We start from the raw sequence: 54,175 nt of genomic DNA, 5'->3' as shown, positions 1-54,175 counted from the left end.
GTATTTTTCATAAATGTTTTATGATGAGTATTTAGGTATTTCACGTTGCTCTCTGTAATTATTCTAGCTGCTTTGGTGATATTTTTGATTGTAGCTGCAATGTAAAACTATGATTTATACCTCAAATATGCACATTTTTCAAACAAAACATAAATGTATTGTGTAACATGTTATAAGACTGTCATCTGATGAAGTTGTTTCTTGGTTAGTGACTAATTATATCTCTATTTGGTCGGTTTTGTGATAGCTACCTATGCGTTAAAAAAATTGTGAAAATATGCGGTTGAGTCTTTTGCTATTGTGGTTAGCTAATAGAAATACATATTGTGCTTTCGCTGTAAAACATTTTCAAAATCGGAAATGAGGGCTGGATTCACAAGATGTGTATCTTTCATTTAGTGTCTTGGACTTGTGATTTCATGATATTTATATGCTAGTATTTACTTGTGGCGCTATGCTAGGCTATGCTAGTGAGCTTTTTTACTGATGAGGATGCTCCCGGATCCGGGATGATGACCAAGTAGAAGTTGTTTTAATGAAGCCACTGTTTTTTTGTCTTTTCCCCTTCTAGATTCTCTTGCTCTCTCTGCTGGCCATGGCATATGCACTTATCTGCAGTGGACAGCACTGTCCACTCTGTCCGCTAGGTACATTCAATGTAACTTTTCATAGTAAAACAAATTGGATGGGGGGGTTGAGATATATCGCTGCTAAGCTTTATTGGCCTACTAATGATGGTTTTATGTTTCAATCATCAGCTAACTATGTTCTTCACAGTCCTTCTCAGTGTTTATGGTTACTGATGATATCGAATGTCCTCTCATTTAGGGTGATTTGCCATCAGAAACTGCAGCCAGCTGGATGTGGGGTGGACAGGACGTACCTGTATTCTATGCAGTGACTGTTCAGGTAAAACACACACAAAAAAATGTATTACATATTGTAATAAGATTATTATTTCGCTCATGTTTAACTTGATGGAGAAAATTCACTGGTATTCTGACTGGCATGCCCAGCAGATGTGACTTGAAGAAAATCTAAAATGGATATATCCGACATAGTAATGAAGAGTTGGATAATGCACATTAGTTGACATTTCATTAGTCCATTCATTCTTTGGTTTTTTTGTTTGTTTTTTTACCTTTATTTAACTAGGCAAGTCAGTTAAGAACAAATTCTTATTTTCAATGACGGCCTAGGAACAGTGGGTTCACTGCCTGTTCAGGGGCAGAACGACAGATTTGTACCTTGTCAGCTCGGGGATTAGAACTTGCAACCTTTCGGTTACTAGTCCAACGCTCTAACCACTAGGCTACCCTGCCTACCCTTGCTACAACTCAGGAGCTGATTCATACTAGTATGTCACTTTCTTATGTGCTTGCAGTCTGGTCAATCTGTTGTTGAGTGTTTCTATATGTCTGCTTGACCCATGGCAGGTGATGGCAAGATGACTGTTATTTCCTGCTCAACCTTCTCAGACACAGTGTGTGGCTGCAGGGATGGCTACAACATTTCCTCAATGGGTGATTGCCAGAAAAAAGTGCCTACAGTTGATTCAGTCAATATCGCATTGGGTAATTATGCAATTGTATTTGGAAATAATATATTTTGAAATGTCTTTCCTGTCTAAAGCCACGAAGACATGGAAATGTAATCTACAGTTTAATATTGTACAAGACTTTACAGTTCTATTTTTGTTTTCAGTTGTCTGAAATTGCCATGGTTACTGAGTAAACGAAACCAGGTGTCAACGTCTGTAATCTGAGATTGTAAATGCTATGACTAGAAAACAGCATGTAAAGTACACATTCCATTCTTGTCTCGACTCGTTCTGTATTTTGCAGAATGTTGGTTGGGTGCCCACGAATTGCATTCATTGCCCACATGTACAACTGAGAGACTTCAAGCGATGTCTGAAATCTGACCCATTATAGTGTTGATCAAAACATGACCAATATACGTCTTTTTTCTTCTCAGATTCAACTCATACTTCAGTGGAGTCTGTGGAGTACATGATATTAATAGCAATGTAAGACTGCATGCCTCTTATCAAGTTTAGTTGCTAAAAATTGTTCATGTTAAATTGTGACTTGAAATTTGGCTGTATGGCGTATTTGTGGGTAAGTGTGCCCCTTTTTGCCCAATGAGCTCATTTCTGGGATACAGGGAACACATTAGAAAAATAAACACATTGTAAGGTACTATGCCCTTATTGAGACAGCTTACTAAGAGTCTGTTTCTTATGCATCTTGCTCTTTATTAACTATTAATACATAATTATTATGGTTAACAATGAGGTTATTAAAGATTGTCCAGTAATGCACACTTTCAACACCTTGTAGAGTCCATGCCATGACGGATTGAGCCTGTTCTGAGGGCGAAAGTGGGGGGTGTAAATCAATATTAGGAAGGTGTCCTTAATGTTTTGTATACTCAGTGTATACAATAACGTTTTTCCAAAAATGTTTAGCTAACTCGCTATCTTTCTGTCTGCATGTCTTTCTGTAGTGTCATTGTGCCACTTTAGGTCCTTGTTTTCATTATCTCCATCTTGTCCATGGCCTTGATTTGCTTGCGCCAAAAGATTTACAAAAAGGTAAAGAGCTCGGTCAACCAGATTGAAAGTATACTTTATGTAGTGGGACTATTTTATCTTATCAGACAAGTAGTGCAGCACTTATAGGTGCTCAGGTGAGGCACCCCCAGTCCGGACCTCAACAGGCAACAATCTTTAAATTGAAGTTGAATCAGTGCACGAAATACCACAAATATGTTGTTTTATTTGGCACATCTCACTCCAAATAAATGAATTAAAAGCAATACTGCATGTTTCCTCTCTCAGGAGTACACCAAAAGCTGCCACAGAGTGTGTGATGTCACATGAATGAGGCTGGAAGTTGGAGCCAGGATTCCGAGCAGCTTTGGAAAAAAACAGAGGGAATGGTGCCCTCATAGGGAAATTAGTGTTGAGCGAGCAGGCTCTCTGAGGATCTGTAACCCAACATTACAGTAGTGAGCTGAAGCTGTCAGAAATGTGAATTAAGTTTTAAGTATTAGAATGTAAATACTTAGATTCAACAGTATTGATGGTTTTAAATTAAAACTAGGTAGGTGAGTGGTAGGTTACATAATTTTTTGAAAAAATATATTGTATACTTGTATGACAATAGCTTAAGCATCAGATTTTTTTCACTGATTTTAGGTATTTGTCTATAACATTTTGTATTGCAACTGTTATATTGTTCAAATTATAGGCCTATTTGAAAAATAGTCTTTGTTATACTATATTGGCCTAATAGGGATAGCCTTCTCAGACAGAAGCTTAAGCATCAATTTTTACTGAAACCATGTATTTGTCTATATGACACTTTGTATGGCAAGAGTTCAAATGATAAACCTATAGAAATTGTAGTCATTGTTTTACTATAGCCTACTGCATCATCAAACATGGTAGACACATTTTTTTTTAACTTAAGTTATTATTTATAATCATTTAATATACTATTCATTTGTCTCTTTGGAAGCCTGTTTGTTTATCTGTTTGTATGAAAACTGTGCAAATAAATAACTTAACTGCCAAGTGTTTTTGTTTTTATTATGTTCTTACCACTAGGTGGTGGTAAGAACCTTGACATGATTCCTTTTTACATAATAAATCAAATCGTATTTGTGACATGCGCCCAATATAACAGGTGTAGTAGACATTACAGTGAAATGCTTACAAGCCCTTAACCAACAATGCAGTTTTAAGAAAAATAAGTGTTAAATATAAAATCAAAGTAACAAATAAATAAAGAGCAGCAGTAAAATAACAATAGCGAGGCTATATACAGGGGGTACTGGTACAGAGTCCATGTGCGGGGGGCACCGGTTAGTCGAGGTAATTGAGGTAATATGTACATGTAGGAAGAGTTAAAGTGACTATGCATAGATAATAAATAGAGTAGCAGCAGCGTAAAAGGGGGGGGGGGGGGGGGGGGCAACGCAAATAGTCTGGGTAGCCATTTGATTAGCTGTTCAGGAGTCTTATGGCTTGGGGGTAGAAGCTGTTAAGAAGCCTTTTGGACCTAGACTTGGAGATAAAAAATAACTCTTGAGTTGGGGGACAGATTTTGTCGAGCCCCGTGAGATGCACATACAGTTGTGGTGATATTACTTGCGACCGTGGATAAAGACTTTATGGAAGGGTTCATCAACGATGGGATAACGTTATGCGTTCTATGGAAAATAATGAACGACGTGGAAGGTGTGTTTCACGACGCACTAGCAGAGTGGAACTAACCTTCCACGGAGTTGCATTATTTTCAAGAGGACGCATAGAGCCCCGAGTTGATTATCCCTTTTATACCATGGCTATAATTTAACTCATTTTCTGCTAGAAATGTGTTCAACAGCTACTGAAGTAGCTAGCAAGTTTAATAGATAGCTACAGTAGTTGCCTTGGTAACCAAACAAACAGATTTGCAGATTTACTCGTTTAGATAACCCAACCCATCAGCTAGCTTGCTATTGTTGAATTCGATTTTCATAATGCCAATAATGTTTTCAATTCGACTTTTGCTTTCAAAAGCATCTCAATAGCACATGTAATAATCAACTATAGACATTGAATTCTACCTTGCTGATATACCGTACGTTATTTAAGCAATAAGGCACGAGGGGATGTGGTATATGGTCAATATACCACGGGCTAAGAGCTGTTCTTATGCAACGCCAAATACAAAAGTAACTGCAGAAGCCTACACTTGTCTCAAATACTACCATAAATACACAGAACCACCGCAGACCCATTGTAAATGAGAGGCCTATCTCTGTATAAAAAATAAAATGTGTCCCAGTGCATGAGCAACATTCATAGCTCCGCCCACTAGGGCGTGGCTTACGAAGCCCACTACGTTATATTAAAGCAATAAGGCCAGAGGAGATGTGGTATATGGCCAATATACCACGGCTAAGGGCTGTTATTATGCACGACACAATGAGGAGTGCCTGGACACAGCCCTTAGCCGTGGTATATTGACCATATATCACAAACCCCTGAGGAGCCTTATTGCTATTATAAACTGGTTACCAGCGTAATTTATAATAGCAATAAGGCATCTCGGGGTTTGTTGTATATGGCCAATATACCACAATTAAGGGCTGTATCCATCTCTGTGTTGCGTTGTGCGAAAGAACAGCTCTTAGCTGTGGAATATTGGCCATATATCACGCCCCCTCGTGCCTTATTGCTTAAATAACGCACGGTATATCAGCAAGGTAGACAGCATTCCACAGTTGTGTCAAGTTGTCTGGATGTCCTTTGGGTCGTGGACCATTCTTGATACACACGGGAAACTGTTGAGTGTGAAAAACCGAACAACGTTGCAGTTCTTGACACACTCAAACCAGTGCGCCTGGCACCTACTCGAAATGGTCGGTGATCTGTTTGTTAACTTGGCTTACGAAGACCTTAGAAAGGCAGGGTAGGATAGATATAGGTCTGTAGCAGTTTGGGTCTAGAGTGTCTCCCCCTTTGAAGAGGGGAATGACCGTGGCAGCTTTCCAATCTTTGGGGATCTCAGACTATACGAAAGAGAGGTTGGCTAGTAAAAGGGGTTGAAAAAATGTTGGTGGATAATTTTAGGAAGAAAGGTTCCAGATTGTCTATCCAGGCTGATTTGTAGGGGTCCAGATTTTGCAGGTCTTTCAGAACATCGGCTATCTGGATATGGGTGAAGGAGAAATGGGGGAGGCTTGGGCAAGTTGCTGTGGGGGATGCAGAGCTGTTAACCAGGGTAGGGGTAGCCATGTGGAAAGCTTGGCCAGCCGTAGAAAAATGCTTATTGAAATTCTCAATTATCGCGGATTTATCGGTGGTGACAGTGTTTCCTAGCCTCAGTGCAGTGGGCAGCTGGGAGGAGGTGCTCTTATTCTCCATGGACTTGACAGTGTCCCAGAACTTTTTGGAGTTTGTGCTACTGAGTAAATGGTCTGAATACCTAAGTAAATGTTATATTTCAGTTTTTTTTATATACATTTGCAAAAATGTCTAAAAATCTGTTTTTGCTTTGTCATTATGGGGTATTGTTTGTAGATTGATGAGGGGAAAAAAACGATTTAATCCTTTTTAGAATAAAGATGTAACGTAACAAAATGTGGAAAAAGTCAAGGGTGCACTGTATGTGGTGAATGTGACAGTGTGTGTGTGTGTAACGGATGTGAAATGGCTAGCTAGTTAGCGGGTACGCGCTAGTAGCATTTCAATCAGTTACGTCACTTGCTCTGAGACATTAAGTAGGGTTGCCCCTTGCTCTGCACGGGCCGCGGCCTTTGTGGAGCGATGGGTAACGATGCTTCGTGGGCGACCGTTGTTGATGTGTGCAGAGGGTCCCTGGTTCGCGCCCGTGTCGGGGCGAGGGGACGACGTAAAGTTATACTGTTACATTGATGCTGTTGACCCGGATCACTGGTTGCTGCGGAAAAGGAGGAGGTTGAAAGGGGGGTGAGTGTAACGGATGTGAAATGGCTAGCTAGTTAGCGGGTACGCGCTAGTAGCTTTTCAATCAGTTACGTCACTTGCTCTGAGACTTAAGTAGTGTTGCCCCTTGCTCTGCAAGGGCCGCGGCCTTTGTGGAGCGATGGGTAACGATGCTTCGTGGGCAACCGTTGTTGATGTGTGCAGAGGTTCCCTGGTTCGCGCCCGTGTCGGGGCGAGGGGACGACGTAAAGTTATACTGTTACATTGATGCTGTTGACCTGGATCACTGGTTGCTGCGGAAAAGGAGGAGGTTGAAAGGGGGGTGAGTGTAACGGATGTGAAATGGCTAGCTAGTTAGCGGGTACGCGCTAGTAGCATTTCAATCAGTTATGTCACTTGCTCTGAGACATTAAGTAGGGTTGCCCCTTGCTCTGCAAGGGCCGCGGCCTTTGTGGAGCGATGGGTAACGATGCTTCTTGGGCGACCGTTGCTGATGTGTGCAGAGGGTCCCTGGTTCGCACCCGTGTCGGGGCGAGGGGACGGTTTAAAGTTATATCTGTGACATGTGGCATCAGTATGTGAGTGTGTGGGTAGAGTCCAGTGTGTGTGCATAGTTGGTGTAACAATGGGCCAATGCAGGTTGTCCTGGTAGCCGTTTGATTAGCTATTTTGCAGTATTGTTTAGAAGTCTTATGATTTGGGGGTAGAAGCTGTTCAGGATCCTGTTGGTTCCAGACTTGGTGCATTACTACCGCTTGCCATGCGATAGCAGAAAGAACAGTCTGTGTCTTGGGTAGCTGGAGTTTTTGACAATTTTTTAGGCCTTCCTCTGACATTGTCTGGTATTGAGGATCTGAGGGACTATGCCAAATATTTTCAGCCTCCTGAGGGGGATGAGGCTTGTGTTTATATATTGCATAAATTAAGCCCAGTGGATCTTTATATTATGCCGAATCTGAACAATCATGTAACAATTGCATTGCAGTTGCATTTGGCTTTGTTGCCATTTAGGCCTAGTACTTAGCCTCTTTTGGTGTTAACCAAATGGACTTTAATTCCTTAGGTGCTGGTTACTAAAGATGTGTTAGCTCACAGGTGATGATAACCTTGTGGTGAACACAACTTGGTTAAATAGAACATGTCAATAAAATAAATGCTTATCAAGTGTCTAGCCCAGTCACATCTAAGCTTTGCTCTGTACCGTGTTGACATCCATCATCATTAAAGTATTACAAGTCAACTGTGATTCCACTGCCTATCATCTGTGCAAACCAGCACCCCAGAGTGAACCAGCACCTAATAAATGAGTCCCATTAGCTCTCCCCAACAGACTGGGTAGGGCATAGGCCTATCTTTGATGTCAAGATATATCAACCTTTAGTAAACTATCAGTCACACTTCACAATTTCAGTTTGCATATTTACATTGGCTGTCTTTAGTGTAATTTACATTGCATACAAATTACATGTTAAAGGCCTACAAACTCTGTCTCAAATTGTGTCTCCACACACATTGAACAAGGGTTAATAACAATAATGTGAATTTAATGTCAAACCAGGTAGCTAGTATACAACGCCCCCCTCAGGCAGAACATTTTATATTGTGAACTGTCTGGGACTCGTTTGCCTTCTTGCTACTCAAATATATTTTTATTATTAAGTCAAATTCAAAATTAACTGCAATAGTCTACGCATGTCTCAAACACATTAGCATTGTAAAATGCAGTGGTGGAAATAGTACCCAATTGTCATACTTGAGTAAAAGTAATATAAAATTACTCAAGTAAAAGTCACCCAGTAAAATACTACTTGACTAAAAGTCTAAAAGTATTTGGTTTTAAATATTCTTAAGTATCCAAAGTAAATGTAATTGCTAAAATATACTTAACTATCAAAAGTAAAAGTATGAATAATTTCAAATTCCATATATTAAGCAAACCAGATGGCAGATTATTTTGTATTTAAGGATAGCCAGGGGGCATACTCCAACACTCAGTCATAATTGACAAAATAAGCATGTGTTTTTAGTGAGTGGGGGATGACCAGGGATGTTCTCTTGATAAGTGCATAAATTGAACCAAATTCCTGTCCTAAGCATTCAAAATGTAAGGAGTACTTTTGGGTGTCATGGAAAATATATCGAGTAAAAAGTACATAGTTTTTAGGAATGTAGTGAAGTAAAAGTAAAGTTGTCAAAAATATAAATAGTAAAGTACAGACACCCCCCCCCCCCATTTTTTTTTTGTACTGTAGTATTTTTCACCACTGTTAAAATGTGAGGCCTATCTCCATATTAAAAATAAAATGTGTCCCAATGTATGAACAACATGCCTGGGGCGTGGTTTACAGAGCGCACTTTGCAATATGCGCTCGTGAGGTCGCCGTGACAGTACATTACATACTTTGAGGAGCGCACGAGAACAAAAGACTAATCATTGTGAGTGTAATTAGCCAAAGCCACTTACACTGGCTATATGAAACGTATTGGTTTAGCAGCAAGACATTTAAACAAATCATGTTAATTATGTTCGCTTAAAAATGTAGTTAAAATCTCAGACACTAACGTTAGCAGACGACAACCAACGCCTCTCTTTCTACAGTGCACCCGTGGGACTTTCGGAGGAGCTGTCCTAGGCAACAGCAGAAACGTAAGGCCGAAGAAAAGTTTCTAGAGGTTTGTTATGAGCTTGTGTTGATATATCCAGTTATTATAATGAAATGTGCATTTTACTTTTTAATAAAAGTAGTCTAAATGTGTGTTAAGCTATGCTAGTTTAGGCAGTGGTGTGCACATGGTGAATTTGCTGTAGCCAATGGTAAAATGCCTGCCAATTTCACAGGTGTTGCCAATTTTGCACCATTATTACTGTGGAGGTTGCAGGGAGGTGAAGGGAGTTGGCCAACCAATTTGAGGGTATTCCCTATGTGGAGGACTGGAGACAATGCATTATAGTTGGATACAGTAAGCTTATGGCTACTTGATTATTTTGGTAATAATGCATATTGGACCACTCCTTCCTGCTAATGCCACTTTTGCAAGTACATGACCAGATGTTTTAATAGGCTATACTCTATTGAGTCTATACAAAAGTTTAAGTGTTTTCAAAACTCAAAGGGGTGCAGTGTCAAAATGAGTCCCACTACCCACACGCCATCTGTTGTGTAGATCCAGCTATATTCCTCAAACCCAAATGAAGGGGAAAGATAGACACCATCTAATGGAATTATTGTAGATGGTGCCTGGGGGGGTTGAGGAATATAGTTAGATCTGTACAGCAGATGGCATGCAAGACATGGACTCATCTAGACCACTTAAGTTTTCAAAACATTTAAAAAAACAGATTTTGGAGTGAACTATTAGTTTAATATTCAGCACAGCCATTTTGTTGACTTGGGCTTCTCAGAGTAGGTTACCTGTTGGCCTGACAGCCAGGCTATATTCTATTCAAACCCCTGCTGAGTATTACAAGCTGAGTATTCATTGGCTGTCCCTGGAGAATTGAAGAGTCTACTTTGGTATTCACCTCAGTGCCAGCAGTCAGCCAGCACACAATGCCAACTGTCCATCTTTGTACCTTGATCGCACCATGTGGCCATTTGAATGCATCTCTATGCTCATTTAATGGCACTATTTATACAGTTCTCTCTGTCTTCTTGGAAGTGGTACAGCTGAGTCTTAGAAAACGCTGCCAGACCATGTCGCCTTTCATCCTTCTCTCTCTGCAAATAGACAGGGTAGACCACAGAGGAGGCAGCCAGGTGGTAATGTCCCAGTGACGATGACTCAGTGGAATGCATTGATGATGTTAACCATCATTTCGGCTCATTTGTTTCATGTGATCCCATTTCTCATTGTTGACAGATCAACATTGACAAACTAGGGGAGTTTCCTGTATAAATTGAAGACAAATTAGGCTACACACAGATCTCACTGGTTCAGGGGCTGGGCAGAATTTTATTTAGTTATATATATATTTTTTTTTTTATGTCCTCAACTCTGACATGCTCGTGAAGTCTGTTTATTAATAGAGACACAGAAATTTACATTATGATTCTGTTGTCCATTTCTGACTCACAAATGTATAGTGTAGTTATAGCTTTACAGTGTAGCCTTTGGTTTTGCATTTAGTATTATAGTGTATGTTGTATATTATTCATGTAAAATCATTGTTTATACATTCTGTATATTCTATGTAACGTCTGTTTGTATATTATGATTATTGTGGCAGATCCATTTTACCAGGTCAAATTCCTGTTAAATTCAAATCTACTTGGTGAATTAAGGTTATTCTGAATATACATTGCTACAATAAGTCATAGAGAAACTGATCAGTGAAATGTTTGTGTATTGTTTTTACTTTTTTGACATTTACATTAAAAAAAATACTTTTCAGACAAAGCGTGTGCACACCTCCAGGTGTGAGGCAATGGTCGGTAGTGGTTAGAATGTGTGGAGTGTATTGAGAGCCAGGGATTTCTCTCCCTGCTACAGCACCACGAAGGCCCCTGGGGATGTCTCGGTGTCTCCAGGTCCCCTTTCAAACAACGTAGAGAAACCTGAGCTTCTGGTTCTGTTCGTTTCTCCTCCTTTCTCTTCAACTCTCTCCTCCAGCTTTCCTTCTGTCCTTTGTTGTAACTACCACCTCCCCTTCTTTACTACCCTCATGAAGGGGGATCAAGTTATGACATAGAATCATACAATTTAGATCAGTTTTGAGTTTTTCACCAGGATGTTATAATGCTTTTAACTGTAGAGCAGGGAGTTGTATAGGCTATTTCCTAGAAAATCTGCTGAAGACACACAGACAATGTACCTGGCAGGAGAAATGCAATTCAAGGTCATTGGTGCAGGGAATCACATGACCTGCTTCCTCCGCTCTCATGATACTTTTCTCCGCACTCCGCCCCTTAAACTCTTACACATTAGAGACATTGCACACACAGTGTCAGGTATCGCAAGGTTTCACCAGTGGAGTATGACACATCTGAAGTTCTGAAATTACATGCTGAACCGAAACTGAAGTGCTTTGAAATAATAGATGAGACAATTTTACATCGAAGATACCAGAAAATCTAGACTCTATTAAAAAAGGTGAGTTTCATGTCTGCAGGTGTGTCACAGTTAATTTCTCCCCAAAACGTTTGAGTTAAGTTACCACTCCCTTTGTGCCATTGTTTGTAACTGTGTGTGTGTCTGTTTTTATATCGATCGCATATCTCAAATAATAATTCTCTGTTCTCACATACTATTGACCGTAACTCCCACTGTTAGTGTAGTAAGGCTAGTCCAACAGTATCCATGTCATGGATGTGAATTCTTTTCTACCGTAGGTAGGCTATTGTCTAAACATACAGGGTTAAAACAAGGTTGGTGGCTTTGTGACACCTGATCAGTACCTTAAGCTGAGAGGTGCCAAGTCAGCCATGAAGGAGAGACCTGTGTTTCAGAGTCCAGGTATTTTTCTGCCATTGAAATCCTTTTTTTGGGGTAGCCTAAGTCTAATCTCTCACTCTCACATACACAGTGCCTTCGGAAAGTATTCAGACCCCTTGACTTTTTCCACATTTTGTTACGTTACAGCCTTATTCTAAAATAGATTTTTTTTAAACACCCAATACCCATTATTGACTAAGTGAAAATGGGATGTTAGAAATGTTTGCAAATGTGTTATGTAAATAAGGTATTTGTTTTTTATTTAAGTATTCAGACATTAAGTTGAGCTCATTCTAAAAAACTGTTTTTGCCTTGTCATTATGGGGTATTGTGTGTTTGGCTGGGTGGCCAGCTCTATGAAGAGTCTTGGTGGTTCCAAACTTCTTCCATTTAAGAATGATGGATGCCACTGTGTTCTTGGGGACCTTCAATGCTGAGGACATTGTTTTTGGTACCCTTCCCCAGATCTGTGCCTCGACACAATCCTGTCTCGGACCTCTTATTGACAGTTCCGGCGACCTCATGGCTTGGTTTTTGCTCTGACATGCACTGTCAACTGTAGAACCTTGATATAGACAGTTGTGTGCCTTTCCAAATCATATCCAATTGATTGAATTTAGCACAGATGGAATCAAATCAAGTTGTAGAAACATCTCAAGGATGATCAATGGAAACAGGATGCACCTGAGCTCAATTTCGAGTCTCATAGCAAAGGGTCTGAATACTTACATAAATAAGCTATTTCAGTTTTATTTTTAAGACATTTGCAAACTTTGTCATCATGGGGTATTGTGTGTGTGTATATTGAGAAACATTTATTTAATCCATTTTAGAATAAAGCTGTAAGGTAACAAAATATGGAAAAAGTCAAGGGGTCTGAATATTTTCCGAATGTACTGTATGTAGAAAAAATAATAGACCTATATATTTTAACAAACAATCACCTAAATAAAAGCTAGACAGTAGGAGAATAAAACATTCCAAAACAATGCATTCAGCAGTATTGGTTTTGGTACTAAACTCAGAAAATACAGAAACGTCCTCTCACTGTCAAATACGTTTATTTTCAGCAAACTTAATGTGTAAATATTTGTATGAACGTAAGATTCAACAACTGAGACAAACTGAACAAGTTCCACAGACATGTGACTAACAGAAATGGAATAATGTGTCTCTGAACAAAGGGGGGGGGGGTCAAAATCAAAAGTCAGTATCTGGTGTGGCCACCAGCTGCATTAAGTTACTGCAGTGCATCTCCTCCTCATGGACTGCACCACATTTGCCAGTTCTTGCTGTGAGATGTTACCCCACTCTTCCACCCATGCACCTGCAAGTTCCCGGACAATTCTGGGGGGAATGGCCCTAGCATGGCCCTAGCCCTCAACCTCCGATCCAACAGGTCCCAGACGTGCTCAATGGGATTGAGATCCGGGCTCTTCGTTGGCTATGCAGACACTGACATTCCTGTCTTGCAGGAAATCATGCACAGAACGAGCCGTATGGCTGGTGGCATTGTCATGCTGGAGGGTCATGTGAGGATGAGCCTCCAGGAAGGGTACCACATGAGGGAGGAGGATGTCTTCCCTGTAAGGCACAGCGTTGATTGCCTGCAATGACAACGAGCTCAGTCCGATGATGCTGTGATACACCGCCCCAGACCATGACGGAGCATCCACCTCCAAAATCGATCCCGCTCCAGAGTACAGGCCTCGGTGTAACGCTCATTCCTTCGACGATAAACGCGAATCCGGCCATCACCCCTGGTGAGACAAAAGCGCGACTCGTCAGTGAAGAGCACTTTTCGCCAGTCCTGTCTGGTCCAGCGACGGTGGGTTTGTGCCCATAGGCGACGTTGTTGCCGGTGATGTCTGGTGAGGACCAGCCTTACAACAGGCCTACAAGCCTTCAGTCCAGCTTCTCTCAGCCTATTGCGGACAGTCTGAGCACTGATGGAGGGATTGTGCGTTCCTGGTGTAACTCAGGCAGTTGTTGTTGCCATCCTGTACCTGTCCCGCAGGTGTGATGTTCGGATGTACTGATCCTGTGCAGGTGTTGTTACACGTGGTCTGCCACTGCGAGGACGATCAGCTGTCCGTCCTGTCTCCCTGTAGCGCTGTCTTAGGCGTCTCACAGTATGGACATTGCAATTTATTGCCCTGGCCACATCTGCAGTCCTCATGCCTCCTTGCAGCATGCCTAAGGCACGTTCACGCAGATGAGCAGGGACCCTGGGCATCTTTCTTTTGGTGTTTTTCAGAGTCAGTAGAACGGCCTCTTTAGTGTCCTAAGTTTTCATAACTGTGACCTTAATTGCCTACCGTCTGTAAGCTGTTAGTGTCTTAACGACCATTCCACAGGTGCATGTTCATTAATTGTTTATGGTTCATTGGACAAGCATGGGAAAGTGTTTACGAATTATGTTTATTAATTATATTTGAAAGACAGGGTCCTGAAAAAGGGACGTTTCTTTTTTTTGTTGAGTTTATATTTGAGCAAAAGAAAATGCATAGAATTGCAGGAAATGTTCTTTAAAACTGCAACATTTACTCTCGACTCCTTGTTCCGGCCAAGCGCCACGCCACGCCCATGGGCATTAGTTTTTTCTCTAAAATGAGTCTGGACCTGAGTAGCCAGAACACACGTGGTTAAAGCGGAGGTTTGAAAATTTGTCATGGCTTTGATACTCTGATCCAATCGCGTACGACTTTGTACAACGGCCCTTGTAACGACAAACGACTTCAATGATGTCAGTCTGACTAAAGTATAAAGGGAATGACAGAGTAGCGGAAGAATTTAGTGTGAATTCCTTTGAAACTGCTACATTTTTCTCTCAGCTGCATGGCAAAATATGTAGAATGCTGAAAATTGGGTTTAAAACGTCAAGTTCATCTCTCATTCTGCCACACCCACCACCTAAGCCCCTTTTTGATCCAGGAAAAAACCCTGGTCTCTGACTCACCTGCTAGTTTATCTACAATGATTTTGTGTTTAATGATTCTTTGTTCAGTTTGTTTTGGAGCCAGACTTTAACTAGTTTTTACACCTCATGGTACTTTGTTTAATTACATACAGTGACATTATCTGAAAATCATTTTGCATAGAGTAACAGACTAGTTTGTCTCAGGTGTTACCTGTCTAGTATGGTTGGTATGACATAAAAGAACACTTTAAACTAGGCTATATCCTCTGCCCTAGATCTGCCAGTTGGTGCAGTCAATGTTATCCTGACATTGTGTTATTTTAACATGGCTGTTATTATTGTCCCTGGAATTTACTTAGCTGCAAAGTAAAAAAAAAAAAAAAAAAAAAGAGAAAAAAAAAAGTTTTAAATGTAAAGTTTTTTCAATCTTCATGTTTTTTAATTTTTTTTTTTTTTACATATTCCCTATATGTATTCAGGGAAGGTGGGGCATAGCAACTTATAAACCACTGTCTCTGCCTGTACTCTGGAGCGAGCTGTTCAGGACTGATTGTACCTTTATGTCACTCAAGGCGCTGATGATGAAATGGCTATATTGCGCAATAGACTGATCCTGTGTTGTTCCATATCTGGGTTTGTTGTGGATACAGCGTTTTCTAGGGAAAACGCGATGCAATGAGATGAAAGTGACGGTTCAAAGGCCTATGTGCTTTGAACTCACATTTACATTTTAGTAATTTAGCAGACGCTCTTATCCAGAGCGACTTACATGAATTAGTGCATTCGTCTTATGATAGCTCGGTGAGACAACATATTACAATTGTAGCAAGTACATTTTCCCTCAACAAAGGAGTTAACAGCAAGATCAGTGCTAGTTGGAAAGTGCATATTTGTATTTTTTGGGTTGTGGGGTACAGAAGCTTGACATAGAGGCCTTGTTGACTGAAATACGATAATAATTGCTCAGGAAAAGGCGCATCCACAGGATCTGTCAATGTCACTTAAGGGTTCAAAAAGTTATTTCGGACATCCTGTCCCCAGTTTACAGTCAAAATCAACTATGGTGAAGTAAAGTGTAGCCTATAGATTTAATTTTACTACCAGATATCGATAGACTAGCTCACCATGCATGCAGATACATTGTTCAGATATGGTGAGAGGGTAGATCTGGTGTTGTAGGGACAGATTGACTAAACTGCTGTCGCAGCTTGTTGAAAGAACACAAATGCCATGTGAGAAGGAAGCCTTATCTCTGTTAGGATACCTGTTCCTCTATGTATCACAATCACCAGCTACACTAGCTACACTGTCACTGCTTCTGTTAGCTTACACGAAGATGACTACTTTGTTGTCCAATGTAGCCTAGATGAATGTCCAATGGCAATTTGTCTTCTGCTTTATCCCAACCCCTCAGCCCAAACCAGCGCATATTGTATGTCCTGAGGGCAGCAACAGTGCAGTGCTCCTGGAGCAGTTATAGGGGGGTTAAGCGACTTGCTCAAGGTCACAACGGCAGGAGATGGCTTAGCTTGCACATATAATTGATATAAGTACAATGGAAATTTAATAGAAAAGCATCCCCCTAAAGGCTTCAGTGATGAAACGCATAATAAATGTTTTATTTTCAACTTCCATTCTCCTCCAAGAGTGGCTGAATATTTCCTGCTACTCTAGTTCTTCAAGCCTTGCATCTTGGTTTCTACTGTGAGTTAGTTTTTTACTCCGCTTAGCTTGGAGGCAGCTTGGAGGAAAGGCTGAGGACGTTTTCGGAGGAATTCCATTGGAATGTCCCCTGCCTGTCTGGCTTCCTGAGCTGTCCTGATGCACATGAATATGTTGCGTTGCCTCTGAGACACACAGCACTAGTCCTTTTCCCACTGTACATGTACAGTACCTCAAGTTTTCACAGGGCTTCAACCAATATCCACTTAAGCTAAGGTTTAAGTGTTCGCGTTTTCTCATGAAATATGACAGAGATGCAAGGCCAAGTTTAAAACTATCCCTGTGGCCATGTTAAATACTGTCTTTATGAGAAGTTAATGTGATGTCTCTCTCTTTGAACTTGGCTGCCATCTCAGTGGCTTAGATGATTCCTTTCCTGGATCCCATAGTTTGTGGACAGGAAGTGTTGGAGATTCTTTTGGATTTGGTCATTCGTCATGGTCACTGTCTAGTAGTGCTGGTTGTTTGCATGTGTATGTTTATGCGTGTGCTGTGTCAATACAAAGACAGCTGCTCTGGTAACGTTCAGTTCAAAGTCCTCTGTGTCTTAGTCGGGTAACAATAACGTAATACCTGCAAAGCACACCTTAATGAAAGGGGCAGATGAAAGGGCATTGTCCATACACTCTTATGGCTGCATTAGAGTTAGCCTATTGACATTTAATTTATCTACAAACAACTGTACAAATACACATCATGCAGTGTACCAAAGGTGGTTCCATTTATAACGTGTGTCACGTGCTTTTGGCGTTTCTACCTTCCAGACAAATTATTATTTTACTCGCTTACCAGCTGCGTTATCAGACTGCTTTTTAATGTGTACGTGTCTGTCGGGAGCACAGCAACTATAGTAACTAACTATTGCCTGTGTGTGTATGTCCTATATGTTATACTCTGGCCTTCTATAATTGTTGCTTATAAAGATCAGGCAGAGATAAGTGGCAGTCGGCGTGCTGATTTATCTCCTCAGAACCTCCTGTCTGTCTCAGCCAGATGATGATATGCTCTGATTCACACAATGACAGCATCGTTGCTGATGTCTATTGTGTACCAGTCCCGCAGTCAAGTAGCGCATGCAGTGTCTGAACTTGCTCGCTTGATCATGATGGCAGAGTTAGTTTCTTCTTGCTCCTGTAATCATGCAACAATACTGTGTTTTTTTTTTCTGGATCAAAAAGGGGCTTAGGCGCAGTAGAAGGTGTGGCAAGGGGTGCGATTGGCATGGCTGAATTTTAGAGGCCCCCGCCATGGCGGTGTAGAGCAATTTTTGCATTTCTAAGACAATTTCCTGCAATTCTAGCCTACTACATATAAATTGCATGAAAAACTTGGGGCCCAAGTTATAGGCTACCTGGTATGGTCATGTCCTCAGGAAAAACTCCTGGCCCTATACATGACACCCAACACAAAAATACAGAACTTTATGCAAGTTTGTTAACCATACACAAGTTGATATGAATGTTCTTAACATAAGTTTTTCCAATACCCTTCAATGAAAGTGTCTGCCTGTATTGTCTATGTGAATTAATAAGCAGTGATGTAATGGTGCACACCATGGACGAACGGCTGGGTGATGTCACAATAAAATGTTTGCTCACCGCAGAATGGTGTCATCCAACAGCATCAGTGTGGGTTGTTGAACCCAGGCTCTCCTGGCTGTCTTTATGATACTACACTGTATTAGTGAATTCCTATAAGATGGGTATTAGAGTATTGTTTTTATATATATATATATATATATATATATATATATTTATTTCTTACATATATTAAATGTAAATCTGAAATTGTATAAATTTTTATTCTATCATTAACTACTAGTGTGTGTTACAGCCATTGGCCCTGAGAGTGCTGCGAAGAGGCAGAGATGGAAGGTGGAAGTTCGTTCAGCCGAAGGTCGTGGGCGTCGCAGTCTTTACGCGTCACTGCCAGGGAGCTCTCATTGGTCAGCACGCGAGGCAAGACCAACGCCATCGCAGAGCGTTTCTCCAAGTGAGTGACACAACTCTCTACTAAAGACATTTCTGTCTGAATGAACAGTAGAAACTTATCTTGCAAATGCATTTTACCAAACTCACATCTATCTGTAGAGATTCCGTAATCCCTAATCTCAAATTAAATGTTATTTGTCACATGCGGCAAATACAACAGGTGTAGCCCTTACAGTGAAATGCTTACTTACAAGCCCTTAACCAACAATGCAGTTTTAAGAAAAATACCCCCCAAATAAATGTTTAAAGTCCCCAACTGTGAAATAACACATGGAATCATGTACTAACCAAAAAAGTGTTAAACAAATCAAAATATATTTTATATTTTTGATTCTTCAAAGTAGCCACAGCTTTGATGACAGCTTTGCACACTCTTGGCATTCTCTCAACCAGTTTCATGAGGTAGTCACCTGGAATGCTTTTCCAACAGTCTTGAAGGAGTTCCCACATATGCTGAGCTTTTCCTTCACTCTGCGGTCCAATTCACCCCAAACAATTTCAATTGGGTTGAGGTTGGGTGATTGTGGAGGCCAGGTCATCTGATGCAGCACTCCATCACTCTCCTTCTTGGTCAAATGGCCCTTACACAGCCTGGAGGTGTGTTTTGGGTCATTGTCCTGTTGAAAAACAAATTATAGTCCCACTAAAGCAAACCATATAGGATGGTGTATCACTGCTGAATGCTGTGGTAGTCATGCTGGTTAAGTGTGCCTTGAATTCTAAATAAATCACAGACAGTATTACCAGCAAAGCACCATCACACCTCCTCCTCCATGCTTCACAGTGGGAACCACACATGCAGAGATCATCCGTTCACCTACTCTGCGTCTCACAAAGACACGGCGGTTGGAACCAAAAATGTCAAATTTGGATTAATCAGACCAAAGGACAGATTTCTACTTCCACCGGTCTAATGTCCATTGCTCGTGTTTCTTGGCCCAAGCAAGTCTCTTCTTATTGGTGTCCTTTTAGTAGTGGTTTCTTTGCAGCAATTCGATCATGAAGGCCTGATTTACAGTCTCCCCAGAACAGTTGATGTTGAGATGTATCTGTTACTTCAACTCTGAAGCATTTATTTGTGCTGCAATCTGAGGCTGGTAACTCTACTGAACTTATCCTTTGCTGCAGAGGTTACTCTGGTTCTTCCTGACCTGTGGTGGTCCTCATGAGAGCCAGTTTCATCATAGCGCTTGATGGTTTTTGCGACTGCACTTGAAGAAACTTTTCAGATTGACTGACCTTCATGTCTTAAAGTACTGATGGATTGTCATTTCTCTTTGCTTATTTGAGCTGTTCTTGCCATAATATTGACTTGAGCTGTATTCGAATACCAATACTAACATACTGTATACTACATATTTAATGAGTATATACTATTAGTTTATTTTAGTATACTGTAAATGAATGGGATCCTTTCAGTTGAGCGTACTAGCTCTTCGCCTGTCTACCTGAAGTTGTTGATGTGCAACCTATTGCTAGCTAGTTAGCATAACAAATTACTAGTTAGACATTTTACAACTTTGGGTGTGTTCTTAAATTCAATCTGGAGTGCCAGAGTGCACTCATAAATTCAGAGCGTTGTCAGATTGTCCATTTTGTAAATTCAGAGCGTTTCGCTATCGGTGCTGGATGCGCAGGCCGAGGAGTAGGGTTGATTTGAGCATTCTGACCTTACAACAGCAGTCAAGGACCCACGCTAACGTTGGCTAGCTTGCTAGCTACTTCCAGACACAAATGAGACTACTCTGATCATTTACTCGCCCTAGCAGAGCTGGTTAGGCAGTTTTCATGTTATCCAGAGCATTGGTGACAAACTGTGCTGCTGGCAACAATTTAGTTACGCTTTTTTACTGACACCGGCCATATTCAACGGGTGTGGAGCGCTTGTAATTTAATTATTCTGCGCTCTGGTACACTCAGACCAGGGTGCTCTGAAATCGGAGTAGATAGCCAGAGCGAATTTAAGAAAGCACCTGAATGAGAACACACAACGATTATACCATTTAGCTAAGATTGATGGGAATAATCAAGTCAATAAACGTTGGGTAGTTAGCCTATAGTTAATATACTGGCAAGTCTGACATAGCTCCCTAACTTTAGTTGGCTACTTAACACCTGTACATACTGCTGTAATGATATGCTATGTGGTTTGTAAGGACAGCGTAGCTAACAAATTGTCAGCCAACATAGCGTGTAAGGTAAGTTATTTGAAAAGTAATTTCTTTATTACATTGATCAACATTTTCTTAACATTTGTCATAATTAGTTAAAACAATGAATTTGTATCCGCTCTCATTGTACTTCGGGCTGCATATTTTCTTCAAATCTGAAAACATTGTGAAGCCACACCCATTTCCTAAAGAATTGTATTATGGGCCCTAAAGTATGGAAAGTGTCCTGTGTGTATACTTCATATTTTGCCGAATTTAGTACGACATCTGGGAAATTTTTGCATACGAACTATATCCATACTATGACCAATAAGCATACTATATACTCAATTAACATCACAAATAGTAGAGTTAGTGCGGTTAGCATGAGTATTCGAACACAGCTTTGCTTTTTTACCAAATAGGGCTATCTTCTGCATACCAACCCTACCTTGTCACAAGAAAACTGATTGGCTCAAACGCATTAGAAGGAACGAAATTCCACCAATGAACTTTTAACAAGGCACACCTGTTAATTGAAATCAAATCAAAGTTTATTTGTCACGTGCGCTGAATACAACAGGTGTAGACCTTACAGTGAAATGCTTACTTACAGGCTCTAACCAATAGTGCAAAAAAAGGTATTAGGTAAAGAAATAAAACAACAGTAAAAAGACAGGCTATATTCAGTAGCGAGGCTACATACAGACACCGGTTCGTCAGGCTGATTTGAGGTAGTATGTATATGTAGATATGGTTAAAGTGACTATGAATATATGATGAACAGAGAGTAGCAGTAGCGTAAAAGAGGGGTTGGTGGGTGGGACACAATGCAGATAGCCCGGTTAGCCAATGTGCGGGAGCACTGGTTGGTCGGTCCAATTGAGGTAGTATGTACATGAATGTATAGTTAAAGTGATTATGCATGTATGATAAACAGAGTAGCAGCAGCATTCCAGGTGAAGCTGGTTGAGAGAATGCCAAGAGTACAAAGCTGTCATCAAGGCAAAGGGTGGCTACTTTGAAGAATCTTTTTTGGTTTCTACATGATTCCATATGTGTTATTTCATAGTTTTGATGTCTTTACTATTCTTCTACAATGTAGAAAACAGTACAAATAAAGAAAAACCCAATAATGAGTTGGTGTGTCCAAACTTTGGACTGGTACTGTATATCTGGGGAAGGGTGTAAAACAATTTCTGGAGTGTTGAAAGTTTCCAAGAGCACAGTGGTCTCCATCATTTTGAAATGGAAGAAATGTGGAACTACCCAGACTCTGTCTAGAGCTGGCCGTCCGACCAAACTGAACAACTGCAAGAAGGACCTTGGTCAGGGAGATGACCAAGAACCCAATGACCACTCTGACAGAACTAAACAACTTCTCTGCTCGCTTTGAGGACAATACAGTGCCACTGACACGGCCCTCTACCAAAACCTGCGGGCTCTCCTTCACTGCAGCCGACATGAGCAAAACATTTAAACGTGTCAACCCTCGCAAGGCTGCAGGCCCAGACGGCATCCCCAGCTGCATGCGCAGACCGGCTGGCGGGTGTGTTTACGGACATATTCAATCAATCCTTAGCCCAGTCTGCTGTTCCCACATGCTTCAAGAGGGCCACCATTGTTCCTGTTCCCAAGAAAGCAAAGGTAACTTAGCTAAATGACTACCGCCCCGTAGCACTCACTAACGTCATCATGAAGTGCTTTGAGAGACTAGTCAAGGACCATCTCCAATTTGCTTACCGCCCCAATAGGTCCACAGACGACGCAATCGCCATCACACTGCACACTGCCCTAACCCATCTGGACAAGAGGAATACCTATGTGAGAATGCTGTTCATTGACTACAGCTCAGCATTTAACACCATAGTACCCTCCAAACTCGTCATCAAGCTCAAGACCCTGGGTCTCGACCCCGCCCTGTGCAACTGGGTCCTGGACTTCCTGACGGTCTGCCCCCAGGTGGTTAGGGTAGGTAACATCTCCACCCCGCTGATCCTCAATACTGGGGCCCTACAAGGGTTAGTGCTCATCCCTCTCCTGTACTCCCTGTTCACCCACGACTGCGTGGCCATGCACGCCTCCAACTCAATCATCAAGTTTGCAGACGACGCTACTACTCCCTCGGAGTGTGGTGTCAGGAAAATCACCTCACACTCAACGTCAACAAAACAAATGAGATGATCGTAGACTTCAGGTAACAGCAGAGGGAGCACCCCCTATTCACATCGACGGGACAGTGGTGGAGAGTTTTTTTTAAAAGTTCCTCGGCGTACACATCACGGACAAACTGAAACGGTCCAACCACACAGACAGCGTGGTGAAGAATGCGCAGCAGCGCCTCTTCAACCTCAGGAGGCTGAAGAAATTCGGCTTGTCACCAAAAACACTCACAAACTTTTACAGATGCACAATCGAGAGCATCCTGTCGGGCTGTATCACCGCCTGGTACGGCAACTGCTCCGCACATAACCGTAAGGCTCTCCAGAGGGTAGTGAAGTCTGCACAACGCATCACCGGGGGCAAACTACCTGCCCTCCAGGACACCTACAGCACCTGATGTTACAGGAAGGCCAAAAAGATCATCAAGGACAACAACCACCCGAGCCACTGCCTGTTCACCCCGCTATCATCCAGAAAGCGAGGTCAGTACAGGTGCATCAAAGCAAGGACCGAGAGACTGAAAAACAGCTTCTATCTTAAGGCCATCCGACTGTTAAACAGCCATCACTAACATTGAGTTGCTGCTGCCAACATACTGACTTAACTCCAGCCACTTTAATATTGGAAAAATTGACGTACTAAATGTATCACTAGCCACTTTAAACAATTCCACTTGTATATGTTTACATAACCTACATTACTCATCTCATATGTATATACTGTACTCTATACCATCTACTGTATCTTGCCTATGCCGTTCTATACCATCACTCATTCATATATTTTGTATGTACATATTCTTATTCATTCCTTTACACTTGTGTGTGTATAAGATAATTGTTAGGTTAGATTACTCGTTGGATATTACTGCATTGTCGGAACTAGAAGTACAAGCATTTCGCTACACTCGCATTAACATCTGCTGACCATGTGTATGTGACAAATTAAAATTAGATTTGAGAGAACCTGCCAGAATGACGACAATCTCTGTAGCAATTGCAAAAATCGCTGAAGTTGGAGACTTATTTCCCTCACCAACTTTAAACATCAGCTATCTGAGCAGCTAACCGATCGCTGCAGCTGTACATAGTCCATTTGTAAATAGCCCACCCAATCTACCTACCTCATCCCCATATTGTTTTTATTTACTTTTCTGCTTTTTTGCACACCAGTATCTCTACTTGCACATCATCATCTGCTCATTAACACTGGAGTGACAAATCTGCTAAATTGTAATTATTCGCTCCTATGGCCTATTTATTGCCTACTTCTTCATGCCTTTTGCACACACTGTATATAGACTTTCTTTTTTTTCTACTGTGTCATTGACTTGTGTTTTTGTCTTGTTTATTCCATGTGTAACTCTGTTGTCTGTGTCGCACTGCTTTGCTTTATCTTGGCCAGGTCGCAGTTGTAAATGAGAACTTGTTCTCAACTAGCCTACCTGGTTAAATAAAGGTTAAAATAAAAGCACTTCACCAATCTTGGCTTTATGGGAGAGTGGCCAGACGAAACCGTTCCTCAGAAAAAGGCACACGACAGTACGCCTGGAGTTTGCAAAAAGGCACGCGAAAGACAGAGCATAAGTCAAAATATATTTTTATTTTACCTTTTGTTTAACCAGGTAGGCCAGTTGAGAACAAGTTCTCCTTTACAACTGCGACTTGGCCAAGATAAAGCAAAGCAGTGCAACACAAACAACAATACAGAGTTACACATGGAATAAACAAACGTACAGTCAATAACACAATAAAAAAATCTATATACAGAGTGTGCAAATGAGGTAAGATTAGGGAGGTAAGGCAATAAAGAGGCCGTAGTGGCGAAGTAATTACAATGTAGCAATTAAACACAGGAGTGATGAATGTACAAGTAGAGATACTGGGGTGCAAAGGAACAAAAATATAACAATATGGGGATGAGGTTCTGTGGTCTGATGAGACAAACATTTTACTATTTGGCCTGAAAACAAAGCGCTATGTCTGGAGAAACCAGGCACAGCTCATCACCCATCTCACACCATCCCTGAAAAGCATCCCCAATAGCATGATGCTGCCACCACCATGCTATGAGGGATGCTTTTCAGAGCCAGGTACTGGGAGACTGGTAAGTCTAGAGGAAACAATGAATGGAGTCAAATACAGGCAAATCCTCAATGAGAACCTGCTTCAGAGTGCAAATTAGACTGGGATGAAGATTTACGTTCCAACAGGACATTGACCCCAAGCATACAGCTAAAGCAACGCTGGAATGGCTTCAGAACAAGAATGTGAAAGTCCTTGAGTGGCCCAGCCAAAGATTGAGAAAATCTGCAAGGAAGTTGGGAGAAAATCCAGACGAGCAAAGCTGATACAGATATATCCAAGACAACTCAAAGCTATAATTGTCGCCAAAGGTGCTTCTCCAAAGTATTGACTCAGGGGTGTGAATACTTATGTAAATACAATTTCTGTATTTAGATTTCAATAAATTGACAAAGCTGTCTAAAAACATGTTTCACTTTGTCAATATGGGGTATTGTGTGTAGATGGGTGAGAATCTATTTGAATCCTTTTTGAATTTGGGCTGTAACAACAAGTTGTGGAATAAGTCAAGGGGTATGAATACTTTCTGAAGGCGCTGTATATAAGGGACATAGGTCAATTACAATTGGCCCAGAACAGAGCAGCACGTCTGGCCCTTAAATGTACACAGGGGGCTAATATCAACAACATGCATATCAATCTCTCCTGGCTCAAAGTAGAGGAGTGATTGACTGCATCACTACTGGTCTTTGTGAGAGGTGTTGATGTGTTAACCAATTGAACAGACAGTTCTGTACTTTTAACACACCACTCATACATACCCCTCAAGACTTTCCACAAGTCCAGAACAGAGGCTAGGAAATGCATACTGTACTAAATAGAGCCATGACTACATGGAACTCTTCCACTTCAGGTAACTCAAGTTAGTAGTAAAATCCGATATAAAAAAAAAAAATATATATATATATACAGTATATATATATACAGTATATAACAAGTGAGTACACCCCTCACATTTTTGTAAATATTTGAGTATATCTTTTCATGTGACAACACTGAAGAAATTACACTTTGCTACAATGTAACGTAGTGAGTGTACAGCTTGTATAACAGCGTAAATTTGCTGTCCCCTCAAAATAACTCAACACACAGCCAGTAATGTCTAAACCGCTGGCAACAAAATTGAGTACACCCCTAAGTGAAAATGTCCAAATTGGTCCCAAAGTGTCTATTTTGTGTGGCCACCATTTTCCAACACTGCCTTAACCCTCTTGGGCATGGAGTTCACCAGAGCTTCACAGGTTGCCACTGGAGTCCTCTTCCACTCCTCCATGACGACATCACAGAGCTGGTGGATGTTAGACCTTGCACTCCTCCACCTTCTGTTTGAGGATGCCCCACAGATGCTCAATAGGGTTTAGGTCTGGAGACATGCTTGGCCAGTCCATCACCTTTACCCTCAGCTTCTTTAGCAAGGCAGTGGTTGTCTTGGAGGTGTGTTTGGGGTCGTTATCATGTTGGAATACTGCCCTGCGGCCCAGTCTCCGAAGGGAGGGGATCATGCTCTGCTTCTGTATGTCACAGTACATGTTGGCATTCATGGTTCCCTCAATGAGCGGTAGCGCCCCAGTGCCGGCAGCACTCATGCAGCCCCAGACCATGACACTCCCACCGCCATGCTTGACTGTAGGCAAGACACACTTTTCTTTGTACTCCTCACCTGTTTGCCGCCACACACGCTTGACACCATCTGAACCAATAAGTTTATCTTGGTCTCATCAGACCACAGGACATGGTTCCAGTAATCCATGTCCTTAGTCTGCAGCAAACTGTTTGCGGGCTTTCTTGTGCATCATCTTTAGAAGAGGCTTCCTTCTGGGACGACAGCCATGCAGACCAATTTGATGCAGTGTACGGCGTATGGTCTGAGCACTGACAGGCTGACCCAACACCCCTTCAACCTCTGCAGCAATGCTGGCAGCACTCATACGTCTATTTCCCAAAGACAACCTCTGGATTTGACGCTGAGCACGTGCACTCAACTTCTTTGGTCGACCATGGCGAGGCCTGTTCTGAGTGGAACCTGTCCAGTTAAACCGCTGTATGTTCTTGGCCACCGTGCTGCAGCTCAGTTTCAGGGTCTTGGCAATCTTCTTATAGCCCAGGCCATCTTTATGTAGAGCAACAATTCTTTTTTTCAGATCCTCAGAGAGTTCTTTGCCATGAGGTGCCATGTTGAACTTCCAGTGACCAGTCAGTATGAGGGAGTGTGAGAGCGATGACACCAAATTTAACACACCTGCTCCCCATTCACACCTGAGACCTTGTAACACTAACGAGTCACATGACACCGGGGAGAGAAAATGGCTAATTGGGCCCAATTTGGACATTTTCACTTAGGGGGGTACTCACTTTTGTTGCCAGCGGTTTAGACATTAATGGCTGTGTATTGAGTTATTTTGAGGGGACAGCAAATTTACACTGTTATACAAGCTCACTATTTTACATTGTAGCAAAGTGTCATTTCTTCAGTGTTGTCACATGAAAAGATATACTCAAATATTTACAAAAATGTGAGGTGTACTCACTTTTGTGATATACTGTATATATAAAAAAGATTAAACAACACCTCACGGTACAATGTGGACTGTGAAAAGAGACACACACATTGTTTGTAATGTAAATTTGTATAACGCATAATGTTTAGAGTAGCTGATTCCTTGGCAACAGCTAATGGGGATGCTAATACAATATTTACATGTCCTTTTCTTCTGTTGCTATGCAAAGTAGATGTTACCTCACCACAATCTTGATATTCCAGTTCGTCGCCATTCATCATATTGGCAACAGACTGAAAGTACAATTGTAGGAGTTAAGAAAAGGAGAAACTTAACCCTTCATTATGTCATTGGGATGTGAATATAGATCAGTCTAGACACAGCCACTAGACCGTTAGCCCCTAACCCTTCAGTGTGCAGATCCAGAGAAAAATGGATTGGTGTCAGAAAAATGTTAGAAGCCTCACTAAAACCTTTTATATTTCTTGCTCACCTACCTTGTCTCTTCAGACCTGCAAAACCTCTGAGGATATTATTGATTCAACACCAATGCAAACTTCCATTCCCAGTATAATGCCAATGTTGGAAATGCTTTGCTCCACTTTGTGTACCTCTTCTCTTGATCAGCAGAGGTCAATGTTGCTTCTCTCTCCCACAGGTACCAGAGAGCTGCTGAGGGGTCTAATGCAGAGAAGAAGAAAGCAGTGAGTATCTCCATTCAGATCCCCAACAGGAGGCCCACTCATGGAATTACAGAATGTGATGTCATTACAGCAGACACACAGTCACCAGTTCAGTGAATCACTTGTGGAGCTGTCCTCTTGGTCAAGACCCTGTCTCTTTTACTCTGTCACCAGTGAACTATATGCTCAAGTGTTTATGCCAGAGTGGTTTTGTGCTCTCTTCTACTTATGCTTGACAGTGGGTAAAAAGGATAAAGCACTTTATTATTCACATTGTAAAATGTCTGCCTCCCTTTTAGTGGGCCTTTTCAAAAACTACCTCCCACACACACATTATTATCCTCATCCTGGCTGAGGAACACACACACTGAGTCTAAGCCTAGCTCTGCCTGGTCACTTATTGTGATGGGCTGGCAGTCATGACCCTAATCCTGACTCAGTTGACTAATCCCAAAATAATTCCCTCCTGGGATAGTTGTCTTTATCTGTTGGGCAGTGCTGGAGAAGTGGACAAGGGAACAGGGAATAAGTGATCAGCCGATGTCATGCGGAAGAGCAAGGTAACTACCATTTCCAATGGCTGATAGATGGGGAATATATTCTGATCATTGGTTATCTAGATGCCAGTGAATCTGGACCTAGATTGTAACACTGGAGTTGCCCTGCGTGACACAACATTGTGGAGAGGCTCAAATAGTTGTAGACAAACATTGTTTACACACAAGGTCCTTTCTTAGTCATTCAGAGCCACACACACACACACTGCTCTTACTGTGTGGTGCATGCTGTTCCTTCATGCCTGTGCTGAGTTAAACAGGTCCAGTCAGCATAATTGTTTGTGTGTGTGCGCGCTGAGAGGGAGGCAGGCAACACTGGTGTCGGGTGGGCTGTAAATTTTCCATGGAAGGAGGAAGAGAGGTCTCTGCTTTCTGAGATACCTGAAAGGCAGTCCTCTGTGTTGCGGTATGGAGCATAGGGGTCAGGAGTTGTAACTTTTCAGACATTGTTCGGTTGCGTTTTTCCAGATAAAACAGCAATGAAGTCATAATGAATGATTACCTGTACATTTGGAACTGACAGATTACATGGGACTAAAACAATTTAACATGAGACTATGAGATGGCATGGTGGTCCACAAATAAACTGTAAGGAGCCTCCTGTAGTCTTCCTAATATTATGTTGATTATGTGGAATCTCAACCCCCCCCCCCCCCCCCCCCCCCCCCATTCAACTGTGACCATTATCAGTAATTGTTCTGTATGTAATTGCAGGTATTATTATTTCTTCTTAATGACACCTATTATGTTTTTTAACCGCAAAAGACACGCAGAAGTTAATGATCGTTTTATAGGGGAATGAATGTTCCACTCCCTAAGAGCTATCATGGTGGCTTACTGTACTCTCAATATGTGGTCCTCCCTTCTGCTGTGGTCCTCCCTGCTGCTGAGTCAGTCAGATTGAGTCACAGTTTGGGTTCTGACCTGGAAGTAAGTGTGTGTGTGTGTGTGTTCAGTAGCGGAAATTAGCCGCTTATAGCAGGAACCTGACTGTCACTGACCGAGATGGCTCCATAGGTTAAACAGAACAACATCATGTGTTGTAGTTTACACTGTCTTCTTGAGGACAAAGATGAAGAGTTTGGTTTTGTACAACAACACCGTCAGGAATTTGAACGTCATGATATGATTTGGCATCACAGATCTCAACACTGCCAGCATGAGGTTCTGCAATAGGACATCAGTGCATGGGTATGGCTCTGACATCACCCAATGTGGTATAGATCTGCAATTTTTTTTATACTTTAGAACCGGAACCAGCAAGCTAGCTACTAGCTAGTAGTCAGTTAGCTACTGCTAGCGGTCATCACCGTTAACTCGGACATCTGCCAGCCTCAGCCCGGTCAATTCTTGCCAGTCTGCACAGCGCGATATCAACCCAGAGCATATCGGACTGCTTTTCTCTACCACATCTCCGGATTCCTACCGCAAGCTCTGAACCTTTACTCTGGATCATCGCAGCTAGCTAGCTGCTATCCGAGTGGCTACTCCTGGCTAACGTCTCTGTCCCGATGCAAGCACCAGTTAGCCTGGAGCTAGCCTCGAGCTAGGCCCATCTCCCGGCTATCCGAAGAGATCCATCAGACAATTCCTGGGCTTCAATTACCTCTTGCCAATTGGCCTGGACCCTTTGCTGCCGACACGGAGCCCCGCCGATCCATCACGACTGGTCTGCCGACCTAACCCTCCGAGGGGGTTTCAACAGGCTCTCCCTTTGCGACGTCCCCCTAAGGCCCATCTGCTAGCCTGCTAGCCCCGGCCTGCTAGCTGTCTGAATAGCTGTGCCACCAGCTTGCCTAGCTACTCACAGGACCCTATGATCACTCGGCTACACATGCCTCTCTGCCTCTCCCTAATGTCAATATGCCTTGTCTATTGCTGTTTTGGTCAGTGATTTTTGTCTTATTTCACTGTAGAACCTCCAGCCCTGCTCAATATGCCTTAGCTAGCCCTTTTGTTCCACCCCCCACACATGCGGTGACCACACCTGGCTTAAATGGTGCCTCCAGAGACAAAACCTCTCCCATTGTCACTCAATGCCTAGGCTTACCTCCACTGTACTCACATCCTACCATACCCTTGCCTGTACATTATGCCTTGAATCTATTGTTCCGCCCCCAGAAACCTGCTCCTTTTACTCTGTTCCGAACGCACTAGACAACTAGTTCTTTTAGCCTTTAGTCGTACTCTTATCCTATTCATCCTCTGTTCCTCTGGTGATGTAGAGGTTAACCCAGGCCCTGCAGCCCCCAGCATCACTCCCATTCCCCAGGCACTCTCATCTGTTGACTTCTGTAACCGTAAAAGCATTGGTTTCATGCATGTTAACAGAAGCCTTCTCCCTAAATTTGTTTTATTCTCTGCTTTAGCACACACTTCCAACCCGGATGTCGTAGCCGTGTCTGAATCCTGGCTTAGGAAGGCCACGAAAAATCCAGATATTTCCATCCCTAACTAACATTTCCCGACAAGATAGAACTGCCAAAGGCGGCGGAGTTGCAATATACTGCAGAGAGAGCCTGCAGACTTCTGTCATACTATCCAGGTCTGTGCCCAAACAATTCGAGCTTCTAATTTTAAAAATCCACCTTTCCAGAAACAAGTCTCTCACCGTTGCAGCTTGTTATAGACCCCCTTCAGCCCCCAGCTGTGCCCTGGACGCCATATGTGTATTGATTCCCCCCCCCATCTATCTTCAGAGTTCGTACTGTTAGGTGACCTAAACTGGGACATGCTTAACACCCCGGCCATCCTACAATCTACGCTAGATGCCCTCAATCTCACACAAATTATCATTGAACCTACCATGTACTAAATTTGTAACCATGGGCACCCTCTTAGATATCATCCTGACCAATTTGCCCTCTAAATAAACCTCTGCTGTCTTCAACCAGGATCTCAGTGATCACTGCCTCTTTGCCTGCGTGCGTAATGGGTCCACGGTCAAACGACCACTCCTCATCACTGTCAAATGCTCCCTAAAACACTTCAGCGAGCAGGCCTTTCTAATCGACCAGGCCCTGGTATCTTGGAAGGATATTGACCTCATCCCGTCAGTAGAGGATGCCTGGTTGCTCTTTAAAAGTGCTTTCCTCTCCATCTTAAATAAGCATGCCCTGTTCAAAAAATGTAGAACTAAGAACAGATATAGCCCTTGGTTCCCCCCAGACTTGACTGCCCTTGACCAGCACAAAAACATCCTGTGGCGTTCTGCATTGGCATCGAATAGCCCACGTGATATGCAACTTTTCAGGGAAGTCAGGAACGGAACCAATATACTCAGTCAGTTAGGAAAGCTAAGGTTTTTTCAAACAGAAATTCGCTTCCTGTAGCACTAATTCCAAAAAGTTTTGGGACACTAAAGTCCATGGAGAATAAGAGCACCTCCTCCCAGCTGCCCACTTCACTGAGGCTAGGAAACACTGTTACCACTGATAAATCTACGATAATTGAGAATTTCAATAAGTATTTTTCCATGGCTGGCCATGTTGGCCGGGAGTAGCCAGGTGGAAAGCATCTCAGCACACCCTGCAGCAACCCCCCCCCCCCCCCCCCCCACCCCCACTTCTCCTTCACCCAAATCCAAATAGCTGATGTTCTGAAAGAGCTGCAAAATCTGGACCCCTACAAATCAGCTGGGCTAGACAATCTGGACCCTCGCTTTCTAAAATGATCTGCAAAAATTGTTGCAACCCCTATTACAAGCCTATTAAACCTCTTTTGTATCGTCTGAGATCCCCAAAGATTGGAAAGCTGCCGCGGTCATCCCCCTCTTCAAAGGGGAGACAGTCTAGACCCAAACTGTTATAGACCTATCTTGCCCTGCCTTTCTAAAATCTTCGAAAGCCAAGTAAATAAACAGATCACCGACCAACTTCGAATCCCACCGTACCTTCTCCACTATGCAATCTGGTTTCTGAACTAGTCATGGGTGCACCTCAGCCACGCTCAAGGTCCTAAACGATATCATAACCGCCATCGATAAGAAACAGTACTGTGCAGCCATCTTCATCGACCTGTCCAAGGCCTTAAACTCTGTCAATCACTGCATTCTTATCGGCAGACTCAATATCCTTGGCTTCTCAAATGACTGCCTCGCCTGGTTCACCAACTACTTCTCTGATAGAGTTCAGTGTGTCAAATCGGAGGGCCTGTTGTCCGGACCTCTGGCAGTCTATGGGGGTGCCACTGGGTTCAATTCTCGGGCCGACTCTTTTCTCTATATATATCAATGAATTCGCTCTTGCTACTGGTGATTCTCTGATCAACCTCTACGCAGACGACACCATTCTGTATACAGTCGTAGACAAAGTTTTTGTGAATAACACAAATATTAATTTTCACAGTCTGCAGCCTCAGTATGTATGGTGGTAATTTGCATATACTCCAGAATGTTATGAAGAGTGATCAGATGAATTGCAATTAATTGCAAAGTCGCTCTTTGCCATGCAAATTAACTGAATCGCCCAAAAACATTTCCACTGCATTTCAGCCCTGCCACTAAAGGACCAGCTGACATTATGTCAGTAATTCTCTCGTTAACACAGGTGTGAGTGTTGACAAGGACAAGGCTGGAGATCACTCTGTCATGCTGATTGAGTTCGAATAACAGACTGGAAGCTTCAAAACGAGGGTGGTGCTTGAATCATTGTTCTTCCTCTGTCAAACATGGTTACCTGCAAGGAAACACGTGCCGTCATCATTGCTTTGCACAAAAAGGGCCTCACAGGCAAGGATATTGCTGCCAGTAAGATTGCACCTAAAGCAACCATTTATCGGATCATCAAGAACTTCAAGGAGAGCGTTGTGAAGAAGGCTTCAGGGCGCCCAAGAATGTCCAGCAAGTGCCAGGACCGACTCCTAAAGTTGATTCAGCTGCGGGATCGGGGTACCACCAGTACAGAGCTTGCTCAGGAATGGCAGCAGGCAGGTGTGAGTGCATCTGCACGCACAGTGAGGCGAATACTTTTGGAGAGTGGCCTGGTGTCAAGAAGAGGAGCAAAGAAGCCACTTCTCTCCAGGAAAAACATCAGGGACAGAGTGATATTTTGCAAAAGGTACAGGGATTGGACTGCTGAGGACTGGGGTGAAGTCATTTTCTCTGAATCCCCTTTCCGATTGTTTGGGGTATCCAGAAAAAAGCTTGTCCGGAGAAGACAGGGTGAGTGCTACCATCAGTCCTGTGTCATGCCAACAGTAAAGCATCCTGAGACCATTCATGTGTGGGGTTGCTTCTCAGCCAAGGGAGTGAGCTCACTCACAATTTTGCCTAAGAACACAACCATGAATAAAGAATGGTACCAACACATCCTCCGAGAGCAACTTCTCCCAACCATTCAGGAACAGTTTCGTGACGAACAATGTCTTTTTCAGCATGATGGAGCACCTTGCCATAAGGAAAAAGTGATAACTAAGTGGCTCGGGGAACAAAACATCGATATATTCGGTTCATGGCCAGGAAACTCCCCAGACCTTAATCCCATTGAGAACTTGTGGTCAATCATCAAGAGGCGGATGGACAAACAAAAACTCACAAATTCTGACAAACTCCAAGCATTGATTATGCAAGAATGGGCTGCCATCAGCCAAGATGTGGCCCAGAAGTTGACAGCATGCTTGGGCGAATTGCAGAGGTCTTGAAAAAGGAGGGTCAACATTGCACATTTTGACTCTCTGCATCAACTTCATTTAATTGTCAATAAAAGCCTTTTGACACTTATGAAATGCTTGTAATTATACTTCAGTATTCCATAGTAACATCTGACAAAAAATATCTAAAGACACTGAGGCAGCAGACTTTGTAAAAATTAATATTTGTGTCATTCTCAAAACTTTTGCCCACGATTGTACATCTTGCCCTTCTTTGGACACTGTGCTAACAAACCTCTAAATGAGCTTCAACGCCATACAACACTCCTTCCGTGGCCTCCAACTGCTCTTAAATGCTAGTAAAACTAAATGCATGCTCTTCAACCGACCGCTGCCCGCCCGACTAGCATCACTACTCTGGACTGTTCTGACCTAGAATATGTGGACAACTACAAATACCTAGGTGTCAACCAGACTGTAAACGCTCCTTCCAGACTCACATTAAGCATCTCCAATCCAAAATTAAATCTAGAATCGGCTTCCTATTTCGCAACAAAGCATCCTTCACTCATGCTGCCAAACATACCCTCGTAAAACTGACTATCCTACCGATCCTTGATTTGGCGATGTCTTTTACAAAATAGCCCCCAACACTCAGCACACTGGATGTAGTCCATCACAGTGCCATCCAGTTTGTCACCAAAGCCCCATATACCACCCACCACTGTGACCTGTATGCTCTCGTTGGCTGGCCCTCACTACATATCCGTCGCCAAACCCACTGGCTCCAGGTCATCTAAGTCTTTGCTAGGTAAAGCCCCGCCTTATCTCAGCTCACTGGTCACCATAGCAGCACCACCCGTAGCACGCGCTCCAGCTGGTAAATTGCACTGGTCATCCCCAAAGCCATCACTTCCTTTGGCCGCCTTTCCTTACAGTTCTCTGCTGCCAATGACTTAAACAAATTGCATAAATCTCTGAAGCTGGAGTCTTATCTCCTTTGAGCAACAGCTGTCAGAGGAGCTTACCTATCATTGTACCTGTATGCAGCCAATCTGTAAATGGCACACCCAACTACCTCATCCCCATATTATTACTTACCCTCTTGCTCTTTTGCACCCCAGTATCTCTACTTGCACATCATCATCTGCACATCTATCACTCCAGTATTAATGCTAAATTGTAATTATTTTGCCTCTATGGCCTGTTTATTGCCTACCTCCCTACTCTTCTAGATCTGCACACACTGTACATAGATTTTTCTATTTTTCTTTTCTATTGTGTTATTGACTGTATGTTTGTTTATGTGTAACTCTGTGTTGTTTTTGTCGCACTGCTTTGCTTTATCTTGGCCAGGTCGCAGTTGTAAACTTGTTCTCAACTGGCCTACCTGGTTAAATATAGGTGAAATAAATTAAAAATAAATAAATAATGGAATCCCCCCCCCCCCCCCCGCCTCAGTCTCTCTCTCCTGGTCTTGATGGGGGGTGGGCTAGTTCTTACATGCAGAGGTTTTCTAACTTCTAACATCTGGGAGAGCTTGATCACTCTCACTTAGAGTGATCAGAGGGAAGGACTGCAGACTGATTCCAGCTACAGGACTCTTTCCCCCTGCCTGCCACCTAGCCTCCCCACTACGCCTCGTTTCGTCTCGCTCTCACAGGTTTCACCACTTCTCTTTTCAAAAAACAGGAACAAACTTTTCATTGTCTGCTGCTCCTTTTATTTTTTACGTATTGTACTCCAGTTGCTCTCAGTTGCTCTCACAAAGAGAATTATTGGGATTCTATTGGACTCTTTCGTTCAGTCCTCCCTTAAGCTCTGCTCTTTTTTCATGTGTTTCCATCTAGTTTCTGTCACATCCTTTGTTGGTGGAACTTGGCTTGATGTATTTTGCAGTTTAGGTTTGTTGGAATTGCATGGTTGTGGTGTGTGTGTGGTCAATGCGATGACATTGGGAAGTTGTGTAAGCTTTTTATATCTCAAGTTTGTGTGGACCTCCAATGCTATATGGTTGACCACCTCGTTATCACGTTGAAAGGAGAAGTCAGGTTTGTTCTTTGTTAGGGAGTTGTGGATGTTGATGGTTACCTACTGCTTGGGGCTTGTGTTATGGATGTCCTTTTACCACTTAGAATACATATTGTTTCATATTGTTTCTTCACCGTGTGATTTAGATGGTTTGTATTAAGTTGGGCTCTGTTTACCATAGCCCAGTTCGAACATTGAGTTCCCCATGTAAACATAACTTTATTAGTTCATTAGTTGACTCTATTCTGCTTTCAAAGGGCCATATTGTCGTACATACCTTTCCAGAACTTCCCCATATTACAGACTGTTTCCAAGTGGGTGTTCATTTCCATATTTTCTAGTGGAGTATTGTTGTCTTCTAATAGTTCAGCTTGCTACTCTGCATCAGTTATGAGTTGGTAGCTTCATGAATGGGTGAGCCTATATGCTTAGCAGAGCAGAGAACCCTCTGTACTTTCAGGAAAAGGTGAGGTAGGGTGCCACAGAATGGAATGCGGTTGGGAAAGATGTCTCCATGTTTAGTGCTGCTCTCTCTCCATCTTGCGCCAAGACTTTGTCTGCCTCTCTAGAGTTGATTGTGCAGCAGCTGATGATTGCCAGCTCTGACTTCAGCTACTGTGACAACATATCTCTTTCCTGGACCAACTCTGGGAACAGCTGCTTATCTAATTTGAATGTTCTTCCACGTCAGTAACTACTGCTGTCCGCAAAGTATTTTCCCACTGTGGCCTCAGGAAGAAATTTATGAGCTTTTTGATTTTTCCTTCGTTTTTTCCTGTTCGTTTGGTTGCAGTCTCGGTGCTTGGAATAGGATTACATAATACAGGACATGATTGACTGGTAGATGTAGGAAGCAACTGGTGATGACTATTTAGTTGGTAATGGTTTCATTCTAGCTTGTTTAGTCATTTGATCCCACAGAGTTGAAAAATGAGACTGACTATTTGTATTATTAACTGTTAGAAATTGATACCGTATTTCTCATACAAGACTACTCCTACACACAATTACCTCTGTACCTCTTTCAGGACATTGCTTTAGTCAGTAACTTCAAGACATTCTTCCTGTTGACCATTCACTAATCTGCTCGCCTCTTTTTCCTGTCAGTCAGTGGAGAGCCTGCCTCCCACCCTGCGTTCAGGGAACCTGAGTGTTCTGAAGAAGCGCTGGGAGCAGCCAGGTCCTCGCCAAGACAGACCCGCCCCGCTATCCAACGGGCCACCCTGTGCCCGCCTCTCCCCCTCTGCCGTACCAAAACCAACCCCCCTGACCGAGCACCTTCCCCCGGCCAAGTCTCCGGAATCCCTGAACACTCAGGGTGGTCAAAGCACAGCCATCAGCCGCTTCCAGTATCCTGCAGCAGCAGCTATAGCCGAGGAGGGACAGAGAGGGATGGAGAAGAAAGCGCAGCAGCCAAGTGAGCGAGAGGAGGAGAAAGAGCTGATGCAGGTGGAAGACGCGGTGGTGCCACCCAGCCCCTGCACACCCATCGAGAAACCCAGCGTGCCTCTCAACAGCTTGAAGATGTTGTTTGAGAAGGGAGAGGGCACCAAGGGAAAGGTAAGACTGATAAGACACACATAATCAGTGGCTATGTATCCCTCTACACAGTGTATTTCCCTCTTTTCTCTAATGATACTTCTCTCTATCACTCTGTCTCTTGGCATCTTCCTCAACATGTAGCTGCTCTGTATAGTTGTGGGGTCAGGTCAGTCATCTGTGTGTGTGATTGGTTAGCCCCCTGTATCCAGCAGGGATGCAGCTGAACTCTTGATCTGTTGTTGCACAGCCAGAGATTTGAATGCTTCCTTTGAACTAGAGTCATGCTAGCAGTCACATGCCTTGGTACCTGATGCAATCGTGCTTTTCAAAAAAGCTCTGTCTCTAGACTTCATAAGGCACCCCAAAGACCACTGTCTGTCTCAGTGCACATCACTAAGTACAGACGGAACACCCATTCACTGAGACTTCAGCACGCACACACACTTAGAGGAAACTTGCTAAAACTAGTTTACCTAATAACACAAGAGGCTCTCAAACGTGCATACACACACTGACTTGACGGAGACACCCCTAGTTGAGAGGTTAAATACTTTGTGCTAGACACACTGAGGGAGGGTCTCCTGTGGCTTCTCAGATATTAGCATAGATAAGTCACTCATTAGTGGCCATGTTAATGAACCGGCCCTCTCAGGCTCATTACTGCCTAACTCAACCCTTCAGTCCCTCTCTTCTGTCCCCACAAAAAGTTTCCTTAGCTCAATTATTCACACTGCCCATATGTCCTGTTCCTTATCTCTTCCTAAACAACCCCCTCTTTAGTACACAAACACACACGTACGTACACCATAATTGCCCAGGGTTAAGAAGGTACCCACATTCCTTGTCTTTCTCTTCAAAGACCCACCATTTTTGGAATTCTCCTTCAGTTTTGGAATTCTCCTTCCTTTTACTCTCTGTGTCCTGTCATTCTCCTTCAGTTAGGTATTCACCCCCCATGGCCCCCAACCCACCTCTCTCAGCATCACACAAGATTACACTCCACTTCTGTACACTGCTGCTCCTCCTATTTTTAAGTTTCCTGTTTCCTCTAAAATGTTCTTGTCTAATAAAAGTTTAGTAAAACTTTGGGGTGTGACTCTGAGACAATAGTACTTTGTATACATCATATTATTGTGAGACAATAGTGTATTGTATTCCTGGTGGTCTCTGCTTACCCTGGCTTAGCCAACAGTGTTGATGCATGGTCCAGGTGGGAGAGCAAGGCTGTGGAGTCCGACTCGGACTGGAGTGAGTTGCCACCACGCCTTGGTGTTCATCTCTTTTAAGTGTGTTCATGATGACCACTAGTCTAAGACCTATGCCTACATGTTGGAATTTCCCCCAGTGTCTCCTTAGGGAGACAGGTCTGAGAACAGTGGTTGTGTTGTAGTCTTTGTTCTCTAAGCCAGTCAGATGAGGCGTGCCACAATGGCCATGGTTCTGGACCTGTGCTGAATTTACTGCCAGAGCTTTTAAAGAAGGGAGTGACGGTAGGAGGGCCTCGATTCGTCTTCGTCTGAGAGCTGTGCTCGGTGTGTGTGTTTCCTTAATACACATACGCACAAAATCCTTTATTGCTACCCCAGTGCATTTCAGCTGACTACACCCGGCTGACCAGAGCTGAGGTGGGGTTGAGCATGGGGGGAGTACACACATGGACTCACGCTCCATCTCAGACACGCACACACACATTAGTGTCCGCCCCAGCTGTAGCTCAGCGCCTGCTCTGGGCTGATGCAATCTACAGCAGTGACGATGTCATGGGAGTGTTATGCACACACTCCTTACCCCCCAATCACTGGAGGCCTACAAACTCTGCTCTTACAGAACACACACTCTTTTCTCTCTCTCTCTCTCCAATCAAAAAGTCACAGTACGTTCTCTCGCTCTCACCTTCCCTCTCTCCCCTTGTTTCTAGTTCTCTTTTACTCTCTGTATTCACACTTTCTCTTTGTCTCTACTGTTTTTCGATCAGCCCTGGGGTGTAAGGAATCTGCATGCTTCCCATCCGGAACAGTCCGTGCATAATATTATGATGACATTTTGTGATGTTTTGGTCTTCGGTAAGGTTTTTTTCATCTGTTTGTGCAACAACAACAAAAAGTAGCCGACGTCTACGCCCCTTCAGTGGTTGGTCAACAGCAGGGATTTTTCAATTAAGTGTTTGTCGTTATTCAACGAGAGACGACTTGTTTTAATGCACATTTTTTCAGAGTTCGGCTTGGTACCAGCCAAACCGAAGCATGGTGACGCCTTATGAGCTAGGATGTTGTATATCAGTCCAGCTAAATAGCTGTAATGGATCATGGACATAAAATGTTGAGATGGAACAGATCATGCTGGGCTGAGATTCACTGCCTGGCTGAGCCCTAAATAAAACCCTATATTGCTTGCCACTGGCATTAGTCTTACCTCTATTACCATAGTATTCAAAACATAGGTACCGAAGTTATTTAATTTTTTTGCATAGTTTTGTACAGTACCAGTCAGATGTTTGGACATACCTACTCAAGTTTTTTTAATTTAAATTTGTACTATTTTCTACATTGTAGAATAATAGTGGAGACATCAAAACTATGAAAGGACACATATGGAATCATGTGGTAACCAAAAAAGTGTTAAACTAATCAAAATATATTTTATGTGAGATTTTTCAAAGTAGCCACCCTTTGCCTTGATGACAGCTTTGCACACTCTTGGCATTCTCTCAATCAGCTTCATGAGGTAGTCAGCTGGAATGCTTTTGCACTTGTTGGCTGCTTTTCCTTCACTCTGTGGTCCAACTCACCCCAAACCATCTCAATTGGGTTGAGGTCGGGTGATTGAGGAGTCCAGGTCATCTGATACAGCACTACATCACTCTCCTTGGTATAATAGCCCTTACACAGCCTGGAGGTGTGTTGGGTCATTGTCTTGTTGAAAAACAAATGATAGTCCCACTAAGCGCAAACCAGATGGGACGGTGTATCGCTGCAGAATTCTGTGGTAGCCATGCTGTTTAAGTGTGCCTTGAATTCTAAATAAATAACAGACTTTGTCACCAGTAAAGCACCATCACACCTCCTTCTCCAAGCTTCACGGTGGGAACCACACATGCAGAGGTCATCCATTCACCTACTCTGCATCTCACAAAGACACGTCGGTTGGAACCAAAAATCGCAAATTTGGACTCAGGCCCAAGCAAGTCTCTTCTTCTTATTGGTGTACTTTAGTAGTGGTTTCTTTGCAGCAATTCCACTATGAAGGCTTGATTCACGCAGTCTCCTCTGAACAGTTTGTTGATGTGTCTGTTACTTGAACTCTGTGAAGCATTCATTTGGGCTGCAATCTGAGGTACACTCAATTGCTGATTTCTTAGGCTGGTAACTCCAATGAACTTATTCTCTGCAGCAGAGCTAACTCTGGATCTTCCTTTCCTGTGGCGGTCCTCATGAGAGCCAGTTTCATCATCAGTGCGAACCACCGCATTTAACCATGGCAAGGTGACTGGGGATATGGTCAAACACAAACAGTGTAGTTATTCCCTCCGTAAGGCAATCAAACAGGCAAAATGTCAGTACAGAGACAAAGTGGAGTCGCAATTCAACGGCTCAGACACGAGACGTATGTGGCAGGGTCTACAGACAATCACGGATTACAAAGGAAAAACCAGCCACATCGCGGACACCGTCTTGCTCCCAGACAATCTAAGCACCTTCTTCGGCCCGTTTTGAGGATGACACAGTGTCATCAACGCGGCCCGCTCTCAAGGACTGGGAGCTCTCCTTCTCCGTGGTCTACGTAAGACATTTTAAACGTGTTAACCCTCGCAAGGCTGCCGGCCCAGACGTCATCCCTAGCCGCGACCTCAGAGCATGTGCAGACCAGCTGGCTGGAGTGTTCACGGACATATTCAATCTCTCCCTATCCCAGTCTGCTGTCCCCACATGCTTCAAGATAGCCACCATTGTTCCTGTACACAAGAAAGCAAAGGTAACTGGACTAAATTACTATCGCGCAGTAGCACTCACTTCTGTCATCATTTTATTTATTTCACCTTTATTTAACCAGGTAGGCTAGTTGAGAACAAGTTTTCATTTACAACTGTGACCTGGCCAAAGTAAAGCAGTGCCACACAAACAACAACAGAGTTACACATGGAATCACAAACATACAGTCAATAATACCATTTTTTCTAGTCTATATACAGTCTATATACAGTGTGTGCAAAGGAGGTAGGTTAAGGGAGGTAAGACAATGAATAGGCCATAGTGGCTAAATAATTACAATATAGCAATTAAACACTGGAGTGATAAATGTGCAGAAGATGAGTGTGCAAGTAGAGATACTGGGGTGCAAAGGAGCAAAAAAAAATAACAGTATGGGGATGAGGGTAGTTGAATGGGCTATTTACAGATGGGCTATGTACAGGTGCAGTGATCTGTGAGCTGCTCTGACAGCTGGTGCTTAAAGCTAGTGAGGGAGATATGAGTCTCCAGCCTCAGTGATTTTTGCAGTTTGTTCCAGTCATTGGCAGCAGAGAACTGGAAGGAAAGGTGGCCGAAGGAGGAATTGGCTTTGGGGGTGACCAGTGAAATATACCTGCTGGAGCGCGTGCTACGGATGGGTGCTGCTATGGTGACCAGTGAGCTGAGATAAGGCGGGGCTTTACTTAGCAAAGACTTATAGATGACCTAGAGCCAGTGGGTTTAGCGACGAATATGAAGCGAGGGCCAGCCAACGAGAGCATACAGGTCGCAGTGGTGGGTAGTATATGGGGCTTTGGTGACAAACCGGATGGCACTGTGATAGACTGTATCCAGTTTGCTGAGTAGAGTGTTGGAGGCTATTTTGTAAATTACATCGCTGAAGTTAAGGATCGGTAGGATAGTCAGTTTTACGAGGGTATGTTTGGCAGCATGAGTGAAGGATGCTTTTTTGCGAAATAGGAAGCCGATTCTAGATTTAATTTTGGATTGGAGATGCTTAATGTGAGTCTGAAGTGCTTTGAGAGACTAATCAAGGATCATATAACCTGCCACCCTAGACCCACTTCAGTTTGCATACCGCCCCAACAGGTCTAAAGACGACGCAATCTCCATCACACTGCACACTGCCCTATCCCATCTCTATCCCAAGAGGAATACCTATGTGAGAATGCTATTCATTGACTACAGCTCAGCATTCAACACCATAGTATCCTCCAAGCTCATCATTAAGCTTGAGGCCCTGGGTCTCAAGCCCGCCCTGTGCAATTTGGTCCTGGAATTTCTGACGGGCCGCCCCCCAGGTGGTGAAGGTAGGAAAAAACATATCCACTTCGCTGATCCTCAACACTGGGGCCCCACAAGGGTGCGTGCTCAGCCCCCTCCTGTACTCCCTCTTCACCCATGACTGCGTGGCCATGCACTCTTCCAACTCAATAATCACGTTTGCAGACGACACAACAGTAGTGGGCTTGATTACCAACAATAAGACAGCCTACAGGGAGGAGGTGAGGGCCCTCGGAGTGTGGTGTCAGGAAAACAACCTCTCACTCAACGTCAACAAAACAAAGGAGATGATTGTGGACTTCAGGAAACAGCAGAGGGAGCACCCCCCCTATCCACATCAACGGGACAGTAGTAGAGAAGGTGAAAAGTTTTTAAAGTTCCTTGGCGTACACATCACGGACAAATTGAAATGGTCCACCCATACAGAGAGTAGTGAAGGTGCAATAGTGCCCTCACTAACATTTACAGATGTACAATTAAGAGCATCCTGTCGTGCTGTATCACATCCTGATATGGCAACTGCACCGCCCTCAAACGCAGGGCTCTCCAGAGGGTGGTGCGGTCTGCACAACACATCACCGGGGGCAAACTACCTGCCCTCCAGGACACCTACAGCACCCGATGTTACAGGAAGGCCAAAAAGATCATCAAGGACAACAACCACTCGAGCCACTGCCTGTTCACCCCGCTACCATCCAAAAGACGAGGTCGGTACAGGTGCATCAAAGCTGGGACCGAGAGACTGAAAAATCACTAACACAGAGAGGCTGCTGCCTACATCGACTCCAATCATTAGGCACTTTAATAAATGGATCACTAGTCACTTTAGAAAATGCATAGGCCTACCCACTTGGGAGCCAGACCCAGCCAATCAGAATGAGTTTTGGTTTTCGGTCCCCCACAAAAAAGGTTTATTACAGACAGAAATATGGCTCAGTTCATCAGCTGTCTGGGTGGCTGGTCTCAGATGATCCTTCAGGGGAAGAAGTATGATGTGGAGGTCCTGGGCTGGCGTGGTAACACGTGGTCTGCAGTCGTGAGGCCGGTTGGACGTACTGCCGAATTTTCTAAAACGACGTTGGAGGTGGCTTATGGTAGAGAAATTAAGATTCAATTCTCTGGCAACAGCTCTGGTGGACATTCCTGCAGTCAGCATGCCAATTGCACGCTCCCTCAACTTGAGACATCTGTGGCATTGTGTTGTGTGTCAAAACTGTACATTTTAAGGGGGCATTTTATTGTCCCCTGCACAAGGTGCATCTGTGTAATGATTATGCTGTTTAATCATCTTCTTGATATGCAACACCTGTCAGGTGAATGGATTATCTTGGCAAAGGAGAAATGCACATTAACAGGGATGTAATCAAATTTGTGCAAAAAAATTGAGAGAAATACATGTTTGTGCTTATTTCAGCTCACGAAACATGGGACCAACACTTTACATGTTGCGTTTATATAAAAAAAACATTATGTACATTTCTCAGATTTTTCCCAGACCTCAAAAGTGGTCTCCTGGTGTGGTTAAAGCTTTTTTGTGGACTTAGAACATCCAATTTTGTTGTTTTTCTAAAAGAAACTAGGAAAAAAGGAAAACTGGAAGAACAAAACCTTTACTTTTCAAGATAATGTTGGCTATTTCATTTTTATGTTTTAATAAAATACATAATTTGAAGAAAAAACATTATTGTGGCAATTCATATCTTGCAGTAAAATTGTAAATAATACTTTAATCTCAAGAGAAGACAGGTTAAATGTTTCATGTTGTCTTAGAAAATAGTCCTTATCATATAGGCCTAGAACTAAACAATATCCAAAACAACTAACAATACACTGAATTCATACATTTTCAGTAATTTTAAATTGTAATGTCATGTCTTTCTACACAATACCTTTTTGTGTGCAAATCTGTCAAGGCAAAGGGTGGCTACTTTGAAGAATCTGAAATATATATTGATTTGTTTAATACTTTTGATTCCATATGTGTTATTTCATAGTTTAGATGTCCTCACTATTATTATACAATGTAGAAAATAGTCAAAATAAAGACCTTTTGAATGAGTAGGTGTGTCCAAACTTTTGACTGGTACTCTGTCATGGTAGAGTAGTGTGTAATAATGTGTTGTTAAGTACTGTTTTATTGTGTGTAGCAGCAGCTAATGGGGATCCAGAATAAATACAAACATAAATACAAAAGGAAACATTTCAATTAGTCTACACCTGTTGTTTACTAAGCATGTGACACATGCAATTAGATTTGAATACCATAACAAATGTTTCCAATCTAGGAGGTAAACTCAATAAGGTATTCAATCATTTCACTGTCTATTTCAGATGGAGTCAAGGCCACCAAAATAGAGCTCCTGCAAAAAACATCCCTGTATTTTTAAAGTGTATAGCCTACTGGTGTAGAGGCTGGGGGTGTGTGCATGCGTGTGCGTGTTAATGGGTAGAGTGGCTGTGTCATGGGGGAGTTGATGGGGGGGACAGACAGTCCTGTCTGACTCTGGCTCTTGAGCTTATTAGGGGATTAACCGCATGTCCGCACCCATACAGTATGTGTACACACAGTAGTGGGGGTGTAGGGGGTGCGTCTCCCTTGACTTTCTGGTAAGTCATTATGTGGTTCATTGCAGTTTCTATCTGTTGTGTGGTGCTAGAAGTGTTTTACATCTATGAAGTGGTTTGTCTTGTCATATTTGTTTATTTTCCAATTTGAATTGCATTTATGCATAATGGTTCTTTGTTAATAACCATACAGAATTGAGTAAAGTGTTCCTTACTGTTATCAGCCTCTCTCTTGGGCAAATTAGATTATTCACTAACGTGAACGCTTGGTTTTTGGTTAGGTCTAGAGCTAAAATATTGGCTCCCGTGTGGCCCAGTGGCCTGAGGCTGCATCACATCTGGCCATGATTGGGAGTCCCATAGGGCGGCGCACAATTGGTCCAGCATTGGCAGGGGTAGGCCGTCATTGTAAATAAGAATTTGTTCTTAACTAACTTAAAGGTCAAATAAATAAATCAATAAAATAGAGCAAGGTGTGGGGGGGAATAGAACATGCTCCAAATGGGTGTGTGTTTTGTGTGTGTACCTGGGTTAATAGGGGTTTGTTTAAGCAACCATCAGTGGCTCATTGTAATGTAAAGGGTATGCAGGAACTGGCTTTGATGTCAATGGGCCAAACCATTGTGAGAGAGGTGGGAGTTGTGGGGGTGGTCAAGAGTGACCAATGACGGAGCTTAATGTTTTATGAGTGTTGATATGGGTAGCAACGCAGAGGCCAACAAACGAAGGCTTAAAAATAGATGGAGATAGAGAAAGCAGGAGGAGTCTGTGGTTGCTGAGTTGAAGGTAAGGACATAGGACTTGTACAATCTGAGGTTGTGTAATAAGCTGAACCCTGACCGTTGACCCCTGTGTTATCATCCAGGTGAGGACAGGACTACACAGCAGCTCCTCCGAGGACATGGACCAGAGACTAGGAGGTAATGCATGAGCACACACACATATATATATATATATATATATATATATATATATATATATATATATATATATATACACACACACACACTGCACAAGACCCATACAGTATAATCAAAACCTGAGGTCATAGCTGGTATCACCAGCACTAGGCACCAACTGACAAAGGATCCCATGCAGAGAGGTGCCCAGTGCACTCATTCTATCCATGAATGTTACAGATGAGGATGCAGGGTTTGCATTGACAGATTTTTGTTTTGTTATCCACCGGTGCAACATTTGACATTTGAGTCATTTAGCAGACACTCGTATCCAGAGCGACTTACATTTAGTGCATTCATGTAAGGGCTGTCGTTCTCCTCATCCTCGGATGAGGAGAGGAGAGAAGGATCAGTGGACCAATACGCAGCATTAGGGAAATAAGCCATCTCTTTATTATAAACGACGATGGCAACACGAAAACAAAACACTTTCAAAATTACAAAACAAGAAAACGACGTAGACGAAAAACCTGAACATGAACTTGCATAACTAACGTAAAACTCACGGACAGGAACAGACTACATCAAAACGAAACGAACAGCCAAACAGTCCCGTATGGTACATACATACGACGACACAGGAGACAATCACCCACAAACAAACAGTGAGAACACCCTACCTAAATATGACTCTTAATTAGAGGAAAACGCAAACCACCTGCCTCTAATTAAGAGCCATACCAGGCAACCCAAAACCAACATAGAAACAGAAAACATAGACTGCCCACCCAAAACACACGCCCTGACCATAAACACATACAAAAACAACATAAAACAGGTCAGGACCGTTACAATTCATCTTAAGATAGCTAGGTGGGACAACCACATGTAACCACTGGTATGTACATTTCCCCCCAATAAAGGCATTATCAGCTTAGTTGGAAATACAGGGCTTCTGATAACATCGCATCAACATACAGGGCTTCTGATAACATTGCATCAACATACAGGGCTTCTGATAACATTGCATCAACATACAGGGCTTCTGATAACATCGCATCAACATACAGGGCTTCTGATAACATCGTATCAACATACAGGGCTTCTGATAACATCGTATCAACATACAGGGCTTCTGATAACATCGTATCAACATACAGGGCTTCTGATAACATCGCATCAACATACAGGGCTTCTGATAACATCGCATCAACATACAGGGCTTCTGATAACATCGCATCAACATACAGGGCTTCTGATAACATCGCATCAACATACAGGGCTTCTGATAACATCGCATCAACATACAGGGCTTCTGATAACATCGCATCAACATACAGGGCTTCTGATAACATCGCATCAACATACAGGGCTTCTGATAACATCGCATCAACATACAGGGCTTCTGATAACATCGCATCAACATACAGGGCTTCTGATAACATCGCATCAACATACAGGGCTTCTGATAACATTGCATCAACATACAGGGCTTCTGATAACATCGCATCAACATACAGGGCTTCTGATAACATCGCATCAACATACAGGGCTTGTGATAACATCGCATCAACATACAGGGCTTGTGATAACATCGCATCAACATACAGGGCTTGTGATAACATCGCATCAACATACAGGGCTTGTGATAACATCGCATCAGAACCAGGTGGTGGATCAGGAGAAAGAAACTTCATTATGCTCTTTTCTGTGTGTGTGTGTGTGTGTGTATCTCTGTGTCCGTGTGTGTGTGAATGTTTTCTCGTAGTGTTGTCCCCTGACAGAGTGGTTGAGACCACCTCCCTGAAGGAAAGAATGGCCAAGTACCAGTCAGCCGCTACCAAAAAGGGCCCACTAGCACGCACTGTGAGTTTGTGTGTTTGTTTATTATAGATGCTATCCTACATTTTTTACACACTCCCCTCCTCTCACATTTACTCTCCTTTATTTAGGAGATACTAGGGACACCGTTGACTCAGTTACCAGATCTAAATGTCCTTTTTTAGAAAGTGATCCTCTGCTCTTGTTAAATGGTCACATTATATTTTTACATTTGAGTTATTTAGCAGATGCTCTTATCCAGAGCGACTTAGTGCATTTATCTTAAGATAGCTAGGTGGGACAACCACATATCACAGTCATAGTAAGTACAATGTAGCTATCAGCAAAGACAGTAAGAAAAAATAAAACATTCAAGGCTAATGTAAGAATAGTGTAAATGGGAAAAGTTGCGTAACTAATGTCAAAGAAAGACAGATCATACTTCACATATTTTGTAAAGATGGCCTTGGTTTGGCATTTCATGTCTCTCTTGTCACTGTGTTCTTCTACTGATCAACCTCTATTCATCTGCAGACCAGTCAGTCAGAGCGAGAGGATAACAGCCTGAAGGAGAATGTGCCCCCTAGTGGTGTGGCTGTGGTAAGTACCTGTGTGTGTGTGTGTGTGTGTGTGTGTGCATGTGGTGCGTGTGAGAAAGTTGGTTTTGAGGTAGGTACGTGAGAGAGCGAGCGACTGAATGAACATAGTGAATCTTTGACATAAACTGTGGTTGTGTGTGAAGATTAGTTAATTGGATAGGGGAGCAGCGTTTAAGCAGATACACACTGTAAACCAATCAAAGCTGATGTGCTGTGAGTAAATGAACATACAAGACTGAACATAGTCTCCTAAAATACCTGCTCTTAAACATGAATACACAGTGACAGTAAACTCTTTTTTTGTACTATTTTAAATGGATGAACAAGCTATACTGTTTTTTTGGATAGCTATAACAAGGTTCTCTCTTTTTTTCTACTCAGAGCCAGGCTTTAGAGTCCTACAGTAGAAAAGTTGCTGTAGCAGAGACCAATGGTGAGTAAGCTTTAATTTCCCTCCCTATCTCGCATGATGTCAACCCCACAGCTCTTGGCTGGGGGTGCCGGGGACAGCGGGGCAACGGCTGCTTTTGCCTCTGATTGGTCCTCTGTATTCTAGGTTAAAGGGCAGAGAGGGGTGGAGTACCGACTGGGTCGTTACTCTGAGTTACTGCTCTGTGTCTAGTGAAAAGCCTGTCTCCTTTAAAAATATATATGTATTGTTATATTGCTCTGCTCAGCTGTGACACTGACCTCTGGAGTCAAGATGAAGTCCCTGTAGTCTGACCGGTATGTTATGTGTTTGGTCTGTTTCAGGGGATGGCATGGACAAATCTAGTTTTAAGGGTAGTACCTCATCTTCATCCTCAGTCCACAGTGACTTGCCCAAGGCAGACTGGGTGAGTTCTCTCCATAGCCTCCATCACAATGACACGTACAACTGTAGTAACATGTATTAAATCAAGGAAATCAATATAAAATCTGACAGTAAGAGTTGTTACTGACAACCACAATTCAGTGTATGAAAGGCACATCCTTAATGTGTGTGTAGAAGTTCTGCCTTTCCGTGAGGGAGACGTGCATTACGTGCCTAAAGACAGTGTACCCGCTGGAGAGGCTGGTGGCCAACACCCAGATCTTCCACACCACCTGCTTCCGCTGTCTCCACTGCAACACCAAGCTCAGGTACCAGTAGGGATGCTCACTCACTACGGGACACTTCAAATAACATTATATTGTCATTTTGTCAATGTACTCTTTCATTCAAATGTCACATTCCAAAACATTTAGAAACCATTGGGGGAAAAGAAAAAAGAACATGTTAAAAGTATTGTCTATCGTGCATGATAATTCTATCTTTTCAATATGCCTTTTTAATTGGATTTATCCCAAGCTGAATCGATTGGAGTAACATTAGCTTTGAAATGTACATTTTGTTTCAGTGACCGGTGTCTTGTCTGCATCTAGCTATTGTATGTTTTTTTGCTGCCCTCTGCTGTTCAGCCTGGGGAGCTATGCCTCTCTACATGGTAAGGTCTACTGCAAGCCCCACTTCAGCCAGCTGTTCAAGGCCAAAGGCAACTACGACGAGGGCTTTGGCCGCCGCCCCCACAAGGACCTGTGGACGCCCCGTGCCGAGGAAGAGGAGGAAGGAGTAGACCGGGTAGTGGAGAAGAGGTCTACGGAGCGGGCAGAAAGAGCTGTGGTGGTGTCCCATCCAGCCGAGACACCACTCTCCCCAGCCAAGCAGTCCAGCCCCACGGTGGAGGAGTTTCCCCTGGCCAAGGTGACAGACCTGACTGCCTCTCACGAGACACACATCCACATTTCCTCCGCCGAGAAAATACCAGAGGCCCGCAGGCTTAGGGTTGCCTGGCCCCCTCCTGCTGACAGTGATGCTGGAGCCTCTCCTGCTCTGGAGGGTGGTGGTGTGGGCCGGCCCTGGAGGGCCAAGTGGCCCCCGGAGGGCGAGGTGTCATCGTCCACCCTGAGCCCCGACAGGGCCGAGCTGAAGAGCCTCAGGAGGAGCTCATCTCTGAAGGAGCGCAATCGGCCCTTCTCGGTGGCCCCCAGCCTCGCCAACACCAATGCCCTGGGGCCACGGAAGCACCGCCAGCCCCTCAAATCCCTGATGGAGAGGATGGGGTCGCTGGAGGACAGCTGCTCCACGCTTAAGGAACCAGAACCCCAACTCCAGAGGGGGAGAGAGGAGGAGAAAGAGGGGAGCAGGCCCACACCGCCCAGCAGCAGTGCGGTGAACGGAGAGATCAGCTGCGAGGAGGTGGAGAGTCTCCCAGCAACGCAGGACAAGAAAGAAGAGCCGATGAAGAAAGGAAAAGAAGCAGCAATGGAAGATGAAGAGGAAAGGGCTTCTTTAAACTGCGAAAGTGCCTCTCCAGACATCTTAGCATCTCCGCCCCCGCAGCCCAAACATAACCGCAGCTCCCAGGACGTGGGCTTCTGGGAGGGGGAGGAGGGAGGCGAAGGGGAGGGGGAACAGCTCACCATAGAGGAGATGATCAAGAGGAACCGCTATTATGAGGAAGATGAAGAGGAAGATGACGTCTGAATAGACACTCAGCTCTGAATCGGACTAGATTTAGACTGGACACACACCATGGACACACACCAACATATTATGTCCCTAGTACTCCCTGTCCACTTTATAAAACCCAGGGAGTTCTTAAAAGTGCAGGGACACAACAATTGTGATTTTTCTCTGTTTGGGTGTAATTTGTGATCATTTTGAGTGTTTGTTTCGTTCACAGTAGAAAAGTTAGCAATACATCAGTCTTACTACACTACATTGAACCAAATAGCCTGATTATTTTAGTGATTTCTGAGGGAGCCTGATAGAAGGGACTGGTAGATTGTAGACGGTTGGATTAAAAACATTTAGTACCATTTTGTATTTTTACGCTGGAAAGGCTGGTCTGTGTCTTTTTTAAACTGGGAGTGAATACAGTTCCGATCTTTATGATACACAGCCCTGATTGGCGGATAGGATACACAGCCCTGATTGGCGGATAGGGTCGTCTAGACCAGGGTTTCCTAAACTCGGTCCTGGGGCCTCCCCTGGGTGCACGTTTTGGTTTTTGCCCTAGCACTACACAGCTGATTCAAATAACCAACTCATCATCAAGCTTTGATTATTTGAATCAGCTGTGTTGTGTTAGGGCAAAAACCAAAATATGCACCCAGGGTGGGCTCCAGTACTGAGTTTGGGAAAACCTGGCCTAGACCCTAGAGCAGGGGTATTCAACTCTTACCCTTCGAGGTCCGGAGCTTGCTGGTTTTCTGTTCTACTTGACCATTAATTGTACCCGGTCTAAATCAGTCCCTGATTAGAGGAGAACAATGAAAAACTCAGTGGAACTAGCTTGGAGGTCCAGAGATGAGTTTGAGGGCTCTAGAGCCTACACCTTCAGAGTAGGACGATACATATTATGCAAATAAAAGATGACTGGTCATTGGTCAGAAAAATCAGATTGTGATGTAATGCTGTGGGCCAAAAACTACATCCCCTTTTTTTCAAAAGCTGTTACACTAAAAGGGCATCATCAACATTTTCACAATTTCAGTGTTATTTCGACCCCGTAGTGTGGAAATATCAATAAAAAAGGGAAATCACGTTTGACTGCACTGCCCCTTTAAATGGGCTAGTTAGTACAAACCACTGCCAGATGGATTCCAGGATCAGAGCTGCTTTAAATAATCACAAGCAGTCGCTTCATGGGTTTGATAGTACTTGATCTTGTAATATACCTTAAGAATCAAAGGCTTGTGACAGAATGTGGTAATTTGATCCGGGATGACTAAACCAACAACCAATGTACTATCTGTGATGTATGTTTGGGTCCTTTCCCTTCCTGGGTGTATATTTTTAGTTGTCCTTTGACACAGTGCCTGTTTTAAATTGTATAAAAAGCATCCTATTTTATAATGAATTTAGAAAACTGGATAAATACAGATTATTATATTTACCCTCAATGTTTTATACTTAATTTTTTGGGGTCCTCCATAAAGTAATCTTGGAATTGTACGTCTCGAGACGACCAAAGTGTTTGAAATAAATAATAAATGTTATATCATTGATACATCTGTTGTCTTGTTTCAGTACATGAACTAAGGACGGGATTCAATACGATCGCCCTTGTAACCAGCTTTAAAAGACAATGTTTCCGCGTTTTTGACATCACATTCATGGTGAATGCTGTAAATGTCAGCCCAATTGGAAATTACCTTTTAAATGTCAGATCTGCGTTTATAGCGTGCTTAACTCAGTACAGTGTTATTATACTGATGATTTGTCGCCACAGATTGTTTATTTACCTTTCTACTGTTGTGGCTAGATGGAAAAGGCCTACAGCGCCATCTATTGGTCGCGTAAGGGACAACAGTTGACATCTGTAGCATTGTAGCTAAGCCTAACCCTTTTTCTAACCTCTTTCTTAACCTGCCACGTTACTTAGCCTAACCTGCACTTTAAACAAACCATCTGTGGGTACAAATCAGCAGTATCACCCATAGAGAATGATAGGTGCGGCCTCTAGGTGCCAAAAGTCCGTATTAGAATGGGCAGCGCCATTTGAAGGCTTCCAACATTTTAATGTAGGCCTACTCCATCTAGCCACAACGGTAGAAACATAAACTAACCATCTGTGGTGACAAATCATCAGTATCATTACACCAGATTGAACCCCAGCCTTAAAGGGCACGTAGCAGCTATTTCTCAATGTCAGAAATGCATATACTAGTAACTTGGAGCACTCCAAGAAAACGTTCCCAAATTACAAACTCTTAAATACATTTGTATAATACTGTAATATTGTTCTAAAAGTTGGGTTTGAGGTTTTCTCCAAATCAGCTCTAACTTCAAAAATAATCCCAAAACACTCCGTGGTCAGCGTCACAAAGTGCGTAACAACAAAATTCATGCTCACCCTTCATGTACTAGTGGGTTAAAACAAATACTTCTGGACTAGTGGTATGGAGCTAGCTTGGTCATCAAGATGACCAAGATGTGTATGGTAGCAGGGTGTGGTAACACTTGCTATGCTAATGTGAGTATGCCTCTATGGCCACGCAAATGAAACACTTTGTAAAAAGTGGGATACATTTGTGAGAATAAGGTGAGCGAATTGGGCATCTACTCATCAATCTGTCTCTGCGGCCAGCCAACCACCCCCTCGAGGAGAGAATGGACCCCGGAAAGAAGAGCTTGCTTGTCCACCTAAGAGCTATTGTGCCAGAGCGGCAAGGCCAGGCTGGGGAGAGAA

At 43.1% G+C, this 54,175-nt stretch overlaps 1 protein-coding gene across 3 annotated transcripts; it reads left to right on the top strand.

Annotated features, from left to right (window-relative positions):
* Positions 1-8,805: 8,805 nt before the first annotated feature.
* On the top strand, positions 8,806-52,993 carry LOC129815423 (LIM domain and actin-binding protein 1-like). 3 transcript variants are annotated; one of them, XM_055869226.1, is made up of 12 exons: positions 8,806-8,896; positions 9,060-9,107; positions 18,369-18,527; positions 28,080-28,125; positions 37,389-37,841; positions 46,506-46,560; positions 48,308-48,405; positions 48,895-48,960; positions 49,341-49,392; positions 49,713-49,795; positions 49,948-50,081; positions 50,400-52,993. In XM_055869226.1, the coding sequence occupies exons 3-12, from the start codon at positions 18,403-18,405 to the stop codon at positions 51,463-51,465; spliced, it is 2,178 nt and encodes a 725-aa protein (XP_055725201.1). In that variant the 5' UTR covers positions 8,806-8,896; positions 9,060-9,107; positions 18,369-18,402; the 3' UTR covers positions 51,466-52,993. The 3 variants fall into 3 exon arrangements, with proteins under 3 accessions (XP_055725201.1, XP_055725199.1, XP_055725202.1); XM_055869224.1 differs by having other exon boundaries at positions 9,060-9,133; XM_055869227.1 differs by lacking the exons at positions 8,806-8,896; positions 9,060-9,107 and adding an exon at positions 11,400-11,551.
* Positions 52,994-54,175: the final 1,182 nt, after the last annotated feature.

This window comes from Salvelinus fontinalis, chromosome 18 (assembly GCF_029448725.1).
Source record: "Salvelinus fontinalis isolate EN_2023a chromosome 18, ASM2944872v1, whole genome shotgun sequence".
NCBI lineage: Eukaryota > Metazoa > Chordata > Actinopteri > Salmoniformes > Salmonidae > Salvelinus > Salvelinus fontinalis.
Note: the sequence above shows the minus strand (reverse complement) of the source record. Positions and strands in the feature narration are given on the sequence as shown.

Coding starts and splice junctions, on each gene's coding strand:
- LOC129815423 (XM_055869226.1), top strand. CDS start 18,403: ATGGAAGGTGGAAGTTCGTTCAGCCGAAGGTCGTGGGCGTCGCAGTCT. Junction 18,528..28,079: donor ATCGCAGAGCGTTTCTCCAA/GTGAGTGACACA, acceptor TCTCTCCCACAG/GTACCAGAGAGCTGCTGAGG. Junction 37,842..46,505: donor GAGAGGGCACCAAGGGAAAG/GTAAGACTGATA, acceptor GTTATCATCCAG/GTGAGGACAGGACTACACAG.